The sequence below is a fragment of the Tachyglossus aculeatus genome, chromosome 3, assembly GCF_015852505.1.
Source record: "Tachyglossus aculeatus isolate mTacAcu1 chromosome 3, mTacAcu1.pri, whole genome shotgun sequence".
Classification (NCBI taxonomy): Eukaryota; Metazoa; Chordata; class Mammalia; order Monotremata; family Tachyglossidae; genus Tachyglossus; species Tachyglossus aculeatus.
In genome coordinates this window covers 45,503,980-45,574,533 of record NC_052068.1, presented here as the reverse complement: position 1 = coordinate 45,574,533, position 70,554 = coordinate 45,503,980, and the positions used below count along the sequence as shown (strand labels likewise).

The 70,554-nt window shown below is 44.3% G+C and overlaps 1 protein-coding gene across 2 annotated transcripts; it reads left to right on the top strand.

The window, feature by feature from the left end:
* Positions 1 to 25,137: 25,137 nt before the first annotated feature.
* On the top strand, positions 25,138 to 66,389 carry ZNF131 (zinc finger protein 131). Of its 2 annotated transcripts, XM_038744186.1 has the most exons (7): positions 25,138 to 25,392; positions 35,357 to 35,458; positions 38,354 to 38,498; positions 40,761 to 41,121; positions 41,224 to 41,446; positions 60,896 to 61,026; positions 64,543 to 66,389. In XM_038744186.1, the coding sequence occupies exons 1-7, from the start codon at positions 25,269 to 25,271 to the stop codon at positions 65,206 to 65,208; spliced, it is 1,752 nt and encodes a 583-aa protein (XP_038600114.1). In that variant the 5' UTR covers positions 25,138 to 25,268; the 3' UTR covers positions 65,209 to 66,389. The 2 variants fall into 2 exon arrangements, with proteins under 2 accessions (XP_038600114.1, XP_038600113.1); XM_038744185.1 differs by having other exon boundaries at positions 40,761 to 41,446.
* The last annotated feature ends 4,165 nt before the right edge of the window (positions 66,390 to 70,554 follow it).

Here is a 70,554-nt window from a genome sequence, read left to right as displayed (position 1 = left end):
AACTAGGCTGGGAGAGGCAGGATTCAAAGAGCTAATGTGTCAGAGAGACCCATATGGGGACGTCTTCAGCCCTGCTTGAAAAGTCTTAGCTCTTCTCAGTCCTGCTTAGAAGCTTTCAGAGCTCACTGGGGATCTGGGGCGAGCAAGGCTGAAAATCCAGTCTAATAAGCAGGGGAACCAAAGCAATGTCTTTGCACTGACCACTGGAAATCCCCTGGCATAGAGATGCCCCTTCCCACTCATGGAGTCAGAGGCACTGGATTGCCAGGAGAAGCTCACAATGGGAAACAACTCTGAATCTCCATTGTCATGTGCAATGTGTTCATTTCCATCAGAATCTGTTCAGCCATTTGATTATCTGGAAAAATAACAACGTATTCTTGGTGATTTCCCCACAATTACTGAAACAAAAAATCACTATACTATGTACTAGTGCAGGACATTGCATAATTGTTCTGATTGCTAAATAGTTGATGAATTTTACTGTCCCTATCGAGCAAAGCATTTTCGTGGGCCAAAGACATGAGCCCGATTCAAAGCAATAGAATCATTTGAATGTTATTCAATATTTGCTACAATTGAAAATCTTCCATACAACTCCCCATATAACCTTTACTTATCTTCCTGAATCCATCTAAATGTTGAGCACTCCTCATGTTCCTCATCTGTAAAAAATAAACTGCCTGCAGTTTTCCCTCTTAGCAAAAATTTGGGGAAGCAAAATGAGTTCATTCTGTTCGGAGCATGTGTCTCTTACACAGGTAAGAGACCCTGGAAAAATAGGAACAGTTTTTGCAAAGGGAAAAATAGTCACAACCATAAGCAATACATGTTAGCTGATTTCTAGGACGTTGATGTCTTTAAAATTTTATTTTTCAAATTAAAAACACATTGGTGAAGTTTTCTATGGTAAAGCCATGTCCAGGAAATTGTTTGGAAAGAACCTAAGTTGTTGGGAACCTAAGAATTGTTTGGGAGAACTCTAAAACCAGCCCTAGACTAGAAAACCGCCTTCTAGCAGGCAGATTTCAATTTTTTTTTCCAATACCCCAAGACATTTAAAAACCAACCAGCCCTTTGCAAGGAAGAGCACCTCCTCTCCCTGGCTCTGCTTCTTGAAGGCTCTAGCTATGGATTTTATCCCAAGTTATAAAGAAATGGCATGTAAAACAGCCCAGGTCATCCCCAGTGGAAGATCCAGGTCAAATCATCTGAACGTAAACCAGGCTGACTCTCCCCCTGTTTCCAGTACACCAGCAAAGATGGTTGGGTCAGATCCACAGGCCGCTTTTGAAATGGGAGTCCATTACAGTGAACTCCAATGTGACGCTTGGCCTTCTCTCTTCGTGAGATATTTTCTCTGCTTCTTGATAGCTGTTGCCTCATCCGAATTTAACCTTGGCTAGTCTTTGATCCAAAAGACACTATTCTCTTAGAATCACAATAAACACCAATGTTACAGTTCTGGGAGCTGAAAGTTGAAGCCTTTCTTGAATGTTGCAGGATACCACCCTTGCCACGTGAATACACTCCGATTCCCAGAAGGTTGAAAATTAAAGTTTGCATCCACTGTAGGAGGCTTGTCTGGTTATTTCCTGAAGGTGGCTGTTAAAATCTTGAAGGAAAAAATGAAGGGAATCATCTGAGAGTGGTGGAAATGAGAGTCTGAGCTGTATATTTTGCTGATATTGCTGGAAAACAACCAATGGTGATTTCTATATTCATCACTCTACATTTTGCATGCTAGTTTTACTATGGAATTTGCAACGAATGACAAGTTGGGTCAAAACGTTTTTGAACACCAAATGTTGCACGCAGCTTCTCTCAGACCTTTTTGGGGGGTAAGTTAGTTGACAGTGTAATTAACCATGAATCCTGTGGTTGTTTTCTAGAACTGCTTTCTTGAAGTTTTGTTGTGTTTTTGTTTTGGTTTTTTTTGAACTTTTCAAACTTTCAGTGAGCTTCTAGAAATAAAAGTACTAGTGTTTGACTCAAGCTGAGTGTTTTTAAAAAAAGTCACAATATTTAGAAGACGTAATGGACTGTTTCTTCATTAAATAAAGTTTTATTCCTTAAATAAAGTTTCACTATCCCAGATTTTATGTATGCTGAATAACTTTACATAAGGATAGCTGTGTTTTCTCCTGTTGTCAAGGGGTTTTCTTGTATTTTTTGCTCTCTGGTGTTGCCAGTTGAAAGCAATAGCACTGCAGTGATTCGGTAGAATATTAGCTAAAGCGTTCCCATTACCCACTGTCGCTCTCCTCCAAAAACTCATATTCAGACACCAAAGCGTGCTGTGTAGACACCTTCACCCTGGCAGCTGCAAATTGACTCAGGGCTGTCCTACAGGAGGCAGACATTTGAGGGACTATCCATTAATAGTTATGACGCCTGAACATTTAGACCCATTCTGCTAGTTTCACACAATGGAATGGAGTAATGTCTGAACCCCGGTAATAACAGTAATAATAGTTGTGGTTTTTGTTAAGCATTTACTATGTGCCAAACGCCCGGGCATACAAGAGAATCAGGTAAAACACAATCCCTATCCCACAACGGGCTCACAGTCTAAGGGGGAAGGGAGGCAGGTACTGAATCCAGTTTACAGATGAGGAAGCTGAGGAACGCTGAAATTAGGTGACTTGCCCAAGGTTACACAGCAGGCAATTGCTGTCTGAAGCAACGTGGCCTAGTGGATAGAGCATGGACCTAGATGTCAGAAGGACCTGGTTTCTAATCCCGGCTCTGCCCCTTGACTGTTGTGTGACCTTGGGCAAGTCACGTAATTTATCTGTGCCTGTTATCTAGTTTGTAAAATGGGGATTATGACTGTGAGCCCCACGTGGGACATGGACCTGATTAGTTGGTATCCACCCTGGCACTTACTACAGAGCATGGCACATAGTAAGCACTTAACAAATGTCATAAACCAAAACAAAACAAAAAAAACCCAACAACTGCAGAGGCAGATTAGAACCCAGATCCTTTAATTAATAATAACAATTATGGTATTTGTTAAGCGCTTACTATATGCCAAGCCCTGTTCTAAGCACTGGGTAGGTACAAGGTAATCAGGTTGTACCCCACGTTGGGCTTACAGTCTCTATCCCCATTTTATAGATGAGGGAACTGAGGCACAGAGGTGACTTGCCCAAGATCACACAGCAGACAGGTGGCAGAGCCGGGATTAGAACCCACAGCCTCTGACTCCCAAACCCATACTCTTATCACTGAGCCACACTGCTTCTGCTATGTGGTGATACCTGGTGAAGAAGGGCTCTTTTTCCATCTAAGGAGAAATTAAGTTACTTGCCCAGTGTTTTACAGCAGATAAACGGCAGAGCCGGGATTAGGACCCAGTACCCCTAACTCCCAGGCTGTGCACCTTCCACTAGGCAAACATTTGGCCCCACCCCTGACTTTGCTACTTTGGAGCACCTGAAACCTAACCAAGCACACATTTGCCCATAAGGAAGGTGAAAAACAAGAGACCGAGAAGCACACCCAAAACATATAGACATATAAATGAAATCCATATTGCGTGGACTCTTCATAAGTACCTGTCAAAATACTATTTTATATGAAAAAAATCACACATTAATTCAATGATTCATAAGACTTAGTTTTACACAATACTGTGTTTCCAAAAACACAACCACAGTGCCAACGTGAAGCTTAGCAGGATTTATGAGTGAAGAGAAAAAGACCCAAGGAAGTGAGAAGCAATGTTGCCTAGTGGATAGAGCGTGAGCTTGGGAGTTAGAGGACCCGGATTCGAATTCTGACTCCACCTCTTATACTTTGTTTGACCTTGGTCAAGTCATAACTTCTCGGTGACTCAGATAACTATATCTGTAAAATGGGGAGTAAGGCTGTGAGCCCCATATGGGACATGGACTGTGTCAAACCTGATTAGTTAGTATGTATCCCAGAGGTTAGGTACAGTGTTTGGCACATGGTAAGCACTTAACAAAAACCATAAAAAAAGTGGTCGGGTCCAAATGGGGGCGATTTCCTGATTAGAAAGGCCTTAAGGGAAGTGCTCTGCGAACAACTAGAAACGATGGGCCGCCGTCCAAACTACCCTTTCTGAGAATAACAGGAAACCAAAGAGAAATCAGGTGTCGACAACCAGAGAATGACTTTGGTAACACACTCACCGGGAAACACTACGTTTTGAATTTCATTCACTTGGCAGTGCTACCAAAGAGAAAGTATATTGACAAAAAAAAAAAAATACCCCCCAAACAAAGCCCTCAAACTGTGAAAAGGGGAAATCGAAAGGTTCATTCGATTCTTACATTGCAGATTCGGAGGAGTCGGTTGTCTCCCGTTACCTTTCTCCTGCGCAAGAGTCCCGATAAACCTAAAAATAAATGGTCCCCCGAGGTACAGAGTGGTTCGTTACCACTTATAATTAATCTGACAGTTTCTATTGCTTCACTGAAGACAAAAAAAATGGGGAGATGAAACCATATACTTGCAAATTGCTCAAGTCCTAGGGCACGGAGCGCTTAGCCGGGCACCAGGCTCCATCCGGTGGAATGAAGTCTAAATTGCAGGACCAGAGGACACGTGGCAGGGGCCAGAGCGGCCTACACTGCCTTAATAATAACAATAATAATAATAATAATAATAATAATGATAATAATGGCATTTGTTAATGCTTACTATGTGTCCAGCACTGTTCTAAGCTGGTGTGGATACAAGACGAGAAGCAGCGTGGCTCAGTGGAAAGTGCACGAGCTTTGGAGTCAGACATCATGGGTTCATATCTTCGACTCTGCCAATTGTCAGCTGTGTGACTTTGGGCAAGACACTTTACTTCTCTGTTCCTCAGTTCCCTCATCTGTAAAATGGGGATTAAGACTGTGAGCCCACCATGGGACAACCTGATCACCTTTTTTTTTTTGATGGCATTTATTAAGCGCTTACTACATGCAAAGCACTGTTCTAAGTGCTGAAGAGGTTACAAGGTGATCAGGTTGTCTCACGGGGGGCTCACAGTCTTAATCCCCATTTTACAGATGAGGTAACTGAGGCCCAGAGAAGTTAATAATAATAATAATAATGTTGGCATTTGTTAAGCGCTTACTATGTGCAAAGCACTGTTCTAAGCGCTGGGGGGGATACAAAGTGATCAGGTTGTCCCATGTGGGGTTCACAGTCTTAATCCCCATTTTACAGATGAGGTAACTGAGACTCAGAGAAGTTAAGTGACTTGCCCAAGGTCACACAGCAGACGTGGCAGAGCCGGGATTCGAACCCAGACCTCTGACTCCAAAGCCCGGGCTCTTTCCACTGAGCCATGCTGCTTCTCCTTATAGCCTTATAGCCTCCTCACTGCTTAGAACAGCACTTTGCACAATAGTAAGCGCTTAATAAATGCCATTTTTAAAAAATCAGGTTGTCCCACGTGGGGCTCACAGTCTTAATGAAGCAGCGTGGCTTAATGGAAAGAGCCTGGGCTTGGGAGTCCAAGATCTTGGGTTCTAATCCCAGCTCTGCCACTTGTCTGCTCTGCGACCTTGGGCAAGTCAGTAGACTTCTCTGTGCCTGTTACCTCATCTGTAAAACTGGGATTAAGACTGTGAACCCCACCTGAGACAACTGATAACATCGTATCTCTCCCAGCACTTAGAACAGTGCTTGGCACATAGTAAACGCTCAACAAATACCATCATTATTATTAATCACCGTTCTACGGATGAGGTAACTGAGTCACAGAGAAGTTAAGTGACTTACCCAAAGTCACACAGTTGATAACTGGTAGAGTGGAATTGGAACCCATGACCTCTGACTCCCAAACCAGTGTTCTTTTCACTACTCCACGCCTTACAGGTACATCCTTCTCAGCTCCGTTGGGCCAGCTGTGCTAAGTACTGTGCTGAGCACTTCAGAGAGAACAACAGAATTAGTAGACGTGACCCCTGCCTTCAAGGATTTTACATTCTAGCGCGGGGGGGAGACAGACTTTAAAATAAATCACAGAGAGGCCAGAGCAACGGAGTACAAAGAAAAGTACCTAAGTGCTCTGCGGGGAGGGAAGACCCAAGTCAGTCAGTCAGTTGTATTTATTGAGTGCTTACTGTTTGCAGAGCACTGTACTAAGCGCTTGGAATAATACGATACAACAAATAAGCAAACACATTCCCTGCCCAGGACGAGGTTAGGTGATGCCAAAGGGCTGAAGTAGAAGTCGAGCTTCATCGGAGCAATGAAATACCAAAGATTCAGAGCCAAGGGCCAACTTTATTTCCTTATCGAGCAGCATATTTCGAACATTCCTTGGCCCATCACCTCTGGGGCACTTTAAAGGAATTTTCCCAAGCTGACTGGATTTGTCATTGGGAACCCGAGTTCACTAAGCTTCTCCAGATGCCAAGTCCAGCGCCTGCCGCCACCTCATCCAGCTGGGCGAGGAAGAGCCCTTCAAAAAACCCATAATTCTTCTTCGGAAGAAACTGTCTCCATGGTCGACAGCAGAGACACCTCTGTCAGGGACAGTGTGTCTTCCAAGCCGCTGTCAAACGAACTACCGGAGCTGAAGGAAATGTCCTCCTCCGGTAGGCCCTCTTGGCCATCGGCGATCCGGTACATCATCTCCGTCCAGCAGTGGCAGCAGCCGCTGTTCGGGTCTTGACAAGGCTTCAGGCCTTCGGCACGGAGGTCCGGCTGGCTCCCTCCACAGAGCCGGTGCCTCCTGCAATACCACCGCAGAAGGCCACACCGACAGTAGAGCTTCAGGCAGAAATCAAGCTCTTCGCAGCAGCATCGTTGCTCGCAACAGTGCCTCTGGTTCTGGAAGCAGGCCCCGGGTACCCTCGACGCCTGCAGAGGTTGGACACCGTCTTGGTTTAGTAATCCATCGTCTTCGGCTGGAACTGCTCTTTCCACGCTACTGCCCAGTTGGTTTCCCATGGCAGCAACTGGCTCCTTGGCAAGGCCCTCACAAGTCGGTCGTATTTAGCCTCGCTTTGATGTGATCACGAAGCAAACGTGATCACGAAACTTACTGGAGGCAGCTCCGGTGTGAACACCTATTTCACGCTTGTGCGCCAAAGGCAGAAGTTCCCAAGAGAACCCTGCAGGCCTAAAAAGCAGTGGAGACCAGAATATCTGTGAACTGAATTTCCCATTTGAACGCCGGGACAACGTTAGTGTAAACTATTAGAGGATGTGGCTTCTTTCTATTCAACCCCGACAAACTGGGGGTGTTCCCCTGATATTGAGTAATCACAACGGGTTTCCTAGCTTCACAGGAAGAACAGGAGCCTATGAATCAGATGATTACAAAATCAAAACGTGCGAAATCCCATAAGGAGTGCTTTTGAAAACACACTGACATGTACTTTAGGGGCAAGTGAACCGCCCTTCCCGGGAAACCAGTTTAAGCAAACATGTTATCTGTCACTTAAGGTCCAAAGAGGTGAGGACGTTTTTGACAGTGTGACAACATTTTTTTTTCCGGTATTTGTCAAGCGTTTACCATGTGTCAAGATCTGTTCTAAACCCTAGGGAAGATACAAGATAATCAGAGAAGCAGTGTGGCTCAGTGGAAAGAGCCCGGGCTTGGGAGTCAGAGGTTATGTGTTCTAATCCCGGCTCTGCCACTTGTCAGCTGTGTTACTTTGGGCAAGTCACTTCACTTCTCTGTGCCTTAGTTACCTAATCTGTAAAATGGGGATTAAGACTGTGAGCCCCATGTGGGACAACTGAATTACCTTGTATCCCCCCCAGCGCTTAGAACAGTGCTTTGCACATAGTAAGCGCTTAACAAATGCCATTATTATTATTACTATTAGGTCCGACACAGTCCCTTGGCCCATATGGGGCTCACAATTGAAGTAGGAAGGAGAACAGGTATTTAATCTCCATTTTACAGATGAGGTAACTAAGGCACAGAGAAGTTAAGTGATATGCCCATGGTCACATACCAGGCACATGGCAGAGCTGGAATTAGAACCCAGGTTCTCTGTCTCCCAGGCCTGAGCGCTTTCTATTAAACCTCGCTCCTCCTAGGTGTGCCCTATTTTTAGATATGGAGGAAGGAGGTACTTAATAATCACATCTTAGATTTGCATTTCACTTTCATTTTTTCATGTCAGTTGTCTCATTTTGTCCTCCCCTCATCTTGGTGAGCTACAAAGAAACAGGGGTTATTATCCCATTTTACAGTTGAGGAAACAGAGCAACAGAGAGCTTTAAACGGACCTTCATAACCTAAGGCCACACCATAGGCCAGTGCACAGTCCAGGAACTAGAATCCAAGTGTTGATTGATCCAGACATTACAAAAGAAATGCTAGCACTCACAATGTAATCCTTTATTCTGTTCTGGGAAACTGCCATGATTAAATTAGAATCTATCATTATCAGCCTTGGGATTCATTTAGCACCTCATTTTGATAGATGTGAGAAGCAACATGGCTCAGTGGAAAGAGCATGGGCTTGGGAGCCAGAGGTCATGGGTTCAAATGCCGCTCCGCCACTTGTCAGCTGTGTGACTTTGGGCAAGTCACTTAACTTTTCTGTGCTTCAGTTACCTCATCTGTAAAATGGGGATTAAGACTGTGAGTCCCACATGAAGCAACATGATCACCTTGTATCCCCCCCAGTGCTTAGAATAGTGCTTTGCGCATAGTGAGCACTTAACAAATGCCATTATTATTATTATAGAGTTACGCCAGATCTGGGGAAAATGAACCAAAACCAAGACTTCCCATCCCTTGAGGGCCCAGGGCACCTACAGAATAGCCAAGACCTACAGAAAATCAAAGGGATTCTGGTCTTATTCTATTTATTTTATTTTGTTAATATGTTTGATTTTCTTCTCTGTCTCCCCCTTCTAGACTGTGAGCCCACTGTTGGGTAGGGACTGTCTCCATATGTTGCCAACTTGTACTTACCAAGCGCTTAGTACAGTGTTCTGCACACAGTAAACACTCAATAAATATGATTGATTGAAATACGATTGATTGATTCATTCATTCATAAACTCCTGCTCCACCCCACCTCACCCACTCACCAATTTGGACACACAATGTATCTCATCATTCATTCATTCATTCAATCGTATTTATTGAGCGCTTACTGTGTGCAGAGCATTGTACTAAGCACTTGGGAAGTACAAGTTGGCGACATATAGAGACGGTCCCTACCCAACAACGGGCTCACAGTCTAGAAGGGGGAGACAGACAACAAAACAAAACATGTGGACAGGGGGCAAGTCGTCAGAACAAATCAAGTCATCAGAACATCGGAGTACGATCTCTAGTCTCACCAACTCAGCAATACCGCTCTCCAACCCCAACTCCAACCTGCCTGCTCTCCCACTCACCTCTGCCACACGAAGGCAAGAAAAATCTCAATGATGGAATAATGAGGTGATTTACGCCCTCCCTTGTGCCTAGAATAAAAACTCACCATTGGCTTTAAAGCAATCTACTACCATGCCCCCTCCTACCACACCTTGCTTCTCTCCTTCTACAATCCAGTCCGTACACCTCCCTCCTCTCGTGCTAACCTTCTAGTGCAAACCCACTGTGCCTCTATCTCAACTATCTCACCACCGACTCCTTGCCCACGTCCTGACTCTAGCCTGGAACACCCTCCCTCCTCAAATCCGACAATTATTCTCCCCCTCTTCAAAGCCTTATTGAAGGCACATCTCCCTCAAGAGGCCTTTCCAGACTAAGCCCCACTTTTCCTTCTGCGTCACCCTGACCTGCTTCCTTTGCTCTCCCTCCCTCCCAGCCCCAAAGCACTTATGTACAGATCTGTAATTTTATTTATTAGTATTCATGTCTGTTTCCCCCCTCCCAGACTGTAAGCTTGTTGTGGGCAGGGAATGTGACTGTTCATTGTCATATTGTGCTCTCCCAAGCACTTAGTAATAATTCATTCATTCATTCAATCATATTTATTGAGCTCTTACTGTGTTCAGAGCACTGTACTAAGTGCTTGGGAAGTACAAATCGGCAACATATGGAGACGGTCCCTACCCAACAAAGGGCTCACAGTCTAGAAGGGGGAGACAGACAACAAAACAAAACATGTAGACAGGTGTCAAAACTGTCAGAATAAATAGAATTATAGGTAAATGCACATCATTAGCAAAGTAAATAGAATAGTAAATATGCACAAGTAAAATAAATAGAGTAATAAATCTGTACAAACATATATACAGGTGCTGTGGGGAGGGGAAGGAGATAGGGAGGGGGGATGGAGAGGAGGAGAGGAAAAAGGGGGCTCAGTCCGGGAAGGCCTCTTGGAGGAGATGAGCTCTCAGTAGGGCTTTGAAGGGAGAAAGAGAGCTAGCTTGGCTGGAATCATCACATCCCTGGATTGTGTAGGGAGGGCATTCCAGGCCAGGGGAAGGACGTGGGCTGGGGGTCGACGGTGGGACAGGCGAGAATGAGGTACAGTGAGGAGGTTAGCGGCAGAGGAATGGAGGGTGTGGGCTGGGCTGGAGAAGGAGAGAAGGGAGGAAAGGTGGGGGGGCAGCAAGATGATGGAGAGCCTTGAATCCGAGAGTGAGGAGTTATCATCATTATAGTCATTATAGTAAGTATTGATTATAATAATTATCATCTTTATAATAATGGTGATGGTATTTGTTAAGCGCTTACTACGTGCCAAGCACTGTTCTAAGCGCTGATTACTGTTCTAAAATCACACACAGTAAGCTCTCAATACATACGATTGAATGAATGAATGAATGAAGACCCTCCTCTTTCCAATCTTCAAACTACTCCTAAAAATCTCATCTTCTCCAAAAGGCCATCCCAGATTAACCTTTATTTCCCCATCTGCTAGTGTCATTTCAGCACTTCCTTGTCACTTTGGACTGGAGTACTCACCCCTTAAACACTAGGGTGCTCTCTCCTCCTCCCCGACCCCCCAGGTATCATCTTAAAAATCTGTGGCTCCCCCCTAGTTGACTTTATTTTAGTGTCTGTCCTCCCAGATAGATTGTAAACTTCCCCGGAGAAAGGATACGTGTCTACTAACTCTATTGTTCTCTCACAGGCACTTAGTGTGGGCTCTGTGCACTACAGACAACCAATACATTCAACATCCACTGGTTCCTTCCCCTCTGCTTTCAAACATGCCCACGTCTCCCCCATCCTAAAACAACCCCTCTCTTGACCCCACCTCCCCTTCTAGTAATCGCCCTATCTCCCTCCCTCCTTTCCAAACTCCTATAATGAGTCGTCTACACTCGCTGCCTCGAATTCCTCAACACCAACTCTCTCCTTGACCCTCTCCAATCTGGCTTCCGTCCCCTACACTCCACCAAAACTGCCCTCTCAAAGGTCACCAGTGACCTCCTTCTTATCAAATCCAACGGCTCCTACTCTATTATAATGCTCCTCGACCTCTCAGCTGCCTTCGACACTGTGTTCACCCCACACATCTAATCTGTCACCAAAACCTCCACAACATCGCCAAGATCCGCCCTTTCTTCTCCATCCAAACCACTACCTTGCTGGTTCAATTTCTCATCCTATCCCAACTGGATTACTGCATCAGCCTCCTCTCTGGTCTCCCACCCTTCTGTCTCTCCCCACTTCAGTCTATACTTCACTCTGCTGCCCGGATTATCTTTGTACAGAAATGATGTGGGCATGTTACTCCCCTCCCCCAAAATCTCCAGGGGCTGCCAGTCAACCTACGCATCAAGCAAAAACTCGTCACTCTCGGATTCAAGGCTGTCCATCACCTCTCCCCCTCCTACCTCACCTCCCTTCTCTCCTTCTACAACCCAGCCCTCATCCTCTGCTGCTAAGCTCCTCACTGGGCCTCGTTCTCACCTGTCCCACCATCGACCCCCGGCCCACATCCTTCCCCTGGCCTGGAATGCCCCCAATCCCTCTGCCCATCCGCCAAACTAGCTCTCTTCCTCCCTTCAAAGCCCTACTGAGAGTTCACCTCTTCCAGGAGGCCTTTCCAGGCTGAGCCCTTTTTCCTCTCCTCCTCCCCCTCTGCCCTACCTCCTTCCCCTCCCCACAGCACTTGTATATATTTGTACAGATTTATTACTCTATTTTATTTGTACGTATTTACCACTCTATTTTGTTAATGATGTGCACATAGCTGTAATTCTATTTATTCTGACAGTTTTGACACCTGTTTACATGTTTTGTTTTGTTGTCTGTCTCCCCCTTCTAGACTGTGAGCCCGTTGTTGGGTAGGGACCGTCTCTATATGTTTCCGACTTGTACTTCCCAAGCTCTAAGTACAGTGCTCTGCACACAGTAAATGCTCAATAAATACGATTGAATGAATTTGTGAATTTTGCTTCTGGAACTACTTGCAGCTTTCCCTCAGTCCTACAAATATACTCCTGAACCACCCTCTCCTGGTTGTTTTACTCTGTCACACTTCCTGTTCCATCATCTTCTCTTTCTACAACAAATAAAAAGACAAAGCAAAATGCAAAAATCCAGCAAAAATGAAATCTTTATTCCCAACACTAGCTAGGTTCTCGGCAGGCCTCTGATATTGTACAGTCTGGAGCCTTCCCTGAAGAACTCTGCCCAGTGCATCAGCTGAGAGGCTTGTCATCTGCAGCCCTTTCTCCTTCTGAGCTGTGTTGGAGCCTTTGCCAAGGTCCAGGCTGGCACCCCGGGGTTTCTGCAGGGATGCTGGAGCTCCATGGACTTTGTGGATGTCTTCACCCGATCTTCCAGACAGTAGACTGAGAGTCCCATCTCCAGGGTCAGATGATTTTACTTCTCCTCAGCCACAGCATGCTTGGGTGGGACTCTGGGGTGCCAGTCCCCCGGGGGTGGAGTGAGTGGCTGTGTTGGGGGCAGCTCCACCACTTCAGCCCACAGGCACATTATTGCTTACCCCAGTGGGACCCCGGCAGTGCGATGCCGCCCTGGGGTGCCCAGCAATTATCCATCACCCACACCTGGTCCTCTGGAGAGAAGACTTGGAGTGCACTGGGCAGCATCAGTGAGGCTGGGGTTCGGAGCTCAGTTGGGGCCCAGCTCTCATTTCGGCCTGCATGGGTTTCAGGAGCCAAATGGGATTGGCCCGGCAGCAGCCTGGGCATCAGAAGCATGGGGCTCATGGCTGGGTATCCAGGCCAGTTCTCCAGGAGCACCCGGGGAATGGCCGGGCCGTGGGAGGGATCCGGTACTGGAGATGCCCTGGTTCCTGAGCACATCTTCCCCAAGTCTTCCACCTCTGCAGATCGGCTTCCCTTCTGCAGTCCGGGGTGGGACCACTCCAGCTCTCCCCAGCCAACTGAGCGCCAGCATCCTCGACTAGAGGGCCTATCCCCCTGGGAGTTGGGGGAGTGGCTGGGTGGAGAGCAGTCCCACCGCCTCAGCCCACAGACACAGTACTGATCCCCCCAGAGGGACCCTGGCAGCGTGGTGTCCTCCAGGGACGCCCAGCAGTGATCCATTATCCATGCCCAAGCCCAGGCCTGCTTTAGAGAAACAGGGTACAGATGAGGCAGAATCTGTGAGTCCAGGACTGGAAGCTTCATCAGTGGCCGGCTCTCTTTTGAACTAACATGGGAGTCGGGGATCAAGTGCGGCCTGGAGTCCTGGAATCCCCAACTCGGCAGTGTTGGTCTGCGGCCAGAGGCCGGAGGTCTGCTAGGAAATGGTCCGGAGCCCGACAGGCCACGGCAGAGATCCAACGCTGAAGCTCCATGAGCTCCTGAGAACCTCGTCCCCATTTTCTTTTTCCCTAAAGACCTCTCTCGCGCTCTAGGTCCTGACCATTCCAGCTCACCACGGCTTCGCCGTCTTTCACTTGGGCTCCGGGGTCTTCCACTGGGGTTCCGGTCCCCCTGGGAGATGGGGGAATGGCTTTGTGAGGGGCAGTCCCACCGTCTCAGCCCACAGACACAGTACTGCCATCCCCAGAGGGACTCCAGCGGCATGATGTCCTCCGGGGGTGCCCAGCAGTGATCCATCCCCCACGCCCAGGCCTCTGGTGAGGAGTCTTGGCATGCATTCATCTGGAAATATCTCGACAGGTTCTTCAGTTCCCGATAGTTCTTCTTCAGCTATTCTTCTTCAGCAACCAGCTGGGGACTGCCAGGTTATGTTAAGGATCCAACTCCGGGGCACCTAGGCACCTGAAAACTTCTTCCTCAAACCTTTCTAATGACAGAACTTGTTTTCTGTTGCTGCAGAGCTGCTTCCCTCCTGTCCTCCGTGGTCTCTTGATTCCAGCTCTGGTGATTCCCAGTCCTCCTGGGAGGTGGGAGAGTCCCACCTCCCTAAACCGCAGGCCCAGCCCTCCCAGCAGCACAGCAGTGATCCAGCTTCCACGCCCGGGCCCAAGCCTCAGACAGAGCGAAACTTGTCACCCTAAGTAGGAGCTGTGGGCCACAGATGCTTTGAACAGAACATTCCCCACTGCAATGAATGTTCAGCGCTGCTTCCCAGAATATGGCAAGGGTTCCTCCATCACTTGTAGTAGGTAAATCAGGTTCTGGGAAAAGCAGAGATGTCAGGAGCAGGCCGTTTAATCCCTAGAGTATTCGAGGCCTCCTGGCCCCTGCCAATAAATTCTTTCTGGGGACAAGGTAGCAGTGACTGTGCTTAGATGATAGAGCCTTATAAGCCACATAGGGTGAGGCTGCTCACAAGGTGCTAAACAAGGTAATAAAACAGTTTTCAGTTTAATGGAAGTGTGAACGTGTCACCCAGCCTGAGTTTCCTTGAATACGGGATGAGTTTGTCTGGTGAGTTTTCCCTGAGTATCATCTCAAAAGTAAACGGACAAAGCTTCATCAGGAACAAAGCTGGGAACCGGATCAATCAATGAATAGTGTTTATTGAAGGCTTACTGTGTACCAGCTGCCAACAAAGCTGTTTTTTATATTTTCTATTCTCTTAATATCCCAAGGCCAGCTACTTTTGATAAAGCCTGCCTCGGGTCTTGTTCTTGAGGTGAGGAGGACGAAGGAGAGAGGGAAGATAGCAACTTTCCAGTAGTATAACCGAGTCATCTTGAACAAAGAACTCAGAAATCAATCAACCCATCAACGGTATTCATATCTCTTTATTGTAATAAAATACTCTCCAAAAGGCTCAGTACAGTGTTCTGCACACAGTAAGCACTCAGTAAATACGGTTGACTTACTGACCGTACTAAGTGCTTGGGAGGGTACAATGTAACGGAGTTGATAGATATGTTCCCTGCCCACAACGGGATTACAGTCCTGAGGGGAAAGCCGACATTAATATAAATAAATAATTCACAATATATGATTTATAGATATGTACACAATTGCTGGGGCGGGGGGGGGCATGGGTTGGGCAAATGCAAAATGTCCAAAAGTCACAAATCCAAGTGCGTAGATGACACAGAAGGGAGAGGGAGTCTGGGAAAAGAAAGTCTAATCGTGGAGGGCCTCTTGGAGGAGATGTGACCTTAATAAAGCTTTGAAGGTGGAGAGAGTGGGGGCGGGGGGGGGGGGTCTGGGGTACTAAGGGGAGGAAGTTCCAGATGTAGTACAAAGAGCACAGGGTTAGGAGTCAGGGGATTTGGGCTCTAATCTCCACTCTGCCTGCTGTGTGACCTTGGATAGATCATTTAACTTAGTACAGTGCCCGGCATACATTAGGCGCTTAACAAATGCAATAACAATAATAACTTCTTTGTGTCTCAGCTTCCTCATCTGCAAAATGGGGACTACATACCTGGTCTTGCTCTCCCTTAGCCGTGGCTGATTTGCTTATATTATTTCTCTCAAAGCATTTAGTTCAGTGCTTGGCATATTGTAAGTGCAGAACAAATACCACAGTTATTATTAGAAACCCGGCCTGTGCAATCCCTGCAATTTCACATTCTGTCAGAGAAGTGGGGATAAAATGGAATTAGGTGTGGGATGTTTGTTAGGGAGGAATTTAGGCAGAAGGTGGAAATGTGAAAAGCAGAATGGCCTAGTGAAAAGAGCATGGGGCTAGAGAAGCGGACAGAGCTCAGTCCTGGGAGTCAGAAGGACCTGGGTTCTAATGCCGGTTCTATCACTTATCTGCTGTGTGACCTTGGGCAACTCACTTAACCTCTCTGCTTTAGGAGCGGAGTGTGCAGGTTAGGTTGTTGTAGGAGATGATGAAGTGAGGTAGGAAGGGGATAGCTGATCGAGTGCCTTAAACCCAGTGTTAAAGGAGTTTCTGTTTGATTAAGAGATGGATGGACCCCATTGGAGGTTTTTGAGTGGGAACATTCAGACTGCCCATTTTTTTTTAGAAAAATGATCCAGGTAGCAGGATAAAGTTTGGACTAGAGAGGGGTGAGACAGGAGGCAAGAAGAAGCAGTGTGGTCTAGTAGATAGAACATGAGTCTGGGAGTCAAAAGGACCTGAGTTCTAATCCAGGCTCTGCCACTTGTCTGTTGTGTGACCTTTGAAAACTTACTTAACTTCTCTGTGCCTCAGTTCTTGTCTTGTCTTATTCTGTCGATTTGTCTCCAACCCATAGCAACGCCATGGACACATCTCTCCTAGAACGCCCCACCTCCATCCGCAATCATTGTGGTAGTGGATCTATAGAGTTTTCTTAGTAAAAATACAGAAGTGGTTTACCACTGCCTCCTTCCACGAAGAAAACTTGGGTAGGGACTGTCTCTATATGTTGCCAACTTGTACTTCCCAAGCGCTTAGTACAGTGCTCTACACACAGTAAGCGCTCAATAAATATGATTGATTGATTGATTGATTGGAGTCAGAGGTCATGAGTTCAAATCCCAGCTTCGCCAATTGTCAGCTGTGTGGCTTTGGGCAAGTCACTTAACTTCTCTGTGCCTCAGTGACCTCATCTGGGAAATGGGGATGAAGACTGTGAGCCCCCAGTGGGACAACTTGATCACCTTGTAACCTCCCCAGAGCTTAGAACAGTGCTTTGCACATAGTAAGCACTTAATAAATGCCATTATTATTATTATTATTATTATTATTATTATTATTATTATTCTGTGAGAAAGGAGCCCAGGAGAAGAAACAAAGGTGTTTTACTTCAACACAATGCAAATGATGCCATTAAACTGAGATCAAATTAACAACCTTGAACCCAGGAGTTAAGGCCAAGCCTAAATGTGGAGTACCCACAGTAGGATAGGCATTATTCAGAAAATTCCCAAGGTCATTCTGCTCTCTAATACTGTCCTGGGAAAAGGCACATAGGTTGAATGGGGCCTCTGACAATCCAACTCAAAGCCGCAACTTCCCCATTGACCTTCTTAACCATTAGACCGTATTTTCTTTAATCTCCTTTCACTGTACTATAAGGAGGTCACTGCTTCCTGCTACGAATTTGAATAGATCCAATTCCCAGACACGGATTTTGAGTTTTCTCCTCCAAGTCACTTGCTTTCCGAACAAGGAGTGTATGATGAATAATGTTAATTAATTGATTGATTGACTGAAGTTCTTTTAGTCCCTCCAGAAGAGCCAAGCATTCTGTCTAAGGAAATGTGATTAAGCTGTGATGTCATCCCACATCTGTGATGTCATGATGCCGTCACAATCAGGTGAAATATAAGGCTAGGAGGTTCCTTCCAGATCCTTGCATTTGGGCCAACCAAAAGAACATCGTCCTACTGCAATGGGGAACCAGATGGTTCGAATTAAAAGTCAGCGTGCTGAAGAAGCCAATGCCTATGATGCCGTGGTCAATGAGAGGACCGAACTGCTGAAGGCCCAATCCAGACAGCCTCTAAGGTCTAGACTCCAGCTCTCAAATCTTCAGCCTCTACAGATGCCTGAGGGATCTGCGTTGCTAAAACAAAGAACCGATTCTCAAGGCCAAATCTCTGATGTCTCACACTTTCTGAGAAAAAAGCTCAAGGGAAGTGACGCATGAACCTTGTAGCAGCGAACAGTTGCTCCGGAGGAGGGAATTCTGAAAACTTTGACACCTCATTTGGTTTGGAAGAACCATCCTGTGGTTCTGTGATATTGAAGATCAAGAAGGACATTTGTTCTACTACCAAAATCACGACAACGAGATGGACTACTGAAACCCTACCCCTCTGTTGATCTTCGTTACCCTCTGAAGAGCTGCATGCCTGCGATTTGGTCTCTGCTTGGCTGGATTCGGCATCAGGACAAACTCTTGGCAGTCTCATCCCGATGGGACTCAACTTTTCTGAGTTCACAGAGATAGCTGGGTTTACCCATCCCACTGGGAACAGATCCTTCAGAGTATCAATAAAGATATGAAGTTTTCACTCAAAATCTGCGTGGTGTTGCATTCCTTTGAGGAGAAGCATACGGTGTTGTCCCAGCTTCAGAAGAAGGGTGTTTAGCGTGGCTCAGTGGAAAGAGCATGGATTTTGGAGTCAGAGGTCATGGGTTCAAATCCTAGCTCCGCCAGTTGTCAGCTGTGTGACTTTGGGCCGGTCACTTAACTTGTCTGTGCTTCAGCTACCTCATCTGTAAAATGGGGATTAAGACTGGGAGCCCCACGTGGGGCAAACTTGTATCACCCCAGCACTTAGAACAGTGCTTGGCGCTTAAAAAAATACCATTATTATGATCATTCATTGTTTCTTAGAGAAGCAGCGTGGCTCATTGGAAAGAGCCCGGGCTTGGGAGTCAGAGGTCATGGGTTCTAAACCCGACTCCGCCAATTCTCAGCTGTGTGACTTTGGGCAAGTCACTTCACTTCTCTGTGCCTCCGTGACTTCATCAGTAAAATGGGGATGAAGATTGTGAGCCCCACGTGGGGCAACCTGATCACCTTGTATCCCCCCAGCGCTTAGAACAGTGCTTGGCACGGAGTAAGCGGTTAAAATAATCCTGCCGGTCTCACCTCTGCAACATCGCCAAGATCTGCCCTTTCCTCTCCATCCAAACCGCTACCCTGCTCGTTCAAGCTCTCGTCCTATCCCGACTGGATTACTGCATCAGCCTCCTCTCTGACCTCCCATCCTCCCGTCTCTCCCTACTTCAGTCCATACTTCACGCCGCTGCCCGGATCGTCTCTGTGCAGAAACATTCTCTCGGCATGTTACTCCCCTCCTCAAAAATCTCCAGTGGCTACCAGTCAACCTACACATCAGGCAAAAACTCCTCACTCTTGGTTCAAGGCTGTCCATCACCTGGCCCCTTCCTACCTCTCCTCCCTTCTTTCCTTCTCCAGCCCAGCCCGCACCCTCCGCTCCTCTGCCGCTAACCTCCTCACTGGGCCTTGTTCTCGTCTGTCCCGCCATCGACCCCTGGCCCACGTCCTCCCCCCGGCCTGGAATGCCCTCCCTCCAAACATCCACCAAACTAGCTCTCTTCCTCCCTTCAAAGTCCTACTGAGAGCTCACCTCCTCCAGGAGGCCTTCCCACACTGAGCCCCCTCCTTCCTCTCCCCCTCTCCATCCCCCCCGCCTTACCTCTTTCCCCTCCCCACAGCATCTGTGTATAGGTATACATTCATTCATTCATTCAATCGTATTTATTGAGTGCTTACTGTGTGCAGAGCACCGTACTAAGTGCCTGGGATGTCCAAGTTGGCAACATCTAGAGACGGTCCCTACCCAACAGCGGGCTCACAGTCTAGAAGGGGGAGACAGACAACAAAACAAAACATATTAACAAAATTAGATAAATAGAATAGTAAATGTGCACAAGTAAAATAGAGTAATAAATATGTACAAACATATATGCAGGTGCTGTGGGGAGGGGAAGGAGTAGGGTGGGGAGGGTGGGGAGGGGGAGGAGGGGGAGAGGAAGGAGGGAGCTCAGTCTGGGAAGGCCTCCTGGAGGAGGTGAGCTCTCAGTAGGGCCTTGAAGGGAGGAGGAGAGCTAGCTTGGCGGACGGAATGAGGGAGGCCATTCCAGGCCAGGGGGGAGGACGTGGGCCGGGGGTCGACGACGGGACAGGTGAGAACGAGGCCCAGTGAGGAGGTTAGAGGCAGAGGAGCGGAGGGTGCGGACTGGGCTGGAGAAGGAAAGAAGGGAGGTGAGGTAGGAGGGGGCGAGGTGATGGACAGCCTTGAAGCCCAGGGTGAGTTTTTCCCTGATGCGTAGGTTGATATATGTTTGCACGTATTTATTACTCTATTTATTTAATTATTTTACTTGCACATATTTATTCTATTTATTTTATTTGGTTTATACGTTTTGTTTTGTTGTCTGTCTCCACCTTCTAGACTGTGAGCCTGCTGTTGGGTAGGGACCATCTCTATATGTTGCCGACTTGGACTTCCCAAGCACTTAGTACAGTGCTCCGCACACAGTAAGTGCTCAATAAATATGATTGAATGAATGAATGAATGAATGAATGAATGTTGGGTAGGGACCGTCTCTATATGTTGCCGACTTGGACTTCCCAAGCGCTTAGTACAGTGCTCCGCACACAGTAAGCGCTCGATAAATACGATTGAATGAATGAATGAATGAATGTTAGGTAGGGACCGTCTCTATATGTTGCCAGCTTGTACTTCCCAAGCGCTTAGTACAGTGCTCTGCACACAGTAAGGGCTCAATAAATACGACTAAATGAATGAATGTTGGGTAGGGACCGTCTCTATATGTTGCCAACTTGTCCTTCCCAAGCGCTTAGTACAGTGCTCCGCACACAGTGAACGCTAATTAAATACGACTGAATGAATGAATGTTGGGTAGGGACCATCTCTATACGTTGCCAACTTGTATTTCCCAAGCGCTTAGTACAGTGCTCCACACACAGTAATCGCTCAATAAATACGAATGAATGAATGAATGAATGTTGGGTAGGGACCGTCTCTACATGTCGCCAACTTGTACTTCCCAAGCGCTTGGTACAGTGCTCTGCACACAGTAAGCGCTCAATAAATACGATTGAATGAATGAATGAATGAAGGTTGGGTAGGGACCGTCTCTACATGTTGCCAACTTGTCCTTCCCAAGCGCTTAGTACGGTGCTCCGCACACAGTGAACGCTCAATAAATACGACTGACTGCACCTGTATATATGTTTATATGTTTGTACATATTTATTACTCTATTTATTTATTTATTTTACTTGTACATATCTATTCTATTTATTTTATTTTGTTAATATGTTTGGTTTTGTTCTCTGTCTCCCCCTTCTAGGCTGTGAGCCCACTGTTGGGTAGGGACTGTCTCTAGATGTTGCCAATTTGTACTTCCCAAGCGCTTAGTACAGTGCTCTGCACATAGTAAGCGCTCAATAAATACGATTGATTGATTGGCACAGAGTAAGCGCTTAGCAAATGCCTCTCTTCCTCTTTCTCTTCCTCTCTTCCTCCCTTCAAGGCCCTACTGAGAGCTCCCCTCCTCCAGGAGGCCTTCCCACACTGAGTCCCTTCCTTCCTCTCCCCCTCTCCATCCCCCCACATCTTACCTCCTTCCCTTCCCCACAGCACCTGTATATATGTATATATGGTTGTACATATTTGTTACTCTATTTATTTTACTTGTACATATCTATTCTATTTTATTTTGTTAGTATGTTTGGTTTTGTTCTCTGTTTCCCCCTTTTAGACTGTGAGCCCACTGTTGGGTAGGGACTGTCTCTATGTGTTGCCAGCTTGTACATCCCAAGTGCTTAGTCCAGTGCTCTGCACAGAGTAAGCGCTCAATAAATACGATTGATGATGATGATGATGATGTATACATATTTATTACTCTATTTATTTATTTATTCATTTTACCTGTACATATCTATTCTATTTATTGTATTTTGTTAGTATGTTTGGTTTTGCTGCCTGTCTCCCCCTTCTAGACTGTGAGCCTGCTGTTGGGCAGGGACTGTCTCTATATGTTGCCAGCTTGTACATCCCAAGCGCTTAGTACGGCGCTACGCACACAGTAAGCGCTCAATAAATACGATTGATGATGATGATGATGATGATGTATACATATTTATTACTCCATTTATTTATTTATTTATTTAGCCTGTACGTATCTATTCTATTTATTTTCTTTTGTTAGTATGTTTGGTTTTGTTCTCTGTCTCCCCCTTCTAGACTGTGAGCCCACTGTCGGGTAGGGACTGTCTCTATGTGTTGCCAGCTTGTACATCCCAAGCGCTTAGTCCAGTGCTCTGCACACAGTAAGTGCTCAATAAATACGATTGATGATGATGATGATGATGATGATGTATATATGTTTGTACATATTTATTACTCTTTATTTATTCATTTTACCTGTACATATCTATTCTATTCATTTTATTTTGTTAGTATGTTTGGTTTTGCTGTCTGTCTCCCCCTTCTAGACTGTGAGCCCGCTGTCGGGTAGGGACTGTCTCTATATGTTGCCAGCTTGTACATCCCAAGCGCTTAGTCCAGCGCTCTGCACACGGTAAGCGCTCAATAAATACGATTGATGATGATGATGATGATGATGATGATGATGATGATGATGAAATGCCGTAATCATCATTATTATCAAGGCGATAATAATATCAATATTAATAATTATTAATAATATTAATTATCAATACTAATTATGAATTAATAATATTGTTAATAGTTATTAAGAATTTATACTTATTAATAATGTTAATTGATGATAATAAGGTGAGGAGAGCTCCCCTCCTCCAGGAGGCCTTCCCAGACTGAGCCCCTTCCTTCCTCTCCCCCTCGTCCCCCTCTCCATCCCCCGCATCTTACCTCCTTCCCTTCCCCACAGCACCTGTATATATGTATATATGTTTGTACATATTTGTTACTCTATTTATTTACTATTTATTTTACCTGTACCTATCTATTTATTTTATTTTGTTAGTATGTTTGGTTTTGTTCTCTGTCTCCCCCTTCTAGACTGTGAGCCCACTGTTGGGTAGGGGCCGTCTCTCTATGTTGCCAGCTTGTCCTTCCCAAGCGCTTAGTCCGGTGCTCCGCACACAGTAAGCACTCAATAAATACGATTGATGATGATGATGAAATGCCATCATTATTATTATTATTATTAAGGTGACGATAATAATATTAATAATAATATTAATCAATAATTAATAATATTAATAATATCGATAATTAATAATTAATGACTAATAGTTATTACAAATATTAATTAATAGTAATAATAAGGTGCGGAGAGCTCACCTCCTCCAGGAGGCCTTCCCACACTGAGCCCCTTCCTTCCTCTCCCCCTCGCCCCCCCTCCATCCCCCCATCTTACCTCCTTCCCTTCCCCACAGCACCTGTATATATGAATATATGTTTGTACATCCTTATTACTCTATTTATTTATTCATTTATTTTACTTGTACATGTCTATCCTATTTATTTTATTTTGTTAGTATGTTTGGTTTTGTTCTCTGCCTCCCCCTTCTAGACTGTGAGCCCGCTGTCGGGTAGGGACCGTCTCTATGTGTTGCCAACTTGTCCATCCCAAGCGCTCAGCCCAGCGCTCCGCACACAGTAAGCGCTCAATAAACACGATTGATGATGATGAAGAAATGCCATCATTATTATCATTATTAAGGTGACAATAATAATATTAATAATAATATCAATCAATAATTAGTAATATTAATAATATCGATCATTAATGACTAATAGTTATTACAAATATTAATTAATAGTAATAATAAGGTGCGGAGAGCTCACCTCCTCCAGGAGGCCTTCCCAGACTGAGCCCCTTCCTTCCTCTCCCCCTCGTCCCCCTCTCCATCCCCCCCGTCTTACCTCCTTCCCTTCCCCACAGCACCTGTATATATGGATATATGTTTGTACATATCTGTTACTCTATTTATTTATTTTACTTGTACATATCTATTCATTTTATTTTGTTAGTATGTTTGGTTTTGTCCTCTGTCTCCCCCTTTTAGACTGTGAGCCCGCTGTCGGGTAGGGACCTTCTCTATGTGTTGCCAACTTGTCCTTCCCAAGCGCTCAGCCCAGCGCTCCGCACACAGTAAGCGCTCAATAAACACGATTGACTGGTGGATTGGCACAGAGTAAGCGCTTAACAAATGCCATCATCATCATTATTTTTATTTATTTATTTATTTATTTATTTATTTATTTAGTTAGTTATTTAGCTGGTACATTTCTATCCTATTTATTTTGTCGGTACGTTTGGTTCTGTTCTCCGTCTCCCCCTTTTAGACTGTGAGCCCACTGTTGGGTAGGGATCATGCCATCATCATCATTATTTTTATTTATTTATTTATTTATTTATTTATTTATTTATTTATTTAGCTGGTACATTTCTATCCTATTTATTTTGTCGGTACGTTTGGTTCTGTTCTCCGTCTCCCCCTTTTAGACTGTGAGCCCACTGTGGGGTAGGGATCATGCCATCATCATCATTATTTTTATTTATTTATTTATTTATTTATTATTTATTTATTTATTTAGCTGGTACATTTCTATCCTATTTATTTTGTCGGTACGTTTGGTTCTGTTCTCCGTCTCCCCCTTTTAGACTGTGAGCCCACTGTGGGGTAGGGATCATGCCATCATCATCATTATTTTTATTTATTTATTTATTTATTTATTTATTATTTATTTATTTATTTAGCTGGTACATTTCTATCCTATTTATTTTGTCGGTACGTTTGGTTCTGTTCTCCGTCTCCCCCTTTCAGACTGTGAGCCCACTGTGGGGTAGGGATCATGCCATCATCATCATTATTTTTATTTATTTATTTATTTATTTATTTATTTATTTATTTATTTATTTGTTTTGCTTGTACATTTCTATCCTATTTATTTTATTTTGTCAGTACGTTTGGTTCTGTTCTCCGTCTCCCCCTTTCAGACCGTGAGCCCACCGCGGGGTAGGGACCGTCTCTGGGTGATGCCAACTTGTCCTTCCCAAGCGCTTAGTCCAGCGCTCCGCACGTAGTAAGCGCTCAATTGATTGATTGATTGATCGATTGTTGGGTAGGGACCGTCTCTACGTGTTGCCGATCCGTCCATCCCAAGCGCTTGGTCCAGCGCTCTGCGCACAGTGAGCGCTCGATGAATAAATACGATCGATCGATTGATTATTAAGGTGAGCCGGCGGCGGCCAGCAGGGGTCGCCGTGGAGCCCGGCCGGCCCGGCCCCGCCCCCTGGCGGAAGGGGAGGGGGAGAGCGGGCGGGGTTGGGGGGGGGCGCGAGGCACGTCGGCGTGATGACGTCACCGCCCCCCCCTTTCCCCGCTCCCTCCCCCCCCCCCCCCCCCCATTGGGCCTGCTGGTCCCTCCCGCCGTGCGGGCCGGGCCTGGGCCTGGGCCTGCAGGGGCCTCCGCGTGCTTGGGCCCGAGCAGCCGTTGGCCATCGAACCTCCTCCTCCTCCTCCTCCTCTTCCTCCTCCTCCTCCTCCTCCTCCCCTTCCTCTTCCCCGGCCATGGAGGCCGAGGAGACGATGGACCGCGTCCAGGAGTTCCCCGACCATCACAAAGTCATCCTGGACCGACTGAACGAGCAGCGCGAGCAGGACCAGTTCACGGACATCACCCTCATCGTGGACGGTGGGTGGCCTCTGATCGATCGGTCGTCAATCAGTCGTATTGATTGAGCGCTTACTGTGTGCTGAGCGCTGGGGAAGGACAAGTTGGCAACATAGAGAGACAGTCCCTACCCAACAGTGGGCTCACAGTCTAGAAGGGGGGGACGGAGAACAAAACCAAACAGACTGACAAAATAAAATCAATAGAACGGATAGGTACGAGTTAAATAAGTAAATAAATAGAGTAATAAATATATATCATCATCATCAATCGTATTAATGAGCGCTTACTGTGTGCAGAGCGCTGGACTAAGCGCTTGGGAAGCACAAATTGGCAACATAGAGAGACAGTCCCTACCCAACAGTGGGCTCACAGGCTAGAAGGGGGGGACGGAGAACAAAACCAAACGCACTGACAAAATAAAATAAATAGAACGGATAGGTACGAGTTAAATAAGTAAATAAATAGAGTAATAAATATATATAAATATATAGTACAAATATATATAGTACGGATATATATAGTACAAGTATATATAGTACAAATATATACACATATATACAGGTTCGTCCAGTCCATTCAATCAATTAGACGTGTTTATTGAGCGCTTACTGGGTGCGGAGCCCTGGACTGAGCGCTGGGGAAGGACAAGTTGGCAACATCGAGAGACGGTCCCTACCCAACAGTGGGCTCACAGTCTACAAGGGGGGGACGGAGAACAAAACCAAACGTACTGACAAAATAAAATAAATAGAACGGATAGGTACGAGTTAAATAAGTAAATGAATAGAGTAATAAATATATATAAATATATAGTACAAATATATATAGTACAGATATATATAGTACAAGTATATATAGTACAAATATATACACATATATACAGGTTCGTCCAGTCCATTCAATCAATTAGACGTGTTTATTGAGCGCTTACTGTGTGCGGAGCACTGGACTGAGCGCTGGGGAAGGACAAGTTGGCAACATCGAGAGACGGTCCCTACCCAACAGTGGGCTCACAGGCTAGAAGGGGGGGACAGAGAACAGAACCAAACAGACCAGCAAAATAAAATAAATAGAACGGATAGGTACGAGTTAAATAAGTAAATAAATAGAGTAATAAATATATATCATCATCAGTCGTATTTATTGAGCGCTTACTATGTGCAGAGCGCTGGACTAAGCGCTTGGGAAGTACAAATTGGCAACATCTAGAGACAGTCCCTACCCAACAGTGGGCTCACAGTCTAAAAGGGGGAGACAGAGAACAAAACCAAACATACTATATATATTTATATATAAATATATAGTACAAATATATATAGTACAAACATATGCACATATATACAGGTTCGTCCAGTCCATTCAATCAATCAGTCGTATTTATTGAGCGCTTACTGTGTGCGGAGCACTGGACTAAGCGCTGGGGAAGGACAAGTTGGCAACAGAGTGACGGTCCCTCCCCAACAGTGGGCTCACAGTCTAGAAGGGGGAGGCAGAGAACAAAACCAAACGTACTAATAAAATAAATAGAACGGATATGTACGAGTTAAATAAGTAAATAAATAGAGTAATAAATATATATAAATATACAGTACAAATATATATAGTACAGATATATATAGTACAAATATATAGTACGAACATATGCACATATATACAGGTTCGTCCAGTCCATTCAATCAATCAGTCGTATTTATTGAGCGCTTATTGTGTGCGGAGCACTGGACTGAGCGCTTGGGAAGGACAAGTTGGCAACATAGACAGTCCCTACCCAATAGTGGGCTCACAGTCTAGAAGGGGGAGGCAGAGAACAAAACCAATCAATCAATCGTATTTATTGAGCGCTTACTGTGTGCGGAGCACTGGACTGAGCGCTTGGGAAGGACAAGTTGGCAACATAGACGGTCCCTACCCCACAGTGGGCTGCTCACAGTCTAGAAGGGGGAGACAGAGAACAAAACCAAACGTACTAACAAAATAAAATAAATAGAACGGATATGTACAAGTAAAATAAATAAATGAATACAGTAATAAATATGTACATACATGTATGCAGGTTCGCCCAGTCCAATCAATCAATCAATCAATCAGTCGTATTTATTGAGCACTTATTGTGCGGAGCACTGTACTAAGCGCTTGGGAAGGACCAGTCGGCAACACATAGAGACAGTCCCTACCCAACAGTGGGCTGCTCACAGTCTAGAAGGGGGAGACAGAGAACAAAACCAAACATACTAACAAAATAAAATAAATAGAATAGATATGTACAAGTAAGATAAATAAATAGAGTAATAAATATGTACAAACATATATCCATATATACAGGTGCTGTGGGGAAGGGAAGGAGGTAAGATGGGGGGATGGAGAGGGGGAGGAGGGGGAGAGGAAGGAAGGGGCTCAGTCTGGGAAGGCCTCCTGGAGGAGGGGAGCTCTCAGTAGGGCCTTAAATAGAAGAGATATTAAAATGAATAGAACAGATATGTACAAGTAAAATAAATAAATAAATAGGCTAATAAATATGTACAAACATATATACAGGTTCGTCCAGTCCATTCAATCAATCAATCAATCAATCGTATTTATTGAGCGCTTACTGTGTGCGGAGCGCTGTACTAAGCGCTTGGGAAGTACAAATTGGCAACACATAGAGACGGTCCCTACCCAACAGCGGGTTCACAGTCTAGAAGGGGGAGACAGACAACAAAACCAATCATACTAACAAAATAAAATAAACAGAATAGATAGGTACAAGTAAGATAAATAAATAAATAAATTCGTTCGTCCAGTCGTATTTACTGAGCGCTTACTGTGTGCAGAGCACTGTGAGCCCACTGTTGGGTAGGGACTGTCTCTGTATGTTGCCGACTTGTCCTTCCCAAGCGCTTAGTACAGTGCTGTGCACACAGTAAGCGCTCAATAAATACGATTGATTGATGGTGGGTGTCATTCGTTCGTCCAGTCGTATTTACTGAGCGCTTACTGTGTGCAGAGCACTGTGAGCCCACTGTTGGGTAGGGACTGTCTCTCTATGTTGCCAACTTGTCCTTCCCAAGCGCTTAGTACAGTTCCCCCCATCTTACCTCCTTCCCTTCCCCACAGCACCTGTATATATGTATATATGTTTGTACATATTTATTAGTCTATTTTATTTGTACATATCTATTCTATTTATTTTATTTTGTTAGTATGTTTGGTTTTGTTCTCTGTCTCCCCCTTTTAGACTGTGAGCCCACTGTTGGGTAGGGACTGTCTCTATATGTTGCCAACTTGTCCTTCCCAAGCGCTTAGTACAGTTCCCCCCATCTTACCTCCTTCCCTTCCCCACAGCACCTGTATAAATGTACATATGTTTGTACATATTTATTACTCTATTTTACTTGTACATATCTATTCTATTTATTTTATTTTGTTACTATGTTTTGTTTTGTTGTCTGTCTCCTCCTTCTAGACTGTGAGCCCGCTGTTGGGTAGGGACCGTCTCTCTATGTTGCCAACTTTTCCTTCCCAAGCACTTAGTACAGTGCTCTGCACACAGTAAGCGCTCAATAAATACGGTTGATTGATTGATTGATTGCACTTGGGAAGTCCAAGTGGGGAACATCTAGAGACGGTCCCTACCCAACAGCGGGCTCACAGGCTAGAAGGGGGAGACAGAGAACAAAACAAAACATAGTATCAAAATAAAATAAATAGAATAAATATGTACGAATAAAATCAATAAATAAGTAGAGTAATAAGCATGCACAAACATATAAATATATACAGGTGCTGTGTGGTGGGAAGGAGGGAAGGCGAGGGGGAGAGGAAGGAGGGGGCTCAGTGTGGGAAGGCCTCCTGGAGGAGGTGAGCTCTCAGTAGGGCCTTGAAGGGAGGAAGAGAGCTAGCTTGGTGGATGTGTGGAGGGAGGGCATTCCGGGCCAGGGGGAGGACGTGGGCTGGGGGTCGACGGCGGGACCGTCTGTCGAATAATTACATTTGTTTCATCTCCTCCAGGAGGCCTTCCCAGACTGAGCCCCCTCCTTCCTCTCCCCCTCTCCATCCCCCCGCCTTACCTCCTTCCCCTCCCCACAGCACCTGTATATATGTTTGTATGTATTTATTACTCTATGTATTTTATTTGTACATATTTATTCTATTTTATTTTGTTACTATGTTTTGTTTTGTTGTCTGTCTCCTCCTTCTAGACTGTGAGCCCGCTGTTGGGTAGGGACCGTCTCTCTATGTTGCCAACTTTTCCTTCCCAAGCGCTTAGTACAGTGCTCTGCACACAGTAAGCGCTCAATAAATATGATTGAATGAATGAATATTAACAAAATAAAATAAATAGAATAAATATGTACAAATAAAATGAATAGAGTAATAACTACTTACAAACATATCTACATATATCCAGGTGCTGTGGGGAGGGGAAGGAGGTAACGGGGGGGATAGGGAGGGGGAGAGGAAGGAGGGGGCTCAGTGTGGGAAGGCCTCCTGGAGGAGGTGAGCTCTCAGTAGGGCCTTGAAGGGAGGAAGAGAGCTAGCTTGGCGGATGTGGGGAGGGAGGCCATTCCAGGCCAGGGGGTGGACGTGGGCTGGGGTCGACGGCGGGACAGGCTGTCGAATAATGGCATTTGTTTCACCTCCTCCAGGAGGCCTTCCCAGGCTGAGCCCCCTCCTTCCTGCCCCCCTCCTCCCCCTCCCCATCCCCCCCCGTCTTGCCTCCTTCCCCTCCCCACAGCACCTGTATATATGTATATATGTTTGTATGGATTTATGACTCTATTTTATTTGTACATATTTATTCTATAAATTTTGTTTTGTTAATATGTTTTGTTTTGTCTTCTGTCTCCCCCTTCCAGACTGTGAGCCCGCTGTTGGGTAGGGCTCGTCTCTCTGTGTTGCCAACTTGGACTTCCCAAGCGCTTAGTGCAGTGCTGTGCCCAACCGCGTCCGGGGTACAGTAGGAACCGTCTCTCCTGGGTGACTGTGGGCAAGTCACTTCACTGTGCCTCAGTTCCCTCATCTGTAAAATCAATCATTCAATCAATCGTATTTACTGAGCGCTTACTGTGTGCAGAGCACTGGACTAAGCGCTTGGGAAGTACAAGTTGGCAACATATAGAGACAGTCCCTACCCAACAGTGGGCTCACAGTCTAGAAGTAAAACGGGGATGAAGACTGTGAGTCCCCCGTGGGACAACCTGATAATAATAATGATGGCATTTGTTAAGCGCTTACTATGTGCAAAGCACCGTTCTAAGCGCTGGGCCGGGATACAAGGTGACCACGTTGTCCCACGTGGGGCTCACAGTCTTAATCCCCATTTTACAGATGAGGGAACTGACGCTCAGAGAAGTTAAGTGACTTGCCCAAGGTCACACAGCAGACATGTGGCGGAGCCGGGATTGGAACCCATGACCTCTGACTCCAAAGCCCGTGATCACCTTGTAACCTCCCCAGTGTTTAGAACAGTGCTTTGCACATAGGAAGCGCTTAACAAGCTTCTAGACTGTGAACCCACTGTTGGGTAGGGACTGTCTCTATATGTTGCCAACTTGTACTTACCAAGTGCTTAGTACAGTGCTCTGCACACAGTAAGCGCTCAATAAATATGATTGATTGATTGATTAACAAATGCCATTATTATTATTAATAAAGCCCTACCGAGAGCTCACCTCCTCCAGGAGGCCTTCCCAGACTGAGCCCCCCCTCTCCATCCCCCCGCCTTACCTCCTTCCCCTCCCCTTCGCATCTGTATATATGTTTGCACATATTTATTACTCTATTTTACTTGTACATATTTATTCTATTTATTTTGTTAATATGTTTTGTTTTGTTGTCTGTCTCCCCCTTCTAGACTGTGAATCCACTGTTGGGTAGGGACTGTCTCTATATGTTGCCAACTTGTACTTCCCAAGAGCTTAGTACAGTGCTCTGCACGCAGTAAGCGCTCAATAAATACGATTGAATGAATGAATAAATACAATTGATTGATTAGCAAATGCCATTATTATTAATAAAGTCCTACTGAGAGCTCGCCTCCTCCAGGAGGCCTTCCCAGACTGAGCCCCCTCCTCTCCATCCCCCCATCTTACCTCCTTCCCCTCCCCTTCGCACCTGTATATATGTTTGCACGTATTTATAACTCTATTTTACTTGTACATATTTATTCTATTTATTTTGTTAATACGTTTTGTTTTGTTGTCTGTCTCCCCCTTCTAGACTGTGAGCCCGCTGTTGGGTAGGGACCATCTCTATATGTTGCCAACTTGTACTTCCCAAGCGCTTAGTACAGTGCTCTGCACACAGTAAGCTCTCAATAAATACGATTGATTAAGCGCTTACTATGTGCAGAGCACTGTTCTAAGTGCTGGGGATGTTGCAAAGTGATCAGCTTGTCCCACAGGGGGCTCACAGTCTTCATCCCCATTTTACAGAGGAGGGAACTGAGGCCCAGAGAAGTTAAGTGACTTGCCCAAAGTCACACAGCTGGCAGTAATAATGATGGTAATTGTTAAGCGCTTACTATATGTCCAGCACTGTTCCAAGCGCCAGGAGGATACAAGGTGATCAAGTTGTCCCACATGGGGCTCACAGTCTTCATCTCCATTTTACAGAGGAGGGAACTGAGGCCCAGAGAAGTGAAGTGGCTTGCCCAAAGTCACACAGCTGGCAATAATAAGGATGGTATTTGTTAAGCGCTTACTATGTGCCAAGCACTGTTCCAAGCGCCGAGGGGATACAAGGTGATGAAGTTGTCCCACATGGGGCTCATAGTCTTCATCTCCATTTTACAGAGGAGGGAACTGAGGCCCAGAGAAGTGAAGTGGCTTGACCAAAGTCACACAGCTGGCAATAATAATGATGGTATTTGTTAAGTGCTTACTATGTGCCAAGCACTGAAGGGATACAAGGTGATCAAGTTGTCCCACTTGGGGCTCATAGTCTTCATCTCCATTTTACAGAGGAGGGAACTGAGGCCCAGAGAAGTTAAGTGACTTGCCCAAGGTCACACAGCTGACAAGTGGCAGAGCCATTTGAACCTGTGATCTCTGACTCCAAACCCGTGGCTCTTTCCACTGAGCCACGCTGCTCTACTTGTACTCCCCAATCAATCAATCAATCGTATTTATTGAGCGCTTACTGTGTGCAGAGCACTGTACTAAGCACTTGGGAAGTACAAGTTGGCAACATATAGAGACAGTCCCTACCCAACAGTGGGCTCACAGTCTAAAAGCGCTTAGTCCAGTGCTCTGCACACAGTCAGCGCTCAATAAATACGATTGAATGAATGAGTGCATGAAGGCATGGCCTGGTGTGCTGAGAAGGAGCGTGGCTCCGGGGAAAGAGCCCTGTCTTGTGAGTCAGAGGTCGTGGGTTCTAATCCCGGCTCCGCCACATTCATTCATTTAATCGTATTTATTGAGCGCTTACTGTGTGCATGCCAGCTGTGTGACTTTGGGCTAGTCACTTCGCTTCTCTGGACCTCAGTTCCCTCATCTGTAAAATGGGAATGAAGACTGGGAACCCCACGTGGGACAAGCTGATCACCTTGTATCTGCCCCCTGCCCCCCAGCGCTTAGAACAGTGCTTGGTACGTAGTAAGTGCCTAACAAATGCCATCATTATTATTATTCCCGGCGTCCGGGGGGTCTTCACCCTACAGGGTGTTTTGAAGGCGGGTTGGAAACCCAAGCGGGAATAGCCCGTGTCCGCACGTCCAGTTGAAAGTTGCCCCAAAGTGATGAGCCGCCTGGGAAACTTCCCCCAGTCGCCTACTTCTAGACCGTGAGCCCGTTGTGGGGTAGGGACCGTCTCTACATGTTGCCGGCTTGTAATAATAATGATGGCATTTAAGCGCTTACTATGTGCCAAGCACTGTTCTAAGCACTGGGGGTAGATACAAGGCAGTCAGGTTGTCCCACGTGGGGCTCCCACTCCCCGTTTTACAGATGAGGGATCTGAGGTGCAGAGAAGTGAAGTGACTCGCCCAAAGTCACCCAGCTGACAAGTGGCGGAGCTGGGATTAGAACCCATGACCTCTGGCTCCCAAGCCCGGGCTCTTTCCACTGAGCCACGCTGCTTCTTGTCCATCCCAAGCGCTTAGTACAGTGCTCTGCACAAAGTAAGTGCTCGATAAAGACGATTGAATGAATGATTTGTGCTGCCCACGCGCATAGTACAGTGCTCTGCACACAGTAAGCGCTCAATAAAGACAATTGAATGAATCATCATCATCATCAATCGTATTTATTGAGCGCTTACTGTGTGCAGAGCACTGTACTAAGCGCTTGGGAAGTACAAATTGGCAACATATAGAGACAGTCCCTACCCAACAGTGGGCTCACAGTCTAAAAGAATGAATGAATAATATGTACTGCCCCCACGCTCAGAACAGTGCTCTGCTCACAGTAAGTGCTCAATAAATGCAATTGAATGAATTTCTACTCCTTTAGGACCGCCCTGCCAGAACTGCCCTGATGGGCACGCATAGCACCTAGCAAGCAGCGTGGTCTAAGGGAAAGAGCCCGCCTTTGGGTGTCAGAGGTCCTGGGTTCTAATCCCGCCTCGCCACTTCGCTGCTGTATGACTTTGGGCAAGTCCCTTCTCTGTGCCTCGGTTACCTCATCTGTAAAACGGAGGTGGAGACTGTGAGCCCCACGTGGGACACAACCTGATGACCTTGTGTTTGCCCCAGTGCGTAGAACAGTGCTTGGCTCATAGCAAGCGCTAAATAATGATAATGATGGTATTTGTTAAGCGCTTACTATGTGCCAAGCACTGTTCTAAGCGCCGGATACCATCATTATTATTATTAGGATGTATAGGGCGAAGGGATGCTCCCCCTCGGCGTTACCACTTGGACCAAGCCCCGTGGCACTAAAAGAGGATTCAGCAAGAAGGGGTAGAGCAAACACGGTGCTCTGAACGCTCAGTAAATTGTACTGGTTTGATTGATTCGCATTCACCCTAACACTCAGGTTCGATACATTCGCTTTGATGGAAAAGTAGTATAATAAGCGACTCCGACTGTTTGGTCGGGTTAATATTACATTGTCACCTCTTTAGCTGAAGCTTGAATTTGATGTACTAAATTAAAAGGTGCCAGTTAAATCAATCAATCATATTTACTGAGCGCTTACTGTGTGCATAGCACTGTACTAAGCGCTTGGGAAGTACAAGTTGGCAACATATAGAGACAGTCCCTACCCAACAGTGGGCTCACAGTCTAAAAGTTAGAGACCTCTCCCCATTTAGATCACACCTTTAAGTCATAATTATGCTTTGTTCTTTCAGAAGAAAACAACAAACGTCCCAGCAGTAGTAATAGCGTGTATTAAGTGCCCCCTGGTCGCAGTGTATTATACTAAAGGCTATGGGGTATTTCCGGCTATTTTAACTAGTTCATTCATTCAGTCATATTTATTGAGCGCTTACTGAGTGCAGAGCACTGTACTAAGCGCTTGGGAAGTACAAATCGGCAGCATATAGAGACGGTCCCTACCCAACAACGGGCTCACAGTCCAGAAGGAGGAAACAGACAATGAAACAAAACAAGTAGACAGGTGTCAATACTATCAGAATAAATAGAATTATAGCTATATATATATATATATATATATATATATATATATATATACACACACACATTGAACTGGTCGTGATCGGGCCTTCGTCTCTTCATCGTCTAACCTGATATGCTAGCTCTACGAAACATTCTTCACCTCAGAGACTGTCGTTTTCCTTCAGTGGTGCACGAAGAATCTTCTATCACTCAGTAATATATTGTTGTGAAGATTTAACATTTGTAAATCATCCATAGAAGACCTAGAGAATAAAGATGTGGACTTCTTTTCGTTAGAGAACCACGTGTTTTAGTGCTCCGTATTGTGTAATTCTGAAGCTCACTGTTAACCTCTAGAATTATTTTCTGAACATTTTTATATGTACCAGATTTGTTCAGTTCTGAGTTAGGTCTGAACCTTGTTTTTGTCCTTTTCAGGTCATCATTTCAAGGCCCACAAGGCCGTTCTGGCTGCCTGCAGTCAGTTCTTTTACAAATTCTTTCAGGATTTCACTCAGGAACCTTTGGTGGAGATAGAAGGTAACTGCTTGTTTTTGACAGCTTTATTTTTAATGCGTTGTAAACTGGTAAGTCTAACAGTTGTTGCATTCAAAAGTGAACACGGGGAATAAGACAACAGTAAGATGATGTCTGGATAATTATTTTGTCGCGGGTTTTCCTTGAGAAGATCCACGTTGGGTACAGTACACCTCCCTGAGGTGAAACTGCTACACAGTGAACACCTCCGCGATACCAGAGTCCCTTTAGAAGACCCTGAGACATATAACAGTTTACAAAGACTCCTGTAGTAAAAGATTACCTCTCAAAAGATGTACGGAAAACTAGGCACCAGCCAGAATCCTTACATTTATGCATCTGAATTGAGTAATCTAGACTGTACGTCTGTTGTGTTGCAGTCCATTGTGTTTGAACGCTTATTGTGTGCAGAGCAGCACTATACTAAGCACGTAAGTACTGTATTTAGTACAGTGCCCTGCACTCAGTAAGCATTCAGTAAATATGATTGATTGGGGACTCGTAACGCTGCTGTTTGCCCTCCGGTATTTGAGAGAAGAGCCACTTTTCTGGTGATATTTGTGCTGACCCTGCAAAAACAACAGCAATGACCCTGTGTTTGGAAGGGGAGTCTGGCTGTACAGCGAGATAGTGGATGATGTCAGCTTTCGGGAGAATACAGTGGCTTGAACACCGAAGTGCTACTGCTAAGGAGCTCAGGAAAAAAAGAAGAAAGCTTTAATGCTGCAAGGCAACATTAGGGATTTGGGGATTTAGGCTTTAAATATTAGATTTAAAATCAAAATATTTGAGCATCCTGGGTCTCTTGTTCTGTTAATATCAGAGACTAGCCCATTAAATGTTTTGTTAGTAGATTAGAATTCATTTCATAAAACAGCTGGATGGTAGAATAAGGGGCTACTGAACTGATGATTCCATTTTGAATAAATAAAATCATACTCGTTAGCCACAGCATCTCTTTGAACTACTGAGGAGCAGAGGAATTGAGCAGCTTACCCCAGTTACCAGAAGACCGGTGAGATGCTCTGCTTGATGAATCGATCAATCCCCTCTTCTCTGCACTCCTCCCCCCTCCCCATCCCTCCAAACTGTAAGCTCGCTGTAGTCAGGGACTGTGTCCGTTATCATTGTATTGTATTCTCCCAAACGCTTAGTACAGTACTCTGCACTCAGTATGAGTGAATGACTCAGTATTTATTGAGCACTTACTGTGTGCAGAGCAATATACTAGGTACTTGGGGAAAGTACACTATTACCCATTACCTGCCCACATCAAGCTACAGAAGGAGCTATGGTGAGAGCATAGTAGTTCCTTCAAAATTAGACCGACCAAAATTAGACCAAAATTAGAGTTTAATCCCTGCCTTTTGGGAACTTATCCGAGATGAAGATAGTAAGCAACCAAAGTGATCTAGAAAGTGGACTTGAGATGTTTAAAAATGATTCAGGGATGAGTATAGTAGGAGAGAAGGAAATTGGCATCAGGGAAAGAATTAATAGAGGTGGGCTACACTATTACACATTACCTGCCCACATCAAGCTACAGAAGGAGCTATGGTGAGAGCGTAGTAGTTCCTTCAAAATTAGACCGACCAAAATTAGACCAAAATTAGTGTTTAATCCCTGCCTTTTGGGAGCTTATCCGAGATGAAGATAGTAAGCAACCAAAGTGATCTAGAAAGTGGACTTGAGATGTTTAAAAATGATTCTCGGATGAGTGTAGTAGGAGAGAAGGAAATTGGCATCAGGGAAAGAATTAATAGAGGTGGGCTAGAAAGGTGTGGTGGTAGCTTAAGGAGAAGAGGGATTTAGGTGATGTTGGACTGTGAGGTATCTGTGTCTTAGACTGTGGGTCCTGTTTGGGAAAAAGACTGTATCCAACTTGAATATCTTATGCCTATCGCAGTGCTTGGCATGTAGTAAATACTAATGTTAAATGCTTCGGGTGAGAAACACACCTTTCCAAGGGAAGACCTTTCCTTTGCGAAAGAAGGCCTGAATAAATTGGCCACCACCTATTATTTGGTGGTCTCTGGAAGCAGATCCATGAAAGAAATGTCTTCCAGCTGCTTGGACACAGAGGCTTCCACATGTGGACGGAGGGCACTGGAGAGACTGAAATGAACCTCACTAGGTTTGCTGATCTAGTGACCCACGGAGAATAGCCAGTCACCAGGGATCACATAGTCACTTGATCAGAGCTTGAAAATTAAAGCCCTGGGCCCCATATTCTTTTTATTTTTTCGTAGTCTCATTACTTGGAAAGATCACGGGCTTGAGAGTCAGAGGTCATGAGTTCTAATGCCACCACTCATCAGCTGTGTGACTTTGGGCAAGTCACTTCTCTGTGCCTCAGTTACCTCATCTGTAAAATGGGGCTTAAGACTGTGAGCCCCTAATCTTACTGCTTAGAACCTGCCCTTTGTTTTAACTTTCCAATTATGTTTTTTTATTTTTATTTTTCCATTCCTTATTGTTCATTGAACACTATCCACAGTTTCCCGGAATATTTGTTGAGACGTTAATGGCTTGGGGTGGACCATTGGAGTCCTCCTTACCCACCCTACAATCATTCAGTATTTTGATTATGAGCCAGCTGGCCCTTCTGAAAACATTCAAATCCTTCAGTCATACAGTTTAGACTCTCAGAGATAAATCTTTTAAGAACACGTGTGGTTTTTTGTGTATGTTATGTTAACACAAGCTGCTTTTGCACCTCACACCATGCTTTTCTAGTACTGCATTAATGAATGTGTCTCTAGAAAGTGACCTTTGGATAGGCAGTTACAAGGATGGGTTGAGAGGTAAACTTGGAGAGGGAGGAGGAGGAATTTTTCATTTGAAAAATCTAACAGTGTCTTTCGACTGTGAGCAGTGCTAATCCTAGTTTCCTTACAGGTGTAAGTAACATGGCTTTCCGTCATTTAATTGAGTTCACATATACAGCAAAGCTAATGATACAAGGGGAAGAAGAAGCCAATGATGTGTGGAAAGCTGCCGAATATCTCCAAATGCTAGAAGCTATCAAAGCACTTGAAGTCAGGTAATTATTTTGAACTCAATAGCAAAACCGAATATTGCAGTATTTGCTTTCTAAGTATTTGTAACTATAGAGTCCACCAGGACCTACACAAAACAGGAAATGAGACCGGTTCCCTTAGCAAAAATATTTATTGAAGTACACTGCCCTGTACTAGATGCATTAGTGTTGATACCCACACTGTGTAGTTAGAACACTGGAAATGTTGCACTTGTGCTTTTACTCAGTTGATCATTCAGTAGTATTTATTGTTTACTTTGTGCAGAGTAGAATACAACAAAATTGGTTAGACGTGCTTCTTGCCCTCAAGGAGCTGATGGTGTAGTGGGGACTCATTAAGCCCCAGAAGTAGAGAACTTACGCAACTTAAACTGGCAGTGAGTTCCCCAACACCTGTCCAAATTCAAAATAAAGTTTGGAAGTGGGGGTGAGGGCTAAGAGTTCTAGAATCCTCTCTGGCTTGACCTAGATTCAGAAATGTGTGGATCCCCCAAAGTGACTTTAATTTCCTTCAAGTTCCCCGTGCAGATTAAGCGATTCCTAAGTAATCGGATCCCAAGTCACGTAGGCCAATGTAGGTTAAAATCAATATCTTGATTAACCCTTGGAAGTAAATTTAGAAAGCACCCTTCAATGCTCTGCTGCAGTTTGCTCTGTGATAACATTTAGAAGTAGGGAAGAAGGCTGCATTTTTGTTTTTCAGCAGTTCATAACTGGTGTGGTCTCTTACTGTAGCTCTTAACCTGCTAAACATCAATACTGACTGTTAATACCTGGTACCCAAACTCCGTGCCCATTCTTCATCCCTATGAAAATACTAAGTAGCTCTATTGTTACCATTTAAAAGTTAAATATAAAATTGAAGTGTCATGTCCAGCCTGATTCTTGAAATTAGTGTACAACATATTCAATTAATGCATTTTTTGAACTCAACACAATTTTGGTGCAGGCGTGTATGTTATTAGAAGACTGTATTTTAGTCACATTTTACCCCCCCATGAACATTTTTCATGAAATAGTTTGCCTTACAAAAAATCCACATAAATGCACAAAAAATGCCTCTTTGTTATTCTATACTTCTGAAGTGCCTAGTATAGGACACCACGTCAAGGAGCCACTCAATAAATGCTGTTACCACCACTACTGCTACATCACGTTTTCCTTATTGTGGGCCTTTGCGAGAACACAACCCTTGTATTATACAACTGGCTGTAATTAATTTCGTAGTTTGAATGCTTGTGTGAGCCAAGTTTACTACTGCTTGTGTAGCCTATACCTTCATTTCACTTAGCCAAGAGGTCCAACTTTATATACCATTCATTTTTCTGTCACACCGGCTTGCTTTCTGTGCCTAACAGTCAAAATGAAATGGAGAGCTGTGCATTTGCCTAGTGATTTTTGGAAGTCGTCTTTGTAGCCAATCCTAATAATTCAGGCAAAGGTGGGCTTTTTTTGTTTTTGTGGAGGGAGGTAGGGAGGCAGGGGGGCTGAATAGCTCCAAATTCACTGTTTGTTCAACCCTCCATTCCACTTCAGCTGTGAAAACACATTCTTAAAGGGATGAGAAATGTAAAACAGAAAACCCAGGGCCTGGCCTTAGCTGAACCCCAGGAGCCTGAGATCCGGAGCCAGCGTCCCTCCCGGTGAGGTGGTCGAGGCTGGGCCGCCTTGAGAGTCTCTGGTTTGCTACAGTTTATTGCAGAGGGACTTGGGCATTTATCTGCTGTATCATAGAACAACACAGTTACTGCCCTCATCCAAGGTCGCAGTCCCCTTGCTGGGACACTGAGGCCCCAAATCAATCAATCAATCAATCAGTCGTATTTATTGAGCACTTACTGTGTGCAGAGCACTGTACTAAGCGCTTGGGAAGTACAAGTTGGCAACATATAGAGACGGTCCCTACCCAACAGTGGGCTCACAGTCTAAAAGAAAGAGTCTAAATGGAAGAGTTGAGTTTGTGCCCCATGGCCCAAGCCTGACCCAGCCTTTTAGGGTACTGCCCCTTTAGCACTCGCTAGGAAAGTCTCAGATTTGTAGTCCACATGGGTGGATGATAACGTCCAGCTCTTTCTGGGTTGTTCTCTAAAACTCTTTGGAGGTGCGGGGCCCATATTCGGATGATGTTGACAACTCAAGTTCAGGGCTTTCTTTTGTACTGCTAGGACTTGCGCTTGTCGCTTGGCATTTGGTGCCCGTGGTGTAAGTTTAGTTGCCTTAAGGGTGATAAATAACCCTCACCCTCTTGGTGTGCACATATTTCAGGAACAAAGAAAATGCGTCGCCCATAGAGGAAAATACGACATCGGGAAAAACTAAAGCAAAAAAGAGGAAGATTGCCGAAACGTCAAACGTTATAACAGAAACTTTGCCATGTGCGGAATCAGAGCCCGTGGAAATCGAGGTGGAGATCGCCGAAGGGACAACTGAAGTCGAAGAAGATAGCATGGAAACCCTAGAAGTAGCTTCAGCAGGACGGTCTATAAAGTATATTCAAAGCACAGGTTCCTCTGATGACTCTGCTTTAGCTTTGTTGGCTGATATTACCAGCAAGTACCGCCCAGGGGATAGGAAGGGGCAGCTTGAAGAAGATGATGGCACTGCAACTTATCCCACAAACAAACAGGTAGTAGGTATTGAAATTGTGGAGCTTCAGCTGTCACATGTGAACAACTTGTTCCACTGTGAGAAATGTAACCGTTCATTTAAATTGTTTTACCATTTTAAGGAACACATGAAATCACACTCTACTGAGAGTTTCAAGTGTGACATATGCAATAAAAGGTATCTGCGGGAAAGCGCATGGAAACAACACCTCACCTGCTACCACCTTGAAGAAGGTGGAGCCAGCAAGAAGCAAAGGCCTGGGAAAAAAATACACGTGTGTCAGTACTGTGACAAACAGTTTGACCATTTTGGACATTTTAAAGAGCACCTTCGCAAACACACAGGTAACTATGTCTGTTGCCGTTTATATTTTTTTTTTACTTCAATTAGCTGGCTCTGGCAGATCGTATGTATTTTGGTTTTTGAAAGTTTATTCTGAACCGTTAGAAATCTCCTCTCGCCTCGATTGTCCTCCCTCAGACTGATGGTTTCCAGTGAACCCTACGGTCCGAAGTAAGCGCAGGCTGCTTTTTCGTGATGTTATTGTAAGTTAAAAGCAACCATCGACATCATTAGGAAATTTGACGTGGCAATTTTTACTTCTCTAATATTCTGAATTTCATAACCGCCCTACATAAAATCTAGAGGGATCACAGTTATAGAGTGTGTATTGTTTCAGTTTCAGGAGGACGTAAATCCCTCATTTGGCTTGATGAAATACATTAGAAAATCCTAATTAAAATTGAACCTCCTTAGGCACTTGTTAGTTAATTTTAACGTTATTTTTGTCCAACCACCCTGTTGGTACCTTACCTGTAAAAAGTTCTCACTTGCCAAGTGAGCACCTTTATTTCTAGCACTCTTTACAGTTGACTCACTTTCTCCTCACAAGTTGGGGATAAACTGACTGAGATTAAACGATATGCCCAAAGCCACAGTCAGTAGTAGAACCTGGACTACAGGTCTTGATTCTGAATATGACATTACAAACATTAAGATTCTAACCAAATGGCCAGATTAGGGTTGCGTTGGGCGTATTCTTTTGTCTCTGTGTATATATGTTTTTTAATCTTAATCTGTGCTGATATTTTTTTGTGTTCCAGAAATTGGGAGAGGGAGCGAGTCCTTCAAGGGCAGGGATACACCAAAATCACAGTAGCTAGGAAAATACGAATCTTAACTATTCATATAATTCTTGTCTTTTTATGACTAATTTGCTGAACCTTCCCATACCCTTGTAATTGCTTTTGTGGTCTATGACAAAAGCAAAGTTGGAGTTTTTAAAGTAAGTTAAATTATTTAGTATTTGGAGAGCAAACAGTAAGATTTTTTTCCCTTCCTCAGTTTATTGAGCACTTAGTATTATATCAAAAATTAGCAAGGACAAGGTAATTGCATGTTTGGTCCTGGCAAATTGAATTCAGACACTGCATAAGCAGATAAATGTTATAACTCTGTGGGCCGGGAAAGTGTTACTTCGTTATTTTGTTATTCCTTGAGTGCCTAATATAGTTCACTGCACCAAAAGGGAACTCGGTAAATGTTGCTACTACTACTGCAAAAGAATAAGGGTAGTTCTGGGGAAGGGAGGCAAATTTGCCAGACTAGAAAATTAAAGGGATAAAGGTAAACCATTATTCTGGGAGTTTTTTCCTCCACAATTCCTGGCAAGGGCTTTTCATTGGGCTAATGATTCTTTTTCCAGGATGTCTGTTAAACACTCACTAAAGAATTACAGCACCATGCTGCATTGTGCTTTTCAAACTCAAGGGCAAAATTCCACCATTGAAATCTCGTATAATCTAATAATAATCTTAGATAATCTAACTGCCTTTTACATTTGGTGTAACAATCTTTTTCTTTGTGTGGCAATATTATAAGGCGTTTGTGACTAGATGAAACTCTTAACCATTCTTTTCTTAGAGATTAGGGTCCAGGTGTAAATGTAGCCAAATGTACCCTAGACTGTAAGCTCATTATGGGCAGGGAACGTGTTCACTAATTCTGTTGTACTTTCCCAAGTGCTTATAGCGCAGTGCTCTGCTCATATTAAGTTCTCAATAAATATCACTGGTTGATGTCAGTTTTTCAGGGCCTAATTGTTCAGTATGTGGCTCACTCTGGCCCTGACCTTGCCTTTTTAAATCAATCTATAAAGGTTTATCTTTTGAGCTTACTCTGTGCAGAGCACTTTACTAAATACTTGGGAAAGTTCAACACAATAGGGTTAGTAGATGAGATCCCTGCCCACAAGGAGTTTACAGTCTTAAAAGGGGGAGACAGACATTAAATTACAGATAGGGGGTGGCGTACTGGATTGGGCAAGGGCCTGGGAGTTCAGAAGGTCACGAGTTCTAATCCCAGCTCCACCACTTGTCTGCTGTGTAACCTTGGGCAAGTCACTTCACTTCTCTGTGCGTCAGTTACCCCATCTGTAAAATGGGGGTAATAATAATAATGATGGCATTTGTTAAGCGCTTACTATGTGCAGAGCACTGTTCTCAGCATTGTTGGGGGGGATACAAGGTGATCAAATTGTCTCCACGTGGGGTTCACAGTCTTGAGATTAAGGGACTCAAGGGACTCAAGAAGGGACTGTGCTCAACCTGATTTGCTTGCATCCACCCCAGCGCTTGGTACAGTGCTTGGCACATAGTGCTTAACAAATACCACAATTATCATTATTATTATTATTTAAGAGCTATGGGGATTGAGTGCTTAGCCAACGGCATAGGTGATGCAGATGCAGGGAGGGCAGATTGGAGAATTTAGGACTTAGTCAGGGAAGGCCTCTTGGAGGAGATGAGATTTTTAGGAAGGTTTTGAAGGTGGGGAGAGTGGTGGGTTGTTGGCTTTGAAGGGGGAGGGAGCTCTAGGCCTGAGGGAGGATGTGGGCAAAGGGGTCGGCAATGGGATAGGCGAAATTGAGGTACAGAGACTTGGTCGGCATTAGAGGAGTGGAGTGTGCAGATAGGGTTATAATGGGAGATAAGGTTAGGAGGCAGGAGAGAGATGTGTGCTGTCGCTAAGGCGTTTGATAACAGACGTGGGTGAACAACCATGGGAGGTTTTTGAGGAGTGGGGAGATAGGGACGATCCCTGCAGTGCAGAGAAGTATGAACTGAGAGCGAAGAGGCAGAGAGGAGGCTGACGTAGTCAAGGCAGGATGTGATAAATGCTTGGATTAACAGTTTGCATGGTGAGGAAAGGCCAGATTCGAGAGATGGGAGGTAATGGGAAAGCAGCATGGACCAGCTGAATGAGTCCGGACATGTGTCAGAGTCAGATGACCTGGGTTCTAATCCCGGCTCTGCCAATTCCTTACTGTGTGACCTTGGGCAAGTCACTTCTCTGTGCCTTCGTTCTCCTGTTCTCCCTCCTACTCAGCCTCATGTAGGGCAAGGACTCTGTCCACCGCAATTAACTTGTACCTATTACAGCACTAGAACTGTGTTTGTTACGTAGTAAGTGCTTAACAAATACCTTAAAGAAAATATAGCAATCAGTCGTTTTTTTGAGTGCTTACTTTGTGCAGAGCATTGTACTAAGCCCTTGGGAGAAGACAATATAGCAGAGTTGGGTAGACATGTTTCCTGTCCACAGCGATACGATTGAAAGAATGAATGAGTGACCTGCGGCCCTGGAAGTTGGCGGTCCCGAGTTCTTGTCCTGACTCTGCTGCCTGACTATTGCGTGACCTTGGGAAAGTCACTTCACCTCCCCATGCCTCAGTTTCTCCACCTAGAAAATGGGGATGATAATAATAATGCCTGATCCTAATTCACAGGGGTGTTGTGATGGCTAAATTCAAGTAAGTAAAGTAAGGTGCTTTGGTAATGAAGCACTGAATAGAACTCAGTTATAGTGCTTAACACAGAGTAAGCGCTTAACAAATATAATAATGATGATGTGAAAGTAGAACACTTGGCCCCTCCCTGACCAGTATCTTCATCTGTTCACTCTCCAGTGGCTCCTTCCCAACTGCTTTCAAACATGCTCATGTCTCCCTTATCTTAAAAAAAACTCCCTCCCTGTCTCCCTCCTGTTTTCACCCTGTTTCCCTCCTACCATTCCTCTCCAAACCCCTTGAGTGAGTTGTTTACACCCACTATCTCCACTTCCTTCCTCTCCTCCAATTCTCTCCTTGACCTTTTCCAGTCTGATTTCCACTGCCGTCACTCACTGGAAATTGCCCTTTCAAAGATCACCAATGCTTTCCTTGCCAAATCCAATGGCCTGTATTCCATCCTAATCCTCCTCGACCTCTTAGCTGCCTCTGACATTGTGGAGCACTCTTTTCTCCTAGAAATACTCCTAGAAATATTACCTTGGGTTAGTGACACTGTAACCCCTCCTGGTTCTTCTCCTAGCTGTCTGGGCATTCATTCTCGGTCTCATGGGCTCCTCCTCTGCCCCTGACCCCCTAACTTTGGAAAGGCCCAGTTTTGGGTCCCCATCTGTTCTCCATTTACACCTGCTCCCTTGGAGAACTCATTTGCCCCCAAAACTTCGATTGCCATTTCTATATAGGTGATTTCCAAATCTACCTCTCCAGTCCTGATCATCTTCTTGGCAGTTTTGCATTTCCTCCTGCCTTCAGGACATCTCCAATTGGATGTCCCGTAAACAGTTCAAACTTAATATATCCAAAACAGAACTCATGTTCTCCCCTTAAACCTTGCCCTTCCTGTGACTTTCCCATTACTGTAGACAGCACCACCATCCTCACTGCCTCACAAGCCCATAATCTTGGCATTATACTCAACTCATCTCTCTCATTCAACCCACATATTCAATCTGTCACCAATTCCCATTAGTTCTACCTTCACGACCTTGCTAAAATCTGCCCTTTCGTCTGCATCCGAACTGCTACCACTTTGATCCAAGCACTTATCCTATACCATCTTGCTACTGCATCAGCCTCCTTATGATAGCATTTATTAAGCGCTTACTATATGCAAAACACTGTTCTAAGTGCTGCTGCTGCTCTCCCAGCCTCCAGTCTATATTTCAGTCTTCTGCCAGGATCACTTTTCTACAAAACTATTCAGTCCGTTTCCCTACCCCTCAAGAACCTCCAGTGGTTGCCCATCCACCTCTGCATCAAACTTTTTACCATTGGCCTTAAAACACTTCATCACCTTGCCCCCTTCTGTCTTACTTCGCTGATTTCTCAATTTCATCGCTGCTGTCAGTGGGACATCCAAGTAGAAGTGTCCTTAAGGCAAGAGGAAATTTGAGACTGCAGAGGAGAGAGGTGGGGCTGGAAAAGTACACTTGGGAATCATCTGTGTAAAGATTAAGCCATGGGAGCGAGAGTGAATGGGTTCTCCAGTGGAGTGGGTGTAGATGGGGAGTAGAAAGAAATCCAAACTGAGACTTGAGGTGTCCCCTCAGGGGGTGGGAGATGGAGGAGGAGCCAGTGAAAGACTGAAAAGGAGTGGTCAGAGACATAGGAGGAGAACCAGGAGAGCACAGTGTCCATGAAACCAAGATTAGATACTGTTTCCAGGAGAAGGGGGTGGTCCACAGTGTTGAGGTATCAGAAAGATAGAGGATAATAAGTAGGATGGAATAAGGCATTTGACAGGGAGGTCATGGGCAACCTTAGGGCCATGTCTGTGGAATGAAGAGCAGAAGCCAGATTTCAGAGGGTAGAGGAGGGGAAATGGAAGCTTTCAGTGTAGACAACTTGCCCAGGGAAATTGGAGAGGAATAGTAGGAGGGAGATGGGGCAATGACTGGAGGGAGCCGGGAGGCTCAAGAGAGAGTTTTGGGTTTTTTTTCTTTTTAGGGTAGGGGATACATCAGCATGTTTGAAAGCAGTGAGGAAGGAGTCATTGGAACAATTGAATATGGTGATGAAGGAGGAAGGGAGTATTTGTTTTTGGTAGGGATAGGGTGAGAGAAGCACAGGTGGAGGGAGTAGAATTTTAGTGGAAGCCCGAAATTTCCTCTTGAGGTGCTGCTGGGAAGGGTGGGAGAATCCAAGACAGGGCAGAAAGGGGGACTGGAGAAAAGCCGGGGAGATTTTCCTTTCCGTTGCTTGATGAGTAGAGTTGCTCTCTGAAGATGATCTTTAGTCGCCTAGTCTGTAACAACTTACTGTTCATTTGAATCTCCACCAGAGGGTAGCAGAAATATTGGGAAGTGAAACTCACGCTTTCAGTTTTGCTTGTTAGTAGTTCTAGAAGGCATAGTCAGGCGGCACTGAACTGCAATGTGTCTGTCAGTGGATTTTTTTTACATACTGGTTTACATCTTGCCAGCTATTAACATGATAGTTGAGGGTTGGCTGCAGAGACTGAACAAAAACATTGGCTGTAGAATAGATTGGAAAACAGGAATGCACCTTCCATAGATAAACTGAGGAACTGGTGAAGTAGTGCACACTCCAATGTTTACCAAAAATAGCAGTGCACAAGTAGAGGATGGGCCTGTATTACCTTCTGTGCTCAAATATTTCTCTGCAGCGAAAGTTCTGTCCATATGCTTCCAGTTTCCCTTAGTAAGAGTTGGTTTGACGTTAGAGTCTGATTGTCTTAGTGTTAAGCTTAACTCTTGTATTAAACAAATTGGATATTTGAGACCCCTGGTTAACCACTGAGTGCATTGTCTTATCTTATGTCAAGTGGACACAGTGGACATATTTCTCCCAGAACACCCAGATAATGAGTGTATTATCTGAATTAATTAGTGCCCCTCCAAAAATGCTTAATTTACTACTGGTGGGTAAGCTTAGTTACTGGGAGAATTGGACTTTGCCTTTCACACCCTTTGATTTGTAATATTTTCTCCACAGAAAACCTCTTTTTAAAGTCTCTGGTGTGCTGCCTGCAACTTCAGTTGTTTGGGCTTGAAAAATAATTTTCCACAAACTTTAGTGGCCCCTGTATGGCTATATCCCTGTTGGTTCAAGAGGGAGATTTTCTAATCAAAGTAATTTCTAGTTGAATTTATCATCTTATCCTTTGATATTCCAGGTAGCATATCTTGATTCTTTCTTTCCTACTTTTCCCAGGTGTCCCAAATAGTGGGCCTTTTGTTTGCTTTGTTTTGTTTCGGATGCACTCTTTATTTGGTTTTGGATTCTGTTGTTTCATGCTTTCAGTTTCTTCACTTGCTGTATTTAGTACAGTAAAACTAATTTCAAGTCCACCACTTGGCAATTTGTGGAAATTTAGGCCGTTCCCCCGTTTTTCTGTCTTTACTATATTGTCTTTGCTCTCAAAGAGAAATCAAGTTTGAGAAGAAACTTTCATCTTCATGGTTTCTCAAACTCAAGTTTGTTTCTCCTAGTTATATAAATTATATTACTAACAACCCAGACTGATGTAGCTAAACAATAAAACTGAAACTAAGACAAGGAAAAAAGGGAATTAGTGAAATGTTCAGTGTGCAAATTGAAAGGATTTTTTATATATACAGTTTTCTCTGCCAGGCTCAATTACTGGCTCAGTTCACCTGTCATGCAAAATTATCTGCTTGTTCATATTAGTATTTAGTACTTCATTTGGATATGTCAGCCCAAGCTGTTAGCTCATAAAACTAAGTACCATTATTGTTATTATTTTTGTTAATAGAGACTTTTTTAATGGTATCTAGGTGCTTACTCTGTGCCAGGCACTGTACTAAGTGCTGGAATATGTCCAATCTGATTAGATTGGACATAGTCCATGTCCCACACAGGGCTCACAGTCCTCATCCCCATTTTACAAGTGAGGTTACTGAGGCACAGAGAAGGGAAGTGACTTGCCCAGTCAAAGAGCAGACAAGTGGTGGTGCTGAGATTAGAACCCAAGTCCTGGCCCCCAAGCCTGTGCTCTTTCTATCTCTGCTAACAAGGCCAGCTGCTTTAGGTTGGAGGGTTCACTATCCCACCATAAATAGGACATATATCTGTTACTTTTCCAGGAATAGTGATGGTTTATGCAGAGTTCCCAGGCAGGTAGGCAGCTTACTTTATTAGTCATTCGATCAGTGATAAGGTGGCAGCAGTGCCTGGTGACACCTAGATTCTCCGAGCATTTCTATTTAGGGATACATTTTTACCTTATTCATTCAGTCTTATTTATTGAGGGCTTACCGTGTGCAGAGCACTATAGTAAAGCACTTGGGAAAGTACAATACTAGAAGAAACAGTGACATCCCCTGCCCATCATGAGCTCACAGTCTCAAGTTGCGGAGACAGACATCAATACAAATAAATAAAATTACAGTTGTATACATAAGTGCTGTGGGGCGGGGAGTGGGGAAGAAGAGCAAAGGGAGCAAGTCAGGGTGATGTGGAAGGAAGTGGGAGATGAGGAGGAAAAGTGGGGCTTACTATGGGAAGGCCTTTTGGAGTCCTTGAAGGAGGGGGGAGAGTAAAATTGTCTGTTGGATCTGAGAAGGGAGGGCGTCACAGACCAGAGACAGGATGAGAGTCAGGGGTCAGCAGTGAGACATTATTTATTATTATTATTATTATTATTATTATTATTATTATTACCAGTAATAATTGTGTATTGGTTAAGCACTTTGTCCTAAGTATTGGGGTAGGTACAATGCAATCAGATTAGACATAGCCCTTGTCCTTTATGAGGCTTGCAGCCTGATGAGATATTTAATCCCTATTTTACACATAAGGATACAGTCCCTCTAGATGGCTCGTTGTGGGCAGGGAATGTGTCTTCCAGTTCTGTTACATCATACTCTCCCAAGTGCTTAGTGTGGTGACAGTAAGCGCTCAATAAGTACAACTGATTGATAAAGGAACCTGAGACAGAGAAGTTAAATGTGATTTGCCCAAGGTTACACAATAAGCAAAAAGTGGAGGTGGAATTAAACCTAGTTTTCCTGACTCCTAAGGTGTTTTTTTTCATGGTATTCATTAAGTGCTTACTAAATGACAGACACTGTACTAAGCGCTGGGCTACATACATGATAATCAGGCAGGACACAGTCCCTGGTCCATTTGGGCTCATAGTCCAAGTAGGATTTAACCTCCAATTTACAGATGAGAAACTGAGGCACAGAGAAGCTGACCAAGGTCACAACACTAGCAAATGGCAGAGCCAGGTCCTCTCGATTCCCGGGCCTGGGATATTATCTACCTATGGGGCCATGCTGTTCTTTTGTCTTTGGATGGGGAAGAAGTTTGAAAATATTCTTTAAACATTATGTGCCTGCACCCCAGACTCAAAGCTGGCTAACCAGAGGACTATCTCAGTGAACCTTTATCATGAGGTTCACTCCCAGATTAAGTGGTAGGACTCTGTGCATTTATGCTTATGCATCCATCTTTTCAGCCCCATTTACATACATGGCTAGTGTCATACTGTCAGTAATCATCTTCAAAAGTGAAAGACTCTTATAGTTTAGTCCACTTGGCATTTTGAGAAGCCATAGATGTTTTTTTGTTTCGGAAGAGGTGAATCAAGTAGATTAAAGTAGATTTTTATTTTTTGTCTGTTGGGACATTAGCAATAGAAGTAGGAGTGCACATTTAATGCAACTTTGCCATTACAAAAACTAAAGGAACACCCGAGTATGCTTCCTCCAGACTTCAAAGCCATTTTGGCCTAGAAAGTAACATCATTATATTTGTCGAGTGCATACTGGGTATAGAGCACTGTTGTAAGCACCTGGGAGAGTACAGTAGAATAGAGTTGGTAGACGAGTAAAATGAATGAGTCACATTCGCCACTTCTGACCTCAAGCATTGTAACCATGTATGTGGCAATCACTGGTATTTATTGAGCGCTTTTTTTTGTGCAGAGCTGCTTGGGAGAGTACAATAAACAGACACATTCCCTGCCCACAATGAGCTTACAGAGGAAAGGGCTCGTGCAAATAATCTCACTAAAAATGTAGAGGAAATCACCTGTCAATTCTGTGTTTTGGATTCTTCCTATAAAATCAGAGTGGTAATTCTTCTTGTACCTACTTCCTTGTTTTATGGACTAATTTGTAATGAGCTTTAAGGTTCTCCAAAGAAGGAAGGTTTTTGAATGGAAAGGAGGAAATGACAAGGGCAAACTTGCAAGCATTCTGTTTCTAGGTTTGCTCTTGTTTATTAAGATTGGTAGGACTTTTTTGCAAAATTATTCATAATTAAGGCATTGGCCTGGATAAAGCCTTATGATTTATTTAGCTGGAGCCAAAAAAGAATAAAACTATGATTGTACCCCATTTGTGAGGGATTTCTGGCCTTCTCTTGAATGTAAAAACCTTACCAGTTGTATTTATTGAGCACTTACTGTGTGCAGAGCATTGTACTAAGCGCTTGGGAGAGTACAGTGTAACAGAGTTGGTAGACATGTTCCCTCAATGAGCTAACAGTCTAGAAGGGGGAAAAGACATTAATATCAATAAATTATGGATATATGCATAGGTGCAGTGGGCCTGAGGGAGTGGTGAATATAGGGTGCAAATCCAGGTGCAAATCCAAGTGCAAATGTGACACAGAAGGGAGTGGGAGAAAAGGAAATGAGGGCCTAGTCAGGGATGGTCTCTTGGAGGCCAAATAAGGCTTTGAAGGTGAGGCTGTCGGATATGAAGAGGGAGGTCGTTCCTGGCCAGAGGCAAGATATGGGCATATCTTTTAGACTGTGAGCCCCTTTTAATCAATCAATCAATCAATCAATCGTATTTATTGAGCGCTTACTATGTGCAGAGCACTGTACTAAGCGCTTGGGAAGTACAAATTGGCAACACATAGAGACAGTCCCTACCCAACAGTGGGCTCACAGTCTAAAAGGGGGAGACAGAGAACAGAACCAAACATACCAACAAAATAAAATAAATAGGATAGAAATGTACAAGTAAAATAAATAAATAAATAAATAAATAGAGTAATAAATATGTACAACCATATATACATATATACAGGTGCTGTGGGGAAGGGAAGGAGGTAAGATGGGGGGATGGAGAGGGGAAGGAGGGGGCTCAGTCTGGGAAGGCCTCCTGGAGGAGGTGAGCTCTCAGTAGGGCTTTGAAGGGAGGAAGAGAGCTAGCTTGGCGGATGGGCAGAGGGAGGGCATTCCAGGCCTGGGGGATGACGTGGGCCGGGGGTCGACGGTGGGACAAGCGAGAACGAGGCACGGTGAAGAGGTTAGCGGCAGAGGATCGGAGGGTGTGGGCTGGGCTGTAGAAGGAGAGAAGGGAGGTGAGGTAGGAGGGGGCGAGGTGATGGACAGCCTTGAAGCCCAGGGTGAGGAGTTTCTGCCTGATGCACAGGTTGATTGGTAGCCACTGGAGATTTTTGAGTCACACGGCTAACACACAGTCGTACAGCTAAGTGTCAGCACTGGAATTAGAACCCATGACCTCTGGCTCCCAAGCCCGTGCTCTTTCCACTGAGCCACGCTGCTTCTCTGGAGGGGGCAAGGTAATTGAGTACTTCGAAGCTGGTGGTAAAGAATTTCAGTTTGATGTGGAGCGGGATGGGCAATCACCAGAGGTTCTTAAGGATAGGAAAAACAGGGTCTGAACTTTTTTGTGGAAAAACGATGCAGGGCTCAGAGTGAAGTGTGGATTATAGTGGGGAGAGATAGGAGATGGGAAGGTTAGCCGTCTGCAGTAATCAAGATGGGATAGAATAAGTGCTTGGATTAACGTGGTAGTAGTTTGGATGGAAAGGCCACATTTCAGCAATGTGGATAGAACACGGGTTTGAGAGTCAGAAGACGTGGATTCTCATCCCAGCTCCACCACTGTCGCTTGCTGTAGGACCTTGGACAAATCACTTCACCTTCTTCTGCCTTGAAAGGGGGACTCCTCCCCCTTCTAGACCGAGCCCGTTGCTGGGTAAGGACCGTCTCTATATGTTGCCGATCTGTACTTCCCAAGCGCTTAGTACAGTGCTCCGCACACAGTAAGTGCTCATTAAATACGATTGAATGAATGAATTTATGGGGAGAGGAAGCAGCATGGTCTAGTGGATAGAGCACGGGCCTGAGAGTCAACAGGATCTGGGTTCTAATCCCGGCGCCGCCTCTTGAGTGCTGTGTGACCCTGCCCAAGCCACTTAATTTCTGTGCTTCAGTTGCTTCATCTGTAAAAGGGGGATTAAGATTGTGAACCCCATGTGGGACAGGGACTGTGTCCAACAGGGGGATTAAGATTGTGAACCCCATGTGGGACAGGGACTGTGTCCAACCTGATTATCTTGTATCTACCCTAGGGCTTAGTACAGTGCCTGGCACATAGTAAACACATAATAATAATAGTATTTGTTAAGTGCTTACTATGTTCCAAGCCCTGTTCTAAGTACAAGATAATCACGTCCCACATGGGGCTTACAGTCATAATCTGCATTTTACAGATGAGGTAACTGAGGCACTGAGAAGTGAAGTGATTTGCCCAAGGTCCCACAGCAGACAAGTGGCCGAGCTGGGATTAGAACCCACAACCTCTGACTCCCAAGCCCAGGCTCTTTCCACTGAGCCACGCTGTTTCTCAAATACCCTAAAAATACCATAAAATGGGTGAGTGGGTGTGTGGGAGAGAAGCCAGGTGAGACGGTTGTGGTCGGATAGAGGGATTTCAGAGTTGGTGAGGGTAGAGATTGTACAGTGACTTGTGTAGTTGACGGTGATTGTACAGATCAAGCGTGTGGCCAAGTTGGTGAGTTGAGAGGTCAGTGGAGTTGAGTGAGTGGAGTGAAATTGAGTAATATTAAGCGGGCAGCAAAAGGCTAGTCGGGGACATTCATGCAGATTTCGAAGCCCCAAGATCAATGTAGGGATGAAGGAAGAGAAGGAATGTGAGTAAGAGATCAAAATGGTTTGAAAAGTTGGCAGTGGGCCTAGGGGTGGTGGAGGACTGACTGTGAGGAGTATTTGGAGTGTGTGGTAGAGGAGGATAATATGGGCTTCAAAGCAAGGGAAAGAGAGGGATGTGGGAGGTGGAATGGAGTGAAAGCAGGCATTGGGGAGTGAGAAGGAAGCTGACTCCTTCCTCTTTCCCAGTGAGTCTAGGGGAGTGGGAGAAGATGAGGCCCTTTCTAGAGGGAGAGTGTGTAGAGAAGCAGCGTGGCCCGGGCTTTGGAGTCAGAGATAATGGGTTCAAATCCCGGCTCTGCCAATTGTCAGCTGTGTGACTTTGGGCAAGTCACTTCACTTCTCGGTGCCTCAGTTACCTCAACTGTAAAATGGAGATTAAGACTGTGAGCTCCCTGTGAGACACGCTGATCACCTTGTAACCTCCCCAGTGCTTTGCACATAGTAAGCACTTAATAAATGCCATTATTATTATTATATATAAGGCAGGCAGTTGTTAATATGTTAAAATCTGGTATCAGACAGCCACTGTGTATTCAGGCTGGTAGCAGCAATTCAGGAGGAAGTATGATGTCCTTAATTCTGAAAGTAAGACTACGGAGATAATCCGGGAGATACCAGACTAAAAGAACCTCAGCTTGAATCCGATATTTTGGCCTTCCTACTGCAGAATACCAGGATGCCTATGATACTGTTAAGATAAGCGCTTAGTACAGTGCTCTGCGCACAGTAAGCGCTCAATAAATACAATTGATGATGATGATGAGCATGCAGCAGAACAGCCTCATGTCATATAGAATGTTTGTGGAAGTCCACCCAAACCCATATCAGGAATATCATAATAAAAATAAATGACTGCAACCTACTAACAATTTTAACATTACAGTTATCTCAGTTGTTTTACTAGGAAATCCTTGAAGATAAAATATCCGAAGTTGGAAATTCTTCAAATTTTAAACTGCCGTCCCTCTGATAATGCCCCCTGAGTTGGCTGCCTTTCTTGCTGCACGGCTTTGAGTCAGATAGTCACACAGTGACTCCCTTGAGTCTCTTTCAAATAACAGCACCCAACATCTAAGGGTCATCTGACGAAAACCATTACAGTTTGTGAATTTAAGCTGCTTTTATTTAGCAAAGAATTTTCAGGCATTCTGATACTTAATATTTTTAAGTTATTTGGGTGAAATTCCATTATAGCAAGCTCAGCTCCCCTTCAGTGAGGGGGTTGTGTTTCTGCAAATTCCCACATTAGGAAAAACTCAAGTTTTAATACTCGTGATGGCCAATTCCCCTCCCCGCTCTCACCTCCATCACCACATCCGACTATATCCAGTTCGGCTTGTGTTATCAGTGGTCTGTTTCCTAATTCCCCTAGCAATGTTTCAGCGCAAACGAGTAGTGAGGATTCATTGTGGCGGAATGTATTTTAGGTACCATTAATCCAAACTATGAAACTTGGTTTAAAGAAAGCTGTTCATTCATTCGTATTTATTGAGTGCTTACTGTGCGCAGAGCACTGTACTAAGCACCTGGGAAGTACAGTTTCACCCTGTGTTTAGTGGGATCAGAAATGTAATGTGGTAAGAGTGGTTGTCTAGGACTTTAAATCGAATGGACAGGTTGCACTGATTCCCTTGGAGCCCTGATTCGGCAGTCAGAGCCCTAGTGACGACTCAAAGCTGAAGGCCAAACCACTGGGCCAACCTGCAGCCGCTGCCGGCCAGGAGCAACTTTCTTTTTTTCTGCCGACGAAGCCTCCTGGATGATTAGGATTGTAATGGCTTTCCCTGCTTTCTCAGGATCTTGAGGTCACAGAAACAAGAAGTGGTTCCAGGTTCCCTTACAGTGACATCCTAAATTATTTGGCTATCCCTGGGAATTAAAGTAAGATTTTTGACTGTAAAACTTGGCCATATATCTACTCTATTCAGAATTCTCTGTGGGTGGGGAAAAGGCCTTCATTAGTACCCCAGCTCTGTGTCCGTGAGGGCACAAACGCAGATCACGCTACTGCTCCAGACTGCAATTTATTTGGTACTGTGAGCCCTGACGGAGCATGACGGAACTCTTTGTAGGATGCTGAGTGAAACCTGCTGCAATAGACTAGGCCAGCTGTGAGCTGTTTTCTGAAGTGGCTATGTGATCCACGTTTCTGTGCTCATGAAAACAATGTTACAGTCATGACCCATTTCAAACAGGTACGTGTTCGGTTATTGCGTTTGTGAGTCTTTGAGAGAGTTTACTACATTGTTCTTCGGGGAACATACAGCCGTTTGAAAACCCGAACCACCATCTCCCTCCCACTCCCGGCTTTTCCTTAATTCCAGCCGTTTATCCTGTGAATTTGATTAATTAGCCTTACACAAGTCGAGCTTACTCAAGATAAGTTTTCCGGGAGACTTGGAGGAGGTGAGTGACCATCCTGGTTACATCAGTTGCATCTAAAAATTGTCCTTCTAAAGATTAGAAGTTAGGACAAAGGTGAAAGAAACATGTCTTAAAAACACTACAGGAGTGGTACTTCAGAAAAGTTGAGTCTCGTGCTCATTATTGGCATGTTTTTTAAAATGATGGTAGAAGGACTTTTGGATAATTTTACCTCACATTTTTGTCGTTGTAATTAATTATATCTATGCAAATACTAATATTTAGAATCTGAATCCTGGGTTAATTCATAACTACTCCGTGTGGCTATAATGAAGTTAATTTCCTTTAAGACATTCTACATGAGCAGTGAAGTACTGTTTACAGTATTTGATTTAGGGTATGAAGAATTTTCTTGTTGACTTTATATGGTTATAATTCAAGTTTTCTGAACTATATTCATCTGTTAGTATGCTAACAGAGTTGTCAGCTTCAACTTTCTAAATCTGTTTTTAGCTTTCAACTTAAACAGCTATTCTTTTGAACTGGGATCAAATAAAGAGGAAAGACAGTTGAATAATTCAATTCTAACTCTGTTTCACTTTTAAACTCAAAAACCCTAACTCTGTTAGAAAGTGCTGTTTATAATACAGGGATGCTTGATTTGCACAAAACATTTACCGCTATTGAAAAGGCTGGCATTGCACAGTTAACTGAAAGTAATCTGTTTCTCTTTAACTGCTTTGCAGTGCCTCATTTCCCATCTGACTTGCATCATCTGATTTAATCGTGTATATGATAAAATTATAATTTATTATAACTGATCATATTAAGTGTTCTGTGCAAGGCACTGAACTGAGTCCTCAGATATAAAAAAAAAATCTAATTTAATCATGATCTGTGGTCCACAGGGCTCATAATCCAAATAGTAGATGACAACCATACGGTGTTTAAGTTTTCTAAGAACTCCTCCTTGTGTAACATTCAGAAGGGTCAGAAAGCATATGGGGCAACTAGCCACATTTCCTCTCCCTGTCCAGTAGCTCCATTGTCATGGGCAAAGAAAGCATGGCTTGAGGATCTGTAAAGATAGATAATACTTATTGTTTTATTCTTCCTAGTGTCAGTCACCTCATTCCTCTTTCCTCTGACATTGATTCACATTATATTGCTTACCTTGTCATTTAAGCAGTCATGAAACAAACCTAATGAATGGGTTTCCTGATATAAATCCCAGCATAACTCCTTTGATTCCTTTCTCTTTCAGTATCCTACTCCGTTCATTTTGAAGTATGTCTCCCAGTTGAGTTCCTAGGAGGTTTTGGTTTTTTTTTTCCTAATGTTCTCTTTCAAAATTTCCCCTCTTAAAATATCTGTTGTCCCTATTTGTATTGTTCTCTCCTTAGAAGGACTTTCTTCCCACATTCCTCCCTCTCCTTGGTGTGTATATTTTTAAAGCGATTGATTTGGTTCTGTTTCTTGTCTCTCTACCCACAGTCAGTTTAGCTCAGTTAAGATTTCCGGCCTAGGGAGATTTGCTTCTTTCATAAACCCACGACCCATTCCACCTTCTACCTATTTTGGGTTTTTGTTCCCATTTACAGTATTTTAGGAGCTATTAACAGCCTATCAGCCAGCTCAGGTCCTTCCTAGGCCTGTCTTCTGGTTTCTGTCCTGCTAGCTTTCTAAATTGGTGGCTTTTGGAAGTATTCAGAGGGAAGAGAAATCATTTTTATCAACATCTATTGAGCCCCTACTGTGTGTGAGGCACTGTAATAAGCTCTTGAGGGCGGGTTGCTTTCTTTTAAGTATTCAATGTTTCCTAAGCCAAGAATGTCACCAAACCAGTTCACCAAGTTTTTTCATTCCTGCCTTTTAATTTCATTCTTTCTAAAGTACTGTTCTTTTTTGTTGATGTTAGATACATTTTTAATTAGGAGCAGGGGGAATTGTAGAGAAAAGCTCAAACTAGTCTACTCTATTTCTCAGGGCTGCTATAGACTAAAATGAGGTTTAGGGGTTATCTTAGTATTCCAGTTCACACTTTTCTTGACTCCTATTGCTAAGGATAATCAAGATTTGACAATACTTCCTTCTAGCCTGTCTCACTAATTAGGTTCTGTAATTCCCTTATGAAATGATGAACTTGTTATCTGGTCACACTCTGGTAATGTCTTTGGCCAAAGATGTGAGAGTTTATTCATTTTGGAGTCCTTGGCTCTTCTCTTGGCTTTTTTACACTATCAGGCTTCCCACTTTTCCTAAGCCTGGTAGTGGGAACATAAATACAGTACACAATACGTTTGGGATTACTTTAGAAGGGTTGTGTACACTAGTACATGGGCAGAAGGCTGCAAAGTAAAATCTGATAATAAATTCAAGCCTCTTTCCCTCAGGACTTTGATTGCCCAGGTTTCAACAGTACTACAATTACTTCAGAAATACTTACCAGCCATGGCACCACTCCCCTCTTGGTTTTCATTAACTCTTGGCCTGATTGGCACGGGAATTCCTTTCCACCTTAATTCCTTCATCCCAGTTCACTTGGAATGAAAATCATTCCTTCTTGCCCTTTCTTTTTCCCTGTCCCTTCCCTCTTTTTTTGCCTGCTACTTCTCATTACCCAATCTCTCTAGACATCTGATGACATCTCAGTGATCCCTTGATCCTTAATGCCATGGAGGAGGGAATTCTCCTCAGCAACCTTTGGGCTGCTGAGGATTTCTTAAATACAAACTGTTAGTTGGCTGAGATCATTAACATATCTTTGTCAGAATGTGACAGGTTAAACCCATTTTCTCACCACCGCTAAAGAAATGGAAAGTGTCTTTTTAATTAATTGTTTGGAAACTTCAAACGCTTTTGGACTTCAATTCTAGATGGGTTAGGCTGGCATTGCCTCCTATTTCATTTTCCCACTAGATAATACTTAAAGATAATTTCTCTAGTCTATTTTAATCTACTCATTCTCTTGTTTTTGCTTTAGGGGAAGGAGGGAAAACAGGAGATGTGGGACCAATAACTCCGTTCTTTCTCTTCCCTCCATAGCCTTCACTGCCCTGTACTCTTTCATAAAGGGTAATCTTTTCAATGTTCTCTAAATGACCCATGTGAGATTAGAGAAACCAAATAGGAAGTCTTTGTCTCTAAATAGCTTTAATTCACTGCCCTTCTGTGTCCTTTTGCTTTTGTTCTTGTTTAGAGAGGTAATTTCCAAAGAAGCTTAGGACATTGAAGAGGGGCCTAATATGTGACGATTCAGAGAACAGTAGCAATATGGACAATTTGAAGATCATTCTTGTTTACCTCTACTATCAATCCCTGGTATTTACTTAGTGCCTACTGTGTGCAGATCACTATACTAAGCACTTAGGAGAGTACAGATATGTTATTTTGTGATTTTTGAGCAGGGGAGTGATTTGGGGATGAGGCTCTGCTGGGTTGGGGACTGGCATCTAGGTGTTGCAGGGGCCTTGGGAGAAGAAAGTGTGGCCAGACTTCCAGTGTGGCACCCCGGAAGCCCCAGGCTTCTCTCTGGAGCCAGGGAGGAAGGGGATATGTCAAGTCCTTTCCCAGTGGACTCACCCTGAGAGCCAGTCTCAGGCTGTTTGGTCTAACTGAGGCAGCAGGAGCCTCCAGCCCAGCTCCAGTGCCCACCATGGTTGAGGTAACCCCCAAACCCTTACCTAGTTCCTGGTCCAGACAGGAAGCCTGTGGGCTGCCATAGAGGCTCAGCTTCACCTCCAGTTGACCCCTAAATGGCTCCTAGGGGTAGGACTCCCTAGTGGGCCGCTCCAAAAAGCACTGTCGATTCCACTGGGGGTTGGATGGCATGCCTTCCTCCCTTCTCCTCTGTGGAATTAACTCCTCTGCCTTTGGACCACCCTTCCACGTGGTAAATCTTCAAAGTTTTTCCCCAGGGACTTCATTCTTCGTACCAGAAACATTTCCAGGAATCTCAACCCTAATACCGTTAAGGGTATTTGAGTGCTAACCACATATAAAGTGGTGCTGAGGGAGTTTTCAAGAGTAGGAAAAGGAGGTGGTTACTGGGAGTGACAATGAGCAAAAAAGTCATAAGAAGATGCAGTTGAGTGAAGTACAAGGACATAGATAAGGTGTGTGATTAACTTATGCATGAGTGCCAGCGTGGCTGATTGTGGTAGGTAAAGAAAGATTTCATGTACGAAGTGGATTTTCGATGGAGCTTTGAAGAAGAGACATGACATGCATAATTTGGCAAAGCAGTGGAAGGAGATGATCCATGACCGGGAGGTGTGTGGGGAAGAGCCAGAAGGCCGTTCTGGGGGAATGTATCAGTTCTTAGGGGGAGGAGACATCAGCTAAACAGTCAACTGTCTGAGAGCCTAAAAGCTGATGGCCAAGAAGTTTAGTGGTTTTTTTGTTTTTTATTCCAAAGGTGAGAGCCTTTAAGCTTGGCTTTTGAGGAGAGGTATATGGTGCTGCTGAGCCTAGGAAATGTGCAATGGTGGTAGGGACATGAACCACCGAAGGGGACTATTGCAATAATTTGGCCCGGGGGCAATCAAAGTTTATGGTAGCATTGGGGCAAGAAGGGTGTGTGGTGGTGGGGGCGGGGGGTGTCTGTGAAATTTGCTGTTGGTGCTTTCCTTTGTTTATCCATCCTTTCCCCTCTCTCCATAGGTGAGAAACCTTTTGAATGTCCAAACTGCCATGAACGCTTTTCTAGAAATAGCACCCTCAAATGTCACCTGACAGCCTGCCATTCTGGCGAGGGAGCTAAAAAGGGAAGAAAGAAGCTTTATGAATGTCAGGTATGTCGGATTTTGGGTTTCCTCTCCAAAAAGAGCTTGATTTAAAAACCCATTTGGAAGAGTGCGTGTGTGGGGGATTGGGGGCGGGGGGGGGGGGGGGTGGGGGGGGCGTGTGTGTGTGTGTGTGTGTCCCCTCCCTCCTGGGTCATTCTGTGTACTAGTGACAAATTAGGTCAGGAGGTTTGCAGTGGATGAGAGGGTTAGAAGCATCATCAATCAGTGGTGTTTATTGTGTGTACCTGTCTCCACGCGAAAACCTCCAGTGGTTGTCCATCAATTTCTGCCTCATCATTGTCATCAGTGGGATTTGAGCGCTTACTGTGTACAGAGTGCTGTACTAAGTGCTTGGGAGAGCATCAGGCAGAATCTCTTCCCCATTTGCTTTAAGGTTTAATCAGCTCTCTTCTCCCCTACCTATCCTTGCCCCTCTCCCACTACCACCCAGCCCACACACTTCATTCCTCTCATCAATCTTGCAGTCCACCCCCTTGCTCCCTCCCCCCAAGCTTAAAACACCCTCCCCCCCTTCGTTTTCGATAGACCAACACTCCCCTTCTTCACAGTCCTAGTAAAATCACAAAAGCCCTACTAAAATCACATAATTTCCTCCCTTCTGTGTCTCCTTGAATCCACGTCCCCACTGCATTTATCCTTTTAATTTATATACATTCTTGTGCTTGGTTGCCTCCCTTGCCTATTGTTTATTTTAATGTCTGTCTTACCCACTGGATTGTAAACTCCTTGAGAGCAGGGGTTATGCCTGCATACTCTATTGTACTCTCCCAAACACCTTAATACAGTGCTGTGCACATAGTAAGCGCTCAATAAGTGCTGTTGGTCGATTACAGTGTGTGGATTACTTACCAAAGCACTTGGTACAATAGAACAAAATTCCTTCCCTCAAGGAACATACCGTCTAATGGGGGAGACAGAGTTGCAAATTGATGCAGACTGTAGAGTAGAAGAAAAAAGAGGACTACAGTTGTTGTTACTCTTCGCTGCTGCCCCTGGGGAACTTTTCCCTTCAGTCCTGGCCATTGTTATACTATTTCAACCCTAGTTAATGCTGTCTTCATTCGTCAGCCACTTGAACTCCTATAATAATAATAATAATAATAATGGTATTTGTTAAGCACTTACTATGTGCCAAGCACTGTTGTAAGCACTGGGTAGATATAAGGTAATCAGGTTGTCTCACATATGGCCATAGACTTAATCCCCACTTTACTGAGAAGCTAAGTGGTTTGCCCAGAGTCACACAGTGGACAAGTGACAGAGTTGGGATTAAAACTCCAAGCCCGTGCTCTTTCCACTAAGCCATGCTGCTTCCTTTAACATATTCTTGCAGCAACTAGGATGTTCACTTGTAGCTGGAAGCGCAGTAAACATTCATATTATTTTCTGTTTTAGCATTTATACCACTTGGTAGCCTTCAAATTCCTTAGGTTTTTAGGTTTTTGCACATAGGTTAGAAGAATTTTCCATATGTTATTTATGGAAGGTGTAATCTGTGGAAATGTAAAATGGCTTAACCAGCAAATTACTATAGTAAAGTTGCTCATTTGCTACTTAGCCCTCTAGCCTTTTCTTCTCTGTTCAAGTTTTATAAAATGGGATTGGTATTTATCATCATCCCAGGTCTCTATAACTGCTTAATTGCAGAAACTGTTTGAAAGCAGGTTGTCTGTTTTTTCTTTTTAAATATGGTTATTTAAGCCCTTCTATGTGCTAGGCACTGTACTAAGCACCGAGGCAGATACAAGCTAATCAGGTTGGACACAGTCCATGATCCCACATGGGGCTCACGTCCTTCATCCCCATGAAGGAACTGAGGCCCAGAGAGGTTAAGTGATTTGCCCAAGGACATACAACAGACAAGTGGCAGAGCCAGGATTAGAAACTTCTGACCCCCAGGCCTATACTCAATCAATCAGTCAATCAGTCGTATTTATTGAGTGCTTACTGTGTGCAGAAGAGCACTGTACTAAGCGCTTGGGAAGTACAAGTTGGCAACATATAGAGATAGTCCCTACCCAACAGTGGGCTCACAGTCTAAAAGACTCTATCTACTGTGTCATGCTACTATATTTTTGATTTCATAAATAAACTCTTTAGAATTATAAACCAGCTGAAAAGTATAGCTTTCTCTGAAAGACTGCTACATATAGTGGGTCTAGAAATATGGAGAGTTTTAAAATTAGCTTTACTTGGATCATTTGGCAAGATTGACTACATAACACAACCTATATATTCTGATGTGTTCTTTGATCCTATTGATTTCTTTAACTGGGAAAATCGGGGTGGGGGGGTTGTTGCTTTTTTAAAATAATAACAATGACATTTGTTAAGTGCTTACTATGTGCAAAGCACTGTTCTAAGCGCTGGGGAGAATACCCACGCGGGGCTCACAGTCTTAATCCCCATTTTACAGATGAGGTAACTGAGGCACAGAGAAGCTAAGTGACTTGCCCAAGGTCACACAGCTGACAATTGGCGGAGCTGGGATTTGAACCCATGACCTCTGACTCCCAAGCCCGTGCTCTTTCCACTGAGCCATGCTGCTTCTCTATGATATTTAAGCACTTTCTATGTTGCAGATGCTATACTGAGTGCTAGAGTATATGCAAGATAGGCAGGTTGGAATACAGTCCCTGTCCCACATAGGACTCACAATCTAAGATCGCTGAAAAGATCTTCATTGCTTTCAGAGGCAGAGTACTAGCGGCATCAACATTTTATTAATTGAGCACTTACTGCCTAGGGAATATTCCAAAGATGTAAAAGGATGAGCCCTGCTCTTGAGGAGCTTTGAATCTGGACGGACATAAATCCTATGTAGTTATTGAGAAAATAGTTAAAAGCAATTGACGTATGAATCAATAAGAAATAAGCCAATACATTTTCCAGAGTTTATTCAGGATGAGAGGTATTATTGGTCTTTTCTTTGCCTTCAAATATTTTAAACTACAAAGTGTACTTTACTTTTTTTCAAGTTATTTTGTTATCAGAGTTTTGTAAATGAATTATATCAGTTCCTACTCTAGGGTAGGAATAAGAATTATAATCAATCGGTATTCATAGGCTTCCCGACCTGGTTTAATGTGTGTTTAGGGAAGTGGGTGTCAGACGGTTATTAAAATTAAATTTTAATAAATTATTATTATTATTATTGAATAAAATTATTAAAATTTCCCCCTTTTAGACTGTGAGCCCACTGTTGGGTAGGGACTGTCTCTATATGTTGCCAACTTGTACTTCCCAAGCGCTTAGTACAGTGCTCTGCACACAGTAAGCGCTCAATAAATACGATTGATTGATTGATTGATTAAAAGAAGTTCTGTAGACTTTTTTAAAAAAACTGTTTATAAATGAGATAGGAAAAAAAATGGGCCTTTTCTGTTCTTCCTATTAATCAGATTTTTTTTTTTTAGCTGCCAGAAGTAAAAATCACATTCTTCTGTCTGTCCACTTGGCCATCTGCATCATTTAATTGCGGGTATTTTGATCACATTTTAGGTCTGCAACAGTGTGTTCGACAGCTGGGACCAGTTCAAGGATCACCTGGTGATCCACACAGGAGAAAAACCCAACCACTGTACCTTATGTGACTTATGGTTTATGCAAGGGAATGAATTGAGCAGACACCTCAAAGACATCCACAACATTTCGGAACGGATAGTGACCGAGGAGGTGCTTCCCGTCGAGGCGGTGGAGACGGAGCCCGTGACGTCAATGACTATTATAGAGCAGGTGGGGAGAGTCCACGTGTTGCCGCTGCTTCAGGTTCAGGTGGACTCCGCCCAGGTAACTGTAGAACAGGTCCATCCGGATCTGTTACAGGACGGTCAGGTGCAAGGAGCACACCTGGAGGAACTCTCGGAGCAGGTCCAAGTCAGCTACCTGGAGGTGGGGCGCATTCAGACGGAGGAAGGTACGGAGGTGCACGTGGAAGAGCTGCACGTGGAACGGATAAATCAGCTGCAGATGGAAGTGCAGGCCGAACTCCTCGAAGAGGCCGAGCTCCAGGAAATGGACCCGGAAATCCTGGACCAGGAAGCTCTAGGAGTTGCTCCGCCAGAACAGGCAGATGCCGCCCCGCTGGGCGAGGGACATCAGGGAGAAGCCGAAAGTTTCAATCCTGAACCCGTAGTCGATATGCAACCTGTAGAGGCCATGAACTGAGAGCGAACAGCTGGGCTGGTTTTAGAACAAAATACCAAATGAATACTTTTTTAATCTACGTGGCGGGGAGTGGGGCGAAGGGGGCCGGTGAGGACCACAGTCGGCTCTCCTGTCAAGACCGGCCTTAGGGAATCAGGCAGGTGGACCAAAGCTCAGATGTTTCCTACACTGCTGTACGGCTCGTTTTTTGTACTCAACAGAATTTTTCTAAGCGGATAGATTGAAGAAGTCAATAGAAGCTTAAATGGATTGCAGCCGTGCCCTACTTTGGGGTATGAATGTAGCTCCTCTCATTGTGCTGAGATTTTTCAGTTTCCTATTCCCCAGAGCAGGCTCTTTTTAAAGCAGTCATCATAGAAACTGCGTACTGACATGTCATTAAAAATGCGTTTTCCCATTCATGTATTCTAATGCATGTTTGGAAATGTATGATCTGGATGGATAAAAGCACATTTGTCCCTGTGCTGGTAGAAATTTAGCTTCTGGCTTTTTTTCAGTTGGAACAGCATTTCCCGCCCCCACCTCCACCCCTCCCACCCCCCAAATGCTTGCAAATGCTGATTCTGGAACAGAAAGAAAGAGAAATAGGTGCTGGTAAAGATTTCAGAATAGAGACCCTCCCCAGCCCCCCCAACCCTCGTGCCTTCTCATAATTGACTAATGACATTTCTACAAAGCAAAGCTCCTTCAGTTCTTTAAAGTTTCTGTGATAAAAAAGCAATGTAGATAGTGCTATAGTGATTTATATTTTTGCTCATAATTATCAGCTACCGATTCTTTTTTATTTAAATTTCGATTGAAATAGATTCTATGCGATGGCATTTTTTTTTTTCAAGAACCCATTTACCACAATTGGAAAAATTCAGCTCTACCTGTGATGAGCCTTACGTGGTTAAAAATTGCACTAGTATTTTACTATCACATGAAAACAAAAATAGGAAAGAGCATAAAAATTAACATATTTAAAAGCAAATACATACAAAGAAAATACTGTGTGCATATCATATACCAGGCTTTTGGTTTTCGAAATGGACCTTCCCCCCCCTCCCCCAATCCAATATGTAAAGATCCTTGTGCTAAAAAAATTTTAAAGCCATATAAGAGTGCTAAACTGTGGATTTAAAAAAGAAAATAGGAGTGTAAATATTTTAAATCAGTATTACTTGGAAAATAAAACAACCAACTACAGAAAGTAAATCAATGTGCTGCCATTGACTTTATCTCTTGAACAACTTGAGACAAAGGACAGCACAAATTTTAAAGAAGTAGTCAGTTCTGCCACAGTGTGTTACAGAATGCTGCTGAGGAACTAAGGCATGTTCTGACAACATGAGGCAGTTCAGAAGAAATGGTTTTGGTGCATGTTTTAATATGATTTCTCTGAACATGTTCTTCATGAACACAACTCCCACATTATAGGAGAACTGATTATGAAATAGAGTGTTTGTGGATCTAACCATGTTATTTATCAGCATGATTTGATCAAAGTTGATTTTCAGTTAAATATACATGGTATAAAAAGCGGGCAGGGCAGAACATTTAAATCCAAGCCCAAAATGAATGCCATCAGGAAAAGGTAAAGCCAATGAGGACTGATGTGGGTATATCAGATTTAAAGGAAAATTTTTGTATTTCATCCCAATCATTGATGGACTAAAGGATTTGTCAGGTGGTAATAGTGGTATTTAGGGCTTACTAAACTCCTGGGAAAGGAGTGAAGGTCTTTGAAGACAGGGACTTTGGCGCCCAAGAGGCTCACAGTCGAAGAAGGTGGAGGGGGTTGGCTACAGACATGTCAGGAAAGAACAAAAACAGGGAGGGAAAGGGAAATTCTAAAGAAGAATATCCTGTTATTCATTTTTTTTTCATGTTAAAAGCACTTGATGTGGAGAGAGACTTTTTGGAAATATTTAAAGTGTCCACGATACGCGTGGTACTACTGGAATATTCATGAAAAATAAATTCAGAATAAATTAACCTTCCAGAAACTCTAGCTCTGAGAGGTTGAGGAGAGAAAGAACCATAGAAGAGGAAGACCTGAAAGATAATTTGCTTGTTAAGCATTTTTCTACGTGGACTGTGCAGTACAGATCTTTCTGCTTGCTATAAGGGGGTGGTTTGTATTTCAAGCCTGTTGTAGAAGGAAAATTGCTCTCCTAGCAACCATTGATTGAGCAGGAGTTAATGAGCAAGGGGGTAGATAGGTCAAAGAAACCTCCATGACTGTCATGAGAGGTACCAAATTGCTTTATCATTATCCACCAGTAGAACGATACCTTAAGCCTTTGCCGCTGATTATTTTATTGTATTAAATACTGTAAGGTTGAAAAATGCCGAGGTAAGGCGGAGTGTAGGAAAATTGGCCACTTCATTCCTTGATCTATACCATATACAATCATTTCCCCTTACACCAGATCTGCTTGCACCATTAGGGATCGTGTTACACCAGAACAGAGTCTTGTGGGAATAACATTCCTTCAATTTTCCAATGTATTGCATCCAAATTGTGAAATGGAAACACATGGTACAAATCAATCAGTCATATTTATTGAGCGCTTACTGTGTGCAGAGCATTGTACTAAGTGCTTGGGAAGTACAAATTGTCAACATATAGAGACGGTCCCTACCCAACAGTGGGCTGCTCACAGTCTAGAAGGGGGAGACAGAGAACAAAACAAAACATATTAACAAAATAAATAGATATGTACAAGTAAAATAAATAGAGTAATAAATACGTACAAACATATATACATATATACAGGTGCTGTGGGGAAGGAAAGGAGGGAAGGCGGGGGGGTGGAGAGGGGGACGAGGGGGAGAGGAAGGAGGGGGCTCAGTCTGGGAAGGCCTCCTGGAGGAGGTGAGCTCTCAGTAGGGCCTTGAAGGGAGGAAGAGAGCGTGCTTGGCGGATGGGCAGAGGGAGGGCATTCCAGGCCAGGGGGAGGACATGGGCTGGGGGTCGATGGCGGGACAGGCGAGAACGAGGCATGGTGAGGAGATTAGCGGCAGAGGATCGGAGGGTGTGGGCTGGGCTGGAGAAGGAGAGAAGGGAGGTGAGGTAGGAGGGGGCGAGGTGATGGACAGCCTTAAAGCCCAGGGTGAGGAGTTTCTGCCTGATGCGCAGGTTGAATGGTAGCCACTGGAGATTTTTGAGGAGGGGAGTAACATGCCCAGAGCGTTTGTGGACTAAGACAATCCGGGCAGTGGCGTGAAATATGGATTGAAGTGGGGAGAGACAAGAGGATGGGACATCGGAGAGGAGGCTGATACAGTAGTCCAGACGGGATAGGATGAGAGCTTGAACAAGCAGGGTAGCGGTTTGGATGAACTGACTCTGCGTGTTAAGTAATTCCTCTAGTCTGTCTAGCACTGAAGTCACCTTCAAGAGCTCTGCTTGGCTCAGAGAAGGTTCCGAGGCTGCCTGCCTGCTACCCTCCTGCTTCTCTGACTGTTCAATTGGCCTTGGGTTAATTCCCGCTCCCCCCAGACTCCATGGGCTGCTGCTATTGCTCCGTCCCACCTCCCGCACAGATGAGGGTCAGCAAAACAGCCAAACGGAACCCATCGAAGACTTGCATTTGGCCCCAGTGGGCCAGCTGGAGACAGCAGCGACAGCATCAAGGGACAGAGCAGATCCTAGCAGAGAGTCCCCCTGTTTTGTCACCTCCGTAGTATCTCAAGCACAGGATTTTGCCGGTCACTAAATTGCATGCAGTGGACTGTGGCACTTTTGAGGGTACGTGCACGCGCACGTGTGCCTGCATTATATGCTTAGTTGCTCCGGAGGCCTTTGAAATAGACTCTGACATGGGGACCTCTTGGGTTCCGGGTAAAAGCCTTTGTTATAATCTAGTGACTTTGAAAACTGAAATAGCTCAGGTTGCACCAACAGAGCAGAAGTCTGGAGCCAATTTATTTTTAAACATAATCTCCTTTGCCATAAGAGCTTCACACACACACACGCACACACACACACACACACACACACCCCAAGATACAGATCAGCTTCAAAGGCACATTGAGACCGTCAAACATTGCTATTGGGTTCAGACTGCCGAGCCGTCGGTGGTGCAGACTTCTTGCTGGAAGGACATTAGGAGGTAAGTGATGCTTCTTTCTGGGACTTCATACTACTGCTATCGTCTTGGGACCCCAAAATCCAGGGATTTCACTGGATAGAATTCCTATGGAGATGAACGTGTTCTTTAAGGAAAATGGAGATGATCTTAAAAAGCAATGTTCGGTATTTCCATTAGCTGTAGTAAGCAGTAGCTAATAATGTATGGTAGTGTGTTGTTTTTATCCCAAATCGTTTCTTGAGAGACTCTTAAGGCACTATCTAAAGTACAACGTTGGAAAGTACAACGTCGTTCAGTGGAAAGAGCACAGGCTTTGGAGTCAGAGGTCATGGGTCAAATGCCGGCTCCGCCAATTGTCATCTGTGAGACTTTGGGCCAAGTCACTTCCCTGTGCCTCAGTTGCCTCATCTGTAAAATGGGGATTAAGACTGTGAGCCCCCCGTGGGACAACCTGATCACCTTGTAACCTCCCCAGTGCCTAAAACAGTGCTTTGCACATTGTAAGTGCTTAATAAATGCCATCATCATTATTATTATTATCTAGATAACTGATGGTCTTTTGCTTACCTTCCAGTGATGAGAGGGAGACTCCAACCTCACAAGGGCCCTTTGTTTGATTCCAAAATTTCCTCTGCTTGGAAGTAAAAGGCATTCTCTTCTGAGAATGGCTGGGCTGGCTGCTGGTGGCCAGGGGGAATGATCATCATCATCATCATCAATCGTATTTATTGAGCACTTACTGTGTGCAGAGCACTGTACTAAGCGCTTGGGAAGAACAAAATGGCAACATATAGAGACAGTCCCTACCCAACAGTGGGCTCACAGTCTAAAAAGGGGAGACAAAACCAAACATACTAACAAAATAAAATAAATGATGGTGTTTAAGTGCTTACAGTATGCCAAGCACTGGACTAAGTGCTGGGATAGATTTAAAATTATCAGGATGGACACAGCCCCTATCCCACATGGAGCTCACAGACTAAAGGGGAGGCAGATCAGGTACTGAATCTCCATTTTGCAGTTGAGGAAACTGAGATACACAGAAATGAAGCGACTTGCCCCAGGTCAAACAGGCAAGTGGCAGAGCAGGAATTAGAACCCAGTCCCTCCGACTCCCAGGCTTTTGCTCTTTCCAGTAGGCCATGCTGTTTTCCAGGGAAAGTGGCCCTTGTAAGCTGCTAGTCCCATCTCTGTTGTTGGACTGGTGGTGAAGGACTTGCCTACCTGGTGGGTAGCAAGTGGATGAGGCACTTCAGTTGGAGTCAAA

Bases quoted from the DNA above. Each gene is read 5' to 3' on its own strand.
- ZNF131 (XM_038744185.1), top strand. From the start codon at position 25,269: ATGGAGGCCGAGGAGACGATGGACCGCGTCCAGGAGTTCCCCGACCAT. The intron at 41,447-60,895 runs GTAACTATGTCT...CTCTCTCCATAG, and splicing joins GCACCTTCGCAAACACACAG to GTGAGAAACCTTTTGAATGT. The intron at 61,027-64,542 runs GTATGTCGGATT...ATCACATTTTAG, and splicing joins AGAAGCTTTATGAATGTCAG to GTCTGCAACAGTGTGTTCGA.